The sequence below is a fragment of the Nicotiana sylvestris genome, chromosome 7 (assembly GCF_000393655.2).
Source record: "Nicotiana sylvestris chromosome 7, ASM39365v2, whole genome shotgun sequence".
NCBI lineage: Eukaryota > Viridiplantae > Streptophyta > Magnoliopsida > Solanales > Solanaceae > Nicotiana > Nicotiana sylvestris.
In genome coordinates this window covers 136956902-137028990 of record NC_091063.1, presented here as the reverse complement: position 1 = coordinate 137028990, position 72089 = coordinate 136956902, and the positions used below count along the sequence as shown (strand labels likewise).

At 39.8% G+C, this 72089-nt stretch overlaps 1 protein-coding gene across 1 annotated transcript; it reads right to left on the bottom strand.

Moving 5' to 3' along the window:
• Positions 1-16600: 16600 nt before the first annotated feature.
• On the bottom strand, positions 16601-42484 carry LOC138873832 (uncharacterized). The gene is made up of 2 exons (XM_070152312.1): positions 42002-42484; positions 16601-16738 (listed from the first exon to the last, which is right to left on the bottom strand). Exons 1-2 carry the CDS (start codon positions 42482-42484, stop codon positions 16601-16603), a joined length of 621 nt encoding a protein of 206 aa, XP_070008413.1.
• Between the last annotated feature and the right edge of the window lie 29605 nt (positions 42485-72089).

The following is a 72089-nucleotide window of genomic DNA, read 5'->3' as shown; positions in this document are numbered from 1 at the left end:
TTGATCCGGGATTGACTATTGACAGATCAGAGTCGTCAGAAGTCATATTCAGACGTGCGGCAATGAGATTTAGAGTTCAGGGTTGATAACTGGGTAATCTTAAATGTATTACCTATGAAGGGTGTGATGGGGTTTGGCAAGAAAGGAAAACTTAGCCCACGGTATATTGGGCCTTATAAGATCATTTGGAGAGGGGGCCAAGTAGCTTATGAGTTAGAATTGCCCTCAGAATTTAAGTCTGTCCATCCGGTTTTTCACGTATCCATGTTACGAAATGCCTTGGAGATCCTACCCGAGTGGTGCCTATGCATGATATACATATTACAGAGGACTTGTCATATGAGGAAATTCCGGTTGTCGTTCTAGACCGACAAATCCATAAGCTACGGAATAAGGAGGTAGCCTCCGTGAAAATACTTTCAGGAAACAACAATGTGGAAGAAATGACTTAGGAGGCCAAGGAAGACATGAAGTCTAGATGTCCCTACTTATTTCCTCCTCCGGAGAAGGGTCCGACTGGGACATCACAACCTTAAGGTACGTGTATAGATTCTTGTGTTAGTTATTGTCGTTGGTCGTGTGAGGCCCTTGTCGTTATTGATGATTGTAGTCCTATATGGCATTGAATTATTGAGTTTCTACAAGAAGAGTGGGTAGTAGCGTTGTTACAAAGGAGACCCTGCCAAAGTTATATAGATCTCGGGGAGTTGAACATTCGAGGTCGAATGTTTCTAAGGGGGGGAGGATGTTACATCTCGCATTTTTGTACATTAAAATTTTGTCTTCAATTAATTGATGTAGACTCGGGATTGATATTATCTTGAGATTAACGTATTTATGCTAATTATAACAAGAGAGTGTCAAGAAGGATAAAGGGTACACGAATTAAAGAAAATGAGTTTCATTGAAGGTTGTCGATTTAGGATAAAATACGGGTCGAGTGATAATACTCGATATTTATAGACTAGTACCATACAAGGTACCATATAACCATGTTAGTATGATATATAAATTATATTAAAAATGAGTAGTATTTTAAGTATTTGAGATAATTCTTAATTATACGGGTAATTGGTTAATTATCGGGTAATGGAATATTACCTAGTTAATTATTAAATCAGGAGGGTAAGACGTAGAAGCAAAGGGAGCAACAAAACCAATGACTAATTAGTCACATAATAGTAGTGGCCATCTAATATAACGTGTAAGGCCTTTAAACACTCAAAATTCTTTCTTTAAAAGCTTGGTTCACTTTAAAAGCATGGCTACCTTTAAAAGATTGGTTCATTTGGACAGAAAATCACAAGTTGAACTAAAATTCTTTCTTCTTAATTCAAAATCTTCAAGCACAGACGCTAAATTTCAAGCCTCTTGCAAACAGTTATAACGAGAATTGTTAGACTCATAGCAACGTAAAATTTTGCGGTTCTAAAGGAGTACGGTGCAATCTTTTCCAAGAATATTATATAAATTTTTCCCTATTCAAGGTATGTTAAAGTCATCCATTCTTTCTTTTTGGCATGGTCTAAGTTATACAAAAGAAACGAGAAAATGCACAGTTTTCTATAAACGACTCTATTCATAGAAATACTAGGGGTCTCTGTGTTCTTAATTCCCCATATGACATATTATTATATCTTTTGTTCAAGGGTCTCAGAATAATACGTAGTTGAAAAAGTTTATCCAGAAGAAATATTGAGATTATTACATATTTTTCATGCATTTCATTCATTTATACATGTACATTGACCCATGACAAGATGACATTATATGTGCGTGTATATATATGGGAAAAAGGTTACGGCGTTATATACACACCACCACCTGATCAGTTGGTATATGTTGATGATGTTGCCCACAATGGCCGAGATGATATGATGGGATGGCCTCAGTGGATTGATGATGTTATGTACACCTATACCCATGCATGACACGACATTTATATACACATGCATGACATTATAAATATTTCAGAATTTACAAAGTTATTCAGATTTACAGATGGATTTCTTTATTCCATGTTTCATCTATATCTTTTCCGTACAGATTTTCATGCCTTACATACTCAGTACATTTTTCACAGTGACGCTCTATTTCACGGGGCCTGCGTTTCATGCCCGCAGGTGCAGGTAGGCAAGCTGACTTTCCCCCCTTCTTAGGATCCTTGATCAGCGAGAGTTGGTGTGCTCCACTTGATCCGGAGCTACTTTTGATTTTGTTACGATATGTTTGTACATATATATATATATATATATATATATATATATATATATATGGGTATGATGTGGCTCAGTCTTGTCTTTGAATAGTTGTATTTCTATTAAAGGTTTGTAGATAGTATGTGTAGTTGGATAGTATGTGGCCTTGCCGGCTTCCTATTTTTAGGTACATAGTTGTCTATAGCAGCCTTGTCGGCTTGCCCTACGTATGTTGTACGTTTATGTACATATGCCTTTTGGGCAGGTTTCCTTCATGTATATTATCCTCGTAATTCAGCAGATGTTACTTAGGTTTATATCTTAGACGCTTGCTTAGGGGTGTTTGACAGTTAGGAATCGGGCATCTATTGCGGCCCATCGGTTTCGGTCGTGACTAATAGTGCATGGGATTGTAACGGAATCGAGGTCTTCTAACTTTGGAGCCATGGAGTGCGCAAAGGAGCCTTGGCTTTGGGCACTACTGGATCTGGTATGTCTATCACATGTCCCCTAGACAGTTTTGCATCATCTTATGTCTCATCCACATTTTCATCAATGTCTATCCTCACTTCATCATTCACTTGAACCTCATTGCTTGGCTCATCATCATCTTGAATCACCACATCATCATTCACAATCTTTCTTGAGTTTGAGGTACTAGAAACTCTACCTTTCCCACTTCTTGTAGTCACCTCCATAACATGCCCCCTATTTTTCTCACCCTTCGGGTTTACTACCGTATCACTTGGTAGTGCCCCCTTAGGGAGAGTATTCAAAGCTTGAGAAATTTGTCCAAGTTGGACTTCCAAGTTGCGGATAGAAGTGTTGTGGGAGGCTAATTGGGCATCAGAGTCAGCATTTTTCTTCATCATTTGCTCGAATATAGTTTCAATTTGTCTCATCTCATTGTTGGAAAAACTAGGACCTTATGATGGATATGGAGGCGGGTTGTTCAGTTGTTGATACTTCGGGGGCCTTTGAAAGCCCGACCCCCGATTCCCTTGATTATTGTTGTTCCAACCCCCTTAATTGTTATTGACTCCCCAATTACTATTATTGTTGCCACCCCAGTTGCCTTGATTTCCTTAATTACCCCAATTGCCTTGGTTGTTGATGTTGCCACTATTCCAATTTCCTTGTTGAATTTGATTGCCCCAATTTCTTTGGTTTCCCTATGATCTCCACTATTGTTGATTCGGAGCATTGCCCTGTTGACCTTGATAATTGTTGACATATTGAACCTCTTCACTTTGAGCATCATATGAATCATCTTGATTGTACCCACTACCACTTTACTCAAATTGATCCGGATTATTTTGAACTTATTGACCTCATTGCCTTCTCTTTTTGATCATCATATTCACTCCTTCCATGGCATTCACTTGTTTTGTCCCTTGAACTTGTTGTAACTGAGCTTTGGCCAATTGGTTCATGGTAGAATTCAACTCAGCTATAGCTTGGTCGTGGTCATGTAGCTCTTTGTGTAAGTGAATAACATTAGGATCACCTTGTGGCACATTGGCTCTACTTTGCCACACCGAGGATGTATCCACCATCTCATCAAGCATTTCACACACTTCGGTATATGGCGTGTTCATGAAGTTCCCCCTGGTGAGTTGGTTAACCACACATTGGTTTGTTGTGTTGATGCCACGATAGAATGTTTGTTGGATCATGGCTTCGGTCATATCATTATTCGGACATTCTTTAACCATCGTCCGATACCTTTCCCAAATCTCATGTAGAGGTTCATTTGGCTCTTGTTTAAAAGCAAGGATCTCATCTCTTAACGTTGCCATATGTCCTGGAGAAAAAAACTTTGCGATGAACTTCTCGGCCAGCTCATCTTAAGTGGTGATGGAATGGTTGGGTATCCTTTCTAGACAATCCAAAGCCTCCCCCCCTTAGAGAAAATAGGAAAAGCCTTAACCTCAATGCGTCCTCGGTGACATTAGTTTGCTTGCTCCCCTAGCACGTGTCAACAAAACCCTTGAGATGCTTGTAGGTGTTTTGGTGTGGAGCTTCGAAGAAGAAACCCCTCTGTTCCAACAATGTAAGCATGACATTGGTTATTTGAAAGTTGCTCGCCCTAATCCGGGCAGGACAATTGCACCTGCATAGCCTTCGTTGGGTAAAACCCAATGTGCTGCCCTTGGAGGAGGTGGGGGAGGGTTTGGGATGTTGTAATTAGGCGCGCGGCCTCTCCTTTGTTCTTGAGCTTTGGGTTGAATCTCATCCACGTGATCATCATCTACCTCCTCCCCCAATGGCAAATTTCTGAGGGCTTCGTTGTTAAGAGCCATTTGGTACCTAAAAGCAATTCACACACAAATTAGACAAATGGAAGGAAAGAAAAACAAAACACACAAATACTAAGATATATAGCTAAAACCATCTAACTCACCGGCAACGGCGCCAAAATATTGATCGGGTCCAAGCCTACACTACTATTGAGTAGAGAGGGTGGTCGATGCAGTTTTAACCCAACTAGGTCGGGATCGAATCCACAGGGAGTTAATAATTGGAATTAGGTTTATATCTAAGCTAGATGTAGGTTTTGAGTCTAATTACACTTCCACGAGTTTTGTGTTTGATTTCTACTTCTAACTTTACTCTATTGTATGCAATGATTAAAACTAAGGACAATATTTTTGTTGTTGATTTTCAAGTGTTTAAAGGGACTAGGGTCGTTACTTCCACCTAGATGGATATCTAACAGGTAGCAAGAATCTAGGGAAAGCTTGATAAGTTGGGATTGTAATATAGCTATCACACCCGGGTACTCACTCTATACTTCTCGGTAGTTTGAGTGATTTTGCCCGATTTGGCTTTCTCAAGTCCAAATGGGCATTCATGCAATTCAAGTGATATTCGCTCAAGCCATGTATTACTATCTCTAGGTTTAACCCTTTAATTGGGGCTATCGATTTCTTGAGTTCACCCCAATTCCTTGTTAGCCTAGTTTTCCTAGACTTAGTCCATCTTTCTCAAGTAGAGACTAAGTCATAAAGGGATGAATCAATGTTTGCAACCATTAATTCTACAGTTCTAGCAAGAACTAGGCTAAATATCACTAACCCATTCACATTCAAGCCCTAAAATCAAGTACCCATGAAATACCCACACTAGGGTTCGGTCACAACCCTAGCTATGGGTCTATCTACTCATAGAAATAAAAGAAATCAAAGATGAAATGAAGATAAAATTCACAATACTAGATTAAAAGATGAAAATCTAATGTTGAAAGATAATTCTAGTACAAAATTGCTCAAAATGGAATGTACAGCCGTCTCACGTGCTCAGATAATACATAACATAACCTAAAAATGACAAAGAGTTCTATTTATACTAAGCTAAAATTTTTGGACTAAAATACCCCATGCGGAGGTTGTGTGGCCGCGTAATTCTGAGCGCGGCCACATTCTTGCTTTTGCGGCCGCTTAATTCTGATCACGGTCCGTGTTCTTCAAATCTGGATCTGGGTTGAGCTGAGTTTAGCCTGAAAATGCAACTCTTTGAACCTCCTTTTTGCAGACCGCGTAATTCTGATCACGGCTGCGTTGTGTCTTTCGCGACCGCACAATATTTGTGCGGTCCGCATTTCAAATCTCTTGGCCCAGTCGTGGTTTTTATTCAAGTTTTGACTCCTTTATGAGTTGATTATGACTCCTTTTGCTCATTTTGAATAATTCCTGCAAGCAAGCATATTACATTAGTTTCCAAGAATACCTTCACACATTTTTGGCCCAAAGCACAAGTAAAAGAGAGCTAATAATAGGTTAAAATCCCTACTTATTATGGACCGAAAAATTTTGAGTGCGGCTGTACAATTCCAGCATTAAACAAGCAACTCTCTGATATTAGAGAATTGGTCGATCTGCGGCCACACACGGAATTTTGCGACTGCAGTCCAACTTCTGCGGACCACATAATTTTGAGTGCGGTCCGCACAATTAGCTAACTTGTTTTGCCCTAACTTAAGGATCTGCGGACCGCACAATTTCTTGTGCAGCCGCACAATTCAAATAAAATCGGCAATTATATTAGGGTTCTAACTTCTAAGAAAAAATTGTACAAGGCAATACCAATTAAGCATGATAACTAGTTTACCCAGCCCCAAACAGCAAGTAGGAAGTTACCCAATGCGGTAACACTCAACATGATTAGGAATTTTACAATTAGGGCTCAAAAGGACTAAACTAATTATGAAATAAATTAAGAAAATTGAAAAATCTAAGAATGGATTGAACATATAGTGATGTAGTGATGCATAGAAGAATCAAAAAGTTTTGTTGTGTTCAAAGTGTTGAAAGTTTTAACAGGATCATGAAACCATCTATTTATACTTAACGCACAATGGCAAGAGTTATAGAGATGAGTGCGGTCCGCATCAACTTTTCCAAGATAGTGCTTCACCCAGTGCCCATTGAGTCTAAACACCTCATAATATTTATTTTTCAAGTCCAAAGCACCAAAGGGGGGTTACATTCACAACCTCAAATAGAGCCATTCCATTTAGACTTCAACTTGCCCGGAAACATCCGCAACCGTTAATTGAACATTAACACAAGATCACCTTCTTTGAACTCCTTGTTCCGAATGTGATTGTCATGTAGGCACTTCATCTTCTCCTTGTATAAGGAAGAATTTTTATATGCATGGTACCGGAATTCATCTAGCTCATTAAATTGTGTCAACCTTAAGTTAGCGGCGGCATCTCATTCAATATTAAGCTTTTTCAATGCCCACATAACCTTGTAATCAAGTTCCACCGGTAGGTGACAAGCTTTCCCGAACACCAACCGGTATGGAGACATCCCAATCGGTGTTTTGTAAGCCATCCTATAAGCCCATAGAGCATCATCAAGTTTTTTGACCAATTTGTCTGGTTGGCATTCACTGTTTTTGACAAAATACTCTTGATCTCCCGGTTGGAGACTTCCACTTGTCCGCTTGCTTGTGGGTGATAGGGGGTCAAGACTTTGTGAGTAACACCATACTTGGTGAGTAAGGTATCAAAAGCCTTGTTACAAAAATTTAAACCCTCATCACTTATGATAGCCCTTGGAGTACCAAATATTGTAAAGATGTTCTTCCTCAAAAATACCACCACACTCCTTGCTTCATTGTTGGGCAAAGCAACGGCCTCAACCCATTTAGACACATAATCAAGCGCAACTAAATATAGGTATTTCCACAAGAGCTCACAAACAGACCCATAAAATCAATACCCCACTCATCAAAAAAATCCATCTCCAAAATGGTAATGAGAGGCATTTCGTTTTTCTTTGAGATTCCACCGGCCCTTTGGCATTCATCACAACGTTTGACAAGATCACTAGCATCCTTGTAAAGAGTAGGCCAATAGAATCCACAACTCAACACTTTTTCCGTCATTCTAGCACTATCATGGCGACCACCATATGGTGAAGAGTGGCAAGCTTCAAGAATTTCCACTTGTTCCTCCTCCGGCACACATCTTGGAATAACACCATCGGTATAAATCCAGAAGATGTACGGTTCATCCCAATAATAGTCAAGGCAATCCCATTGTAGCTTCTTCCTTTGGTTCATCCCAATAATAGTCAAGGCAATCCCATTGTAGCTTCTTTATAAGATAATTTGCTAAAGGCGAACCATGGCATATCGGTCATTGAAATGGCTAAAAGTTGATCGTCAGGAAAGGAATCATTAAGCTCAAGGCCGTCATATGGCCTCCCCTCTTCCTCCAATTGAGACAAGTGGTCCACCACTTGATTTTCACTGCCTTTGTGGTCTTGGATTCTAGACCGAACTCTTGCAATAAAAGCACCCATTGCATTAACCTTGCCTCTAAATCATTCTTGCTCATTAAGTACCGAAGCATCGCATGATCGATGTGCACAATCACCTTTGTACCCATCAAGTATGGGCAGAACTTCTCTATAGCTAAAACAATAGCAAAAAGCTCTTTTACAGTCACCGTGTAATTGACTTGGGCATCGTTCATAGTCTTACTAGCATAGTAGACCAGATGAAAGATTTTGTTGATACGTTGCCCAAAAACTTCTTTGACGACCACATCACTTGCATCACACATGAGCTCAAAAGGCAAGCTCCAATACGGTGCGGTGATAATAGGAGTAGTTGTCAATTTGAACTTGAGTAATTCAAATTCCTTCAGGCAATCCTCATTGAAATGGAATTTGACATCCTTCTCCAGAAGCTTACACAAGGGGTTCACCACTTTGGAAAAATCCTTGACGAAACGGTGATAGAACCCCACATGACCCAAGAAACATCTCACTCCCTTCATGTATGTAAGAGGCGGAAGTTTAGAGATCACCTCTATATTGGCCTTGTCGACCACAATACCATTCTTTGAAATTTTATGGCCAAGGACAATGCTTTCCTCGACCATGAAGTGACATTTTTCCCAATTCAATACCAAGTTTGTTTCTTCACATATTGCCAAGACCTTATCCAAATTGTTCAAGCAATCATCAAAAGAATTCCCGACCATGAAAAAGTCATCCATGAAGACCTCAAGAAAATCCTCTACCATGTAGGTGAATATAGCCATCATACATCGTTGAAAAGTCATCGGTGCATTGCGTAACCCAAATGGAATCCGCAAAAATGCAAAAGTACCACAGGGACATGTGAAAGTATTCTTTTCTTGATCCTTCGAAGAAATAAAAATTTGATTGTAGCAGGAATACCCATCGAGGAAACAATAGAAAGCATGGCCGGCCAACCTATCAAGCATTTGATCAATGAAGGGAAGTGGAAAATGATCTTTCCTTGTGACTTTGTTGACATTGCTATAGTCCATACACACTCTCCAACCGGTCACCGTTCTTGTTGGAATCAACTTTTTCTTGTCATTGTTAACCACAATCATGCCCCTTTCTTTGGGACACATTGCAGCGGAGAAGTCCACGAATTATCGAAAATGGGGTAAACAACCCCGACATCTAACCACTTTATGACCTCATTTTTTACCACCTCTTGCGTTGCTTCATTTAGCCTCTTTTGATATTCAATAGAGGGTTTGGCACCCTCCTCCAAAATAACCTTGTGCATGCAAAAGGGGGGGCTTATGCTCCGAATATATGCCAATGTCCATCCTATAGCTTTCATCCTCTTTTGTAGCACTGCCAATGTGGAGTCTACCTGCATGTTAGTCAAACTAGAGGAAAGAATAACAAGTAACGTAGAACAAGGGATAAGGAATTCATATCTGAGATGCGGAGGCAACGACTTTAACTCCAAAGTGGGATGTTGTCAAGCACCGAACCGGGGGGAGCGAGACCGGCACCCAGTGCCTCACCTATCCTTGTGTACCAACTTGCAACAAAGGGACTCTGAATATATGATGTCATACTTTGGCCATGGGCCAGGAAACTACAAATGCTGACTAAATGTCAATATAAAACTAGGCCGACAAGGCCGTCATAATTGTTACAGCTGACAAACCAACCAAATATACATGCAAGGCCTGTAAGTTCAACATATTGCACTAACTGACAGGATATGTCTACAAGCCTCTACTGATGGATATACTATGATCGGAATAGCTCCCCGGCCTACTCATAACATATATACATATATATACAAGATTAACATAAAGCTCTAGACCCGGCAACTCTGAAACGCATGGAGCTTACCGATCAAGCTGAACTTGGACAACACCTAATGAGGAGGCCTACCCATCTATCTGTCTGAATCTGCATGCATGAAATGTAGCACCCCCAAAATAGGGACGTCAGTATGAAATAATGTTCCTAGTATGCAAGGCAATATACTGAAAGCTGAAACTGAACTGATAATATAATAACTGCAAGTAGCTGGAAGACAAAGATAATCTGAAGATATGCTTACATGCTGATACTGACTCACCTCTCTCAATATAGTAAGTAAAATAACTATCCGGCCCTATAAGGCTCGATATATATATATATATATATATATATATATATATATATATAACTGCTCTGCCATAGTAGGCTCTCTCATATGCGCTCGACCATACTAGGCTATGTATCACGACCAACTGGGCTCACTCATAGGCGCTCGACCACAGAAGGATCGGCATATAACTTACCATCTTATCAGAGGTTGCCCAATAGAGGCCTGCCCATCGATTATAGCTCGATGGTAATGAAAATACTTCTAATACTATATATGTAAACTCTCTACTCTTTTGACCGGAAGAAGGAAACACTCAACTGAATATGCAGTCCCGATAAGAAGAATATGGTAACTTACAAAACTAGAAAAATATATGTAATTTGCAAGACTAGCAAAATATATGTAAATTTCGGGATACGAATTTTTCTCTATGCCTCGTTATCAAACTTGTGTAATTACGATATCATGCTAAAATGAGGAAAAGCTTAGCCTTAACATACTTGGAGTAGGAAAAACTCCGTATAATATTCCGTCCAAAACCTTCGTAGATTGAACTTAGAACCTAAAAATCGGATTAAGCTTCTGCGCTTTGAAATTGAGGAACGAAATCTTGCTTTGTAATGTTAAAATTTGGACGAAAATTGCTTCAATTGAAGCTTTTGTTTGAAAATAAAAATGCATTTTCTTTTAATCGTTCTTGGCATTTTAACGCCAAATTGTTTGAAAATCAAAATGCTTCTGCTTTTAATCATTCTTGGATTTTAAAGCCAAATGCAGATTTGTAAAGAGACCAAAGAAATGGCTTAGTCTTTCTTTTCATTTCAAGACGTGTACGTGTAAATAGGGCATCTCATGCCCAATGACTCATCAAGCTTTTTGTTGCCACTTTGGCTTAGATTAATGCCAAGTGGCAGCCCAAAAAGGATATTTATCCATTTAATTTTAATTAACTAGGTAATGTCTCGTTACCCGGTAATTAATCAATTACCCGCAAAATTGAGAATTATTCACACTTACTTAAAATATTACTCACTTTTCACATACCTTATGCATCTTACTATTATGGCCATGTAGTACCTTGTATGGTACTAGTCCATAAATACAGAGTATTTTAGCTCGAGCCGTATTCTATCCCAACATGCCAAACTTGGACGAAAATTTATTTTCTTTGACTTGTTCCCCCTTTCACCTTTACTAATCACTTGTGAAATAGCATAATCCTTATAATCTTCAAATAATCTTTTACTTGAACTGATGTCAATTACCTTATGACTAATTCAACGTTCAATACTTCAGGGTGCAACATCGTCGTAACTTAATACTTTGAAGCGTGACATCACCGTAATATAGTATTGCAGAGCATAACATCGATGTAATACTACGGGGCATAACATTATTTACCCCCCCCTTGGAACATTCATCCCCGAATATTGACTGATGCACTTATCAGTTTCATAATTTATACCTTCTGAATACTGTAGACATTCCCTTGCCATCTAGGCGACTATTCTGTGAATGAGTACAAAGTCCAAGGCATTTCCCCCTTAGCCCTCTTTCTCACACCACAACTTGTAGTCGGAATCCTCCCAATCTCGTAACTGTTGCTACTTTTCATCATGCAGCCTGTACGATTTTGACCTTGTAAGTGTGCCCAATCTCTAGGATTCATATGTTGAGCTTGATAAAATATCCCTTTGGGCATCTATGAGTATACTGAAGTTTTTTGCTCAGTACTTTGTTGAATTCACGAATATTTATCTCATCGCATAGGTCTATTTAGCCATCCGTATGAATTTACTGCCATAACTCTTACTTTAATTTATCGTTGTTGAGGTCTGCTACCAAATCCTAGCTTACTCTCGTTGCTTATTCCATATGTATAAATCTAAGTCCTTTAATGCTTCCTCATTACTGCTCATCTTTAGAGTGACAGCCTAATCTCATCTCATACTTTGTGACTTTTGTCCATCCATTGTTGATTTACCTCAATATTGATCTACAATATACCACTAATAACTTGAAACTTCTTACGCGATACTTTTCCTCTAGGGCTTACGTTACATCAATGAATATTCGAAGTAATTTTTCTAATCCACTTAGCGGCGATATTGTACTGCAATAACCGTATTCTATAGCATCCCAAGGTGATTCTCTTACGTGGGTATTTTAATCTCGTACAATTCATGAATCCCTCTTCTTTTAGTTTTTTTTCAAATTATTACTCAATCGAAGGCCCAAACGTCATCATTTATCTATTACAATTACACCCTTATTCTACTAGTAGGGAAGCACTCCATCTCTTCTAAATGCTACTTATGAAGAGTAACTCCTTTGAGTCCATTCAGGCTATACTGAGCCTACTATAACATAGAGAAGCCATTAGCTCCCTTGTTTTCATGGGCCTACTCCTGAGGACTAATCAATTCTCGTCACCTTCTCACTGCCCTTTTTTATTCGTATTTCTGTCTTCCTAAAACCTTGTCTCTTTACCATACTTTAGCGTGCGACCTATACATGTCTATTTATACTACTCGTAATCTTCCTTCAACTTGCTTAAATTTTCTTGTGTTATTTTAGAACATCAAACGAGACATCACATCGTCTCTAACTCTTCTTTACTTTCTTAACTAGACCTCTTGATACCTAGATATCATTGACTAGAAGATATGCCACTGACGATGCGACTATCATTCTTGGATATTGAATCCTCATACTTCTAGCGCTTTTATCCAAAGTATGGACTATTTACAATCTTCTTCCTTTGAGTATCTCGTACGTTGTTAACCTTTACCTTACTTACCTTAAAATCACGTATCGTATCTTCTATCTCTCTCTTGGCCTCCCTTCCACCTAGGTATAATTTACGTCTATAACTTGAAGCTCTATTATAATACTTGCACCTATAGTACATACACAATCCCATGGGAGTTTCATACTGACTTCTTATGAGACTGGTACCCTTGTAACTGGCTTTATCGTAGAGCCGTTATAGAACATATTTGTTGTGCTATCTCTCTTGTACCTCTATTATTAAGAGTGATTCTGCTATGTTCTCAATCACGATTCCTATAACTTCTGGGTCCAATAATCAGATTCCTAATTTACTTTGTTGATGTAACTCTTTAGTTTCCTTCTTCTTCTGATTAGCCATTATGCTGGCTTACGTTATATTCCAATTTGTGGCTCATGGTATTAGCTATTACTGTAGCCCTCCATGGATGCTATGGAATATCCATGGCAATCTTCTATCAATTCATTCCTTTGTCTATGACATGGGCTTAATTCTTTCTTGGGTTATTTTCTTGGTCTTAACTTACGTCTCGTATTGGCTCCTTAATTATCAATAACATCTCGAGAAGGAACCCTTACTTCTTCTCCTTGACATCGTGTTTGTATAATGTTCTGGAATCGTAGCATATCTGTAGCATTTGGATAAGTGCAATCTCATCCCTTTCTCATTTTTATCGCATTCTTCCTTTTATCATTCCATATTCCCCCCTTTAGGGGAGTACTAAGAGTTGGAGTTACGGCGACCTGCCTATAGATGTTTCACCTTTTCATCTTTGGCATTCTTTCACATCATCGATGACCCTTACACGCCTTGCGATAATCCTTCCGTACCAAGGATAGCAAAATTCCTTACTCACGAGGGTGAAACTTAGTATAACTGGCACATACAGTCCCTTAACCTGAAATTCGCTCATGTTGCTTGCTGTAGGGAAGCGTCTTCCTGAATGACCATTCTCTGAATTTCTCATGAATCTTCTTTTGTCGTCAATTCTATTATTGGCGGAACAAAAATCTGAAATTCTTATGATGGTAACTATCATTAGTCACTCAGTCCCTAATTCATGTTTAGTTTATTTTGCTCACCAATCCAAACTGGTTCTATTACTCTGGGGTCTAACTTTTCCTCTTGGTAATCACGCTAGAGTTGCGAACTTATTTCTCGAAATGAGGGCATGATTGTATGCCCTATACTCTTTTGTTGTCCTAAGGCCTATCACTTCTCATTTCTTCCTTCACTTGACTATAGATTTTTTAATATTGTCATCTTTTGATATACCGTTGTCATCCATGTATCACATCTTACTCATAATGCTTCATTAACTCTTTTCTTATTTCCTGCTAACATTTATGCCTATCACTTTATTCTAAAAACTTGAACAAGACATTCTTTTGCTTTTAGCTTCCCTTTGCTCCATCCAATGGCTCTTCAAGTTGCTTAACATTTTCGCTTTATTAGGGACACGAGCCACACTAAGGTAATTTTTATCCCTTCAAGGCTTATAGTGCATGTCTTTGTAGTACTCATATCTTGCTGCACCATCTGGGTGTCTCATAAAGCGATCTATTAGCATATTTGCAATATCCTTCGGAAATGTCAACTGATGCAAACAATTCATCTATCATATCTTCTTATGCTACTTCTGTTAATCCTAATAGGTTATATCTGGAATGGGTGCGACCAATTGTATATACCTCTGTTACTATTGAGTATAACTCAAAAATCTTATTTTCCTCTGCCTCAATTGTGAGCACGTGATTTTTGCCTTACGAAAACTACTCCAAAATAAATCAAAAAATAAAATAAATTTCTTTTACTGTGTAATTTTTGAATTTTGCGTGATGCTAAATAATTGTGTTATATCCGTAAATGTTTACTATGTCTTAATAAAATGAAAATAAAATAAAATACATATTGCATGCATATAGGATTTAATTATGCATTTAAAAGATAATTTAAATAAAATCACAAAAATATGCATTGGTTCTATTTCAAATGTTTCACTGTGTGATTGATGTTTTGTCTATGTGTTAAATAATTGTTATAGAGTAATTAATATATTTTTGTGAAGTTAAAATTATATTATAGTTAATATTATTGTAATGATAATTTTGTTTTTATTTTTAATTAGGATTTTATTAATTAATAAAATCAGAAAATAAAAAATGTATACAAGTTGTAAGATTTGGACCTGGATTAAAATCCAGGCCCAAATCAATTTATCCACCCCACAGCCCAATCCAAAACAGCCCAGGTACCGGGCCAATGCAGCTACGCCAAACGACGTCGTTTGGTGATCATTCATCAAGGGCCGTTGGATTAAGTCCATCCAACGGCCAAGATTTCATCACCCTAACCCAAGACCCTTACCCGATCCAATACCCGGTTCAACCCGTCCCCTAACTTAAACCAAACGACACCGTTTGGTTAAGTGAATAGATCTCAGCCATCCATCCTGCCTAATCCAACTGTCAGTATCCACCCACCATTCCCCTATATAAACCCATAATCCTTACCCCGGCCCCCTAAGTAAACACCCCCCCCCTCTCCGCTCCTGTTCATCATCGTTCCAAACCCACTCCTAACCCTAGCCGCCCTAGGATTCCACCGCCTGAAACCCGGCGGCATCAACGCCGCCGGTCACCACCTTAACACCCCAGAACCCCCTGAACCTCCTCTATCCAAATATGTTATCTGCTTGGTTCGAATCTCCCTGAAGGTTCTCGAATCTTCATTTGAAGATTCGAGCCAAGTTCAGATCTAAACCAAACAGCACCTAGTTAACACCATAGCTTCCCCTAGTCATCCTGAGTATGGATCTGTTGTTTGTTTGGCTCGAATCAGTTCCGAGCTTCTCGAATCTTCTTTTGAAGATTCGGACCAAACAAGAACAAGCTCAGATTTGTTTTAAGCTGACACCAAATGACCCCTAGGCTACCCTCACCCTTGTGTCATGTTTGGTTCTTCTCGAATCTGACCAGAAATGGTTAAATCCCAAATCGAATTTTTAAGAACCCTAAAAATACCAAACTTTCGGATTCTGTTCAGATTAAGTAAAGATTGAGGTTCAATCGACCTTAGTCGAAGTATTTTCAGTGGAAAATAAATCCAAATCCAAGTTGAGTTCGAGTCGGATTAAAATTGAAGATTCAAAGGTATTTTTTCTATTATTTTGTGTATTCTACGTGTATTGTTGTCTGTGTCAATAGCTTTTTAATTTTTCATATTTGTTTTGATCAATTCTGTCATTTCTGTCTCCTACCTATCTACTTGATCCAAATGTGAATTGTTTCTGTTGGTTGTGATTGTTTACAATGTGTGTAATCGACTCGATTAAGTTCGCCGATTAGTTATATTACGAATTTTCATTTCTGAAAATGCTGACTGAAACAGTCTGCTTCTATTGTTTAGACTAATTATTGACAAATGTTGTAAATAGTCAACTAATTAATACTCGTCAATTAAATCATGTTTGTTTGTGAATCAGTGAATTCAAATGTATGCTGTAATTGTTGTTTTCTAAACAGGGCATTGTCAGCATATTGACAATGCTCCTGTGTATGTTTGATCTTAGTTCAATTATAAGTTCAGTTTGCATTATTATGCTGAACTCAGTGTAATATTGTCAAGTTTGAATTCAAATTCACAACTGTTGGATAGATGCAACTGTGTTAGGAAGATAATTGTGATTGATTCTAGCTGTTTAAAATCAGAAGGATAATTAAGCCTGGACATATTTTAAAATCTGTTTTGTATCAGATTCTGAACTTAAGTTAAAAGCAGTAATAACAGTAATTACAGCAGGAAATCTGGGTATTTCTGGGTTAGAAACAGTAGGGTAATGTGATAGAATAGTGGACTGAAAGTGGAATGTTAATAGCTATAGTTTAATGAGATAATGGAAAGCAAAGGGTAATGAGGCTGCTTAAAATCAGGATAGGATCATTTAATTTATTCAAAAGCAGTTTTTAATGGAATTTTTTTATTTTAAAAGAAGAAGGGGGTCCAAGAAGCACTGAAAATTGCCTAGGACCAGCCCTGTATAAATACAGGAGCTGGACAGACAGTTTGGAAGGGGAATTTGCTCAGAATTTAGGGCAGTTTTTGAGAGGGGAACTTGAAGAGAGTTTGAGAGATTTTTTAGGAGAGGAGAAGAAGAAACAGAAAAGAAACAAAGAGAACAGTTACACACACACACACACAGATACAACAGAAGAAACAGAAAAATCAAAAAAAAAATGGGAATTTGAAACTGAAAAGAAACTGAAATCTGCAATATTGTTCTTTTATTGAATCTGTTCAACTTTATTTGATTCCATTGTTCAGTTAAAATCTGCAGTGTCTTTTAAAAATATCGTCATTATTCATCTGGGTTCCCCGGATCCTGTTTGTTGCCCAAATCTGCTGAATTATTACTGCTGCTACTGCTGAAATTTACTCCTCCTACCTTCATTTTCAGGTACATGTCTTTTAAATTTTATGTTGGAAAGAGATTCAACATGACAAATAAATAGAGTTTGAATTGTAATACTGTCATCTACTCATTTGAGTTCTTTAGTTGAAAATTTCAGCTTTAGTTTCATGTTGGTTAACCAGTAGTGAGTTCGACTCGATGGCTACAAGTTAATTGTCTTATTTTGAAATTCATATAAAACTTTGTAATAATGTTATCCATGTCAAATTTCATTAGTTTAGTTATCTATGAGTTGTGTAAATAGGAAGCATGGCAGAAAGTTGGCTTTTATTTGCACTTTATGGTATTGTTAGATAGGTATAGCATAATATGACATTATCAAAGAAAATATGCTACTAGTTTATTTTGTTAGTTAATTAATTGTTGTTTAAAGCTAGATGATGATTGGTTGCAATTGGCTATCTTTTGGCATAACATTGGTTGTGTTCATAATTTATAGTTGAAAGATGCGTTAGTATAATCCGTATGTTCAAAAAATGTCAAAAATAGTAAGTAATATTGTATGCAATATCATTTTATTAAGTCAAAGACTTGTTCTCTTTCTTAATAATAAAGGGCTTAGGAACTTATACAATGTGAAAATTAATAGTTAGTAATAATTCACATAGATTGAGAATCAAATTGGTTTGATTATATCTATATCTATCCTAACTCAATCATAGGCATAATTAGTTAAATTAATTTCGTCTATTAAGATTAAAACAAGTATATGAGAAGAAGTTGAGATGCATATGCACAAATTGCAACACTTTAAATCAATGGTAATTAAAAATAGAATTTGCATTAAGTAAATAATGAAAATTCTTGGAAAATATTTCCTTCCTTTATGAATCATTCATTTTCAGTTCCATATGCAATTTATTCTTTGGCATATATATATATATATATGTCATATTTGTTTTAAATCTGAATAATTGGAATGAATATAATTTATATTCAGAAATTATAATCAATGGGCGACATTCAATAAATTGTGAATTTTTTTTTAAAGAATTAAGGGGTATTTTAAATGAAGATTTCTCATAATATAATAAACAATTTGTGGAAAAATCCCTGATATCATTATAAATATTTTGCACAATTAGGGATACGTTCGCGTACCTTGATTATATTTTTAAAAGCAAAAAATTCGGATTATGCGTACGCGCAATTTCGAGCGAATATTTAATAAAAGGATTTTTCCAAAGGCGTTAAATCAATTTCATAAAAACCCGAGATGTACGGTTCACTATTCAAGAAAAACAAATATTCTTGATTCGACACAATTTCGAAAAATGATTGTTTAATAAATATATTACCAAAAGTTATCGTGTACACGTACGCGTGACACAATTCCGCATTTTTAAAATTTATAACACGAATATACGTACGCATAATTCGATTCAAAGAAGGGTTCTCAATCACAATAAGTAAAAAGCAGTAGTAAAATCATGCAATAAAAACGTATTTAGTAAAATCAAGATAATTAAGCCAATAATAAAAACAGTTAAGCGACCGTGCTAGAACCACGGAATTCGGAAATGCCTAACACCTTCTTCCGGATTAACAGAATTCCTTACTCAGGATTTCTGGTTCGCAGAATAATAAACAGAGTCATATTCTCCTCGATTCAGGGATTGAAATTGGTGACTTGGGACGCCTTAAAATTCCCAGGTGGCGACTCTTAAATAATTAAATAAATCCCGTTTCGACTGTCCTTCGATTGGAGAAAACTCCCCACGCGCCCCCTCGGGCCCGACAAAAAGGAGGTGCGACAGCTCTGGCGACTCTGCTGGGGACCAACTCGGGGCTGTAACCCAGAACCATTGGTTCAGGGTTTAAAGAATTCGAGCTTAAAATATCTGTGTTAATTGGCTTTATTTACTATGAGATTTTCAATTGTTTATATGCTAATATGCTAAATGTTGCTGTTTACCGCTTTAATATTATTTGAATTGTGAATATATACAACTTCTACGAAACCCCCTTCTTTCTGAGTTTTCTGAATTTATGGTGTACACGTGCGCGTGACCCACCTTTTTGTTAAAGTCATACCAAATAAGACGAAGTTGGGACAAGTAACTAGGCCGGGCAGACTTTCGTGCTCCCGGTACGTTGCCCCCGCTTCGGCTCAAACTGTCCGTTTGGGTAAGCCAGGTTTAGAACAATCAACCTAAGGTTTTACACTTAGAATAACTCAGTCATGTACCGGATCCCTAGTAGGAACGAATATTTGCATCATATGCATTTGGCCTTGGAGACTCAACACAGGGGTTGGGTCTGTCTAGGACAGGTGAACCCAAAATAAAAAGACCATCATGATGCATCCTACTTGTTACTTGTGCATTCATTTGCCTCGAACATGCTTGTTGACCAGTTTAAATAAAATCATGGTAAGGAGAAAGGAATAAAATGAGTTTTTTTTTTAAAAAAAATATAATAAATAAAAAAAAAAATCGAAAAAAATATAGTTTTAAATTTTGCAATAAAGATATTTAAAAATAATATAAAAAAAAATCGAAAATTATTTTTTTTAGTATAAATTTTTAAAAATGAATTTTGACTTTATCAAAATTAAATTTCAGATACAAAATGAGCACCACACAAAGCCCCTCATCCACAAGTACGGAAGAATTTCTATGTCAGCTTCAAATGTGGTGGTATGATTTAGGCGAAGACGGTCAAAAATGGGTCGTCAAGCATTTGGGAAATCTCACGGACATTATGAAAGTTAAACCCCGTGATGATCTGATTGCGGCGTTAGTAACTTTCTGGGATCCTGTTCACAATGTTTTTCGTTTCTCTGACTTCGAGCTTACTCCTACATTAGAGGAGATAGCTGGCTATGTTGGTTTTGACGGAAGTTTAAGAAATCAAAGCTTGATATTCACAAAGGCTCCTTCAGTACATCGATTCTTCGGTCTTTTGAACATCAGCAGTCAAATCAGGAAAAGCAATGTCATCAATGGATGTTGTTCCTTCAACTTTTTGTATTCAAGGTTCGGAAAGTCAGATGGGTTTGAAATTCATGAAAAAGGCCTTACTAATAAGCAAAACAAAGACACTTGGCAGATTCACCGTCGATTTGCTTTCATGGTGGCTTTTCTAGGAGTCATGGTCTTCCCAAATAAAGAGCGAACAATTGATATTCGCACCGCAAAAGTTGTGCAAATCCTTACCACCAAAGAAAATCACACCCTTGTCCCCATCATTCTATCAGATATTTATCGGGCTCTGACTTTATGTAAATCAGGAGCAACGGTCTTCGAAGGATGCAAAATTTTGTTGCAAATGTGGGTGATGGAGCATCTCCAACAACAGCCCAAGATCATACAATATGGGTCAAAAAATGATAATTGCATCGAGAGCTATGAGGAAAGAACAAAAAATTATCAAGCTCCAGAAGGGATAGAAGCATGGGTATCTCATCTAAAGGCTTTAACAGCAAATCAAATTGAATGGACTCTGGGATGGCTCCCGATGAGGGAAGTAATACATATGTCAACCTCAAATAGTTATCTACTACTATTGGGATTAAGAAGCATTCAGCCGTATGCACCACTAAGAGTCTTAAGGCAACTAGGGAGATATCAAATAGTTCCTGATGATGAAGATTTGAGTATGCAAGTAATCGAATTACACCCAGAAGCCACTATTCCCGAAGCTCTACTTCAGCAGATGTGGAATGGATGTCGATACTTGAAAAGTGATACTCAAGTCCCAGACACTACAAAGGGTGAGATGAATCCTGGATATGCAAGGTGGTTCGAAAAACGGTCTCGCGTGGATGATGTACCAGAACCTGAGCTAAAAAGGCCAACAAAAAGACCCCATGTTCAAAACTTCAATGATAAAATCCAAGAGCGGTTGATCTGGGGAGAAAAAGAAAAAGGGTACAAAGCAACTATCCATGCCCTAAAAGAAAATCTAAGAAGCCTCAGTTTGGAGAAAGATTTGCAAGAACAAGAAGCCGAAGGCGAGAAAAAGAGTCTAGCTTGTGAGAATGAAAATCTTCATGCTCGATTCCAAAAAATGAAAAGAGTTTCTGAAACGCCAAAGAGGAGCTGGAAGGATCAAAAAACCATCGCCAATCTCTTTGAAAGAATGCAAGATTATGATTTCATTCTTGCGGAAAATGAAAGGGCATTGAGCAAAGCAAAAGAAAAGATCCAACAATTAAACGAAGAAGCCAGATCTAACAAGGAACGCCAAGATAGGCAATCCGAAAAAGACAAGGCACAATTCAAGAAGGAAAAAGACTATTGGATGCGATCAGAAGACCAGCTTCGTGCACAACTAGAAGAGGCAAGAAGATGCAACAGAGAACACCAACAAGCAGACCTCGACAGGGAAAGAGCGCAAGCAAGATTAGAGCAGGCCAGACTCCGAGCTTTGTTAGAATCAGCTCTAGATCGTGAGAACCGTGTCAGAGATATAGCCACCACTCGTCAGCAGCAATTGCAAGACCAAGACCAACGTCTCCAAGGTTTCAGGGCACAAATCCACGACCTGGCAGTCTTCACATCTCAAAGTTATGTAAACTGCCAAGGAATGGATTATGAAAGATTTACTGAGCATGCGCCCACTTTTGCTCGTCATCTAGCAATGGAGTTGGAAAGGATGTATCGTACGCTGGGAGGCCATCCGGGTCAAGCACCACATTGAGCAGATAATCCAATATTTGACAACAAAAATGGAAAGTGGGGCATGTTGTGAGATGTTATGAATTGTATCTTTTATTTAAGTGTGTGTGTTTTCAAGCCATTTTCTTAAAGTTTTCAAATGTAATTCCATCTTTGTGTAATGAATAAAAATGATTGCCTTTGGTCCGAACTACGCAAGGTCTGATTCATGTAAGAACATGATACGTAGGCAATCTCTAAGATTCGACCACCACGATAAAAGATATATATAATAAATAAAAGTGAATGACAATAAAAATTTCAAGAAAGCTGGGACGACACAAGCAGCCGAGCAAATGCATAATAGAAAGGGATTATTTGTCTAGGAGCATTGCATCTCAACGTGTGATTATATATGTGTTAAACTCTCAAAACTAACAAGTTTGTTCATTTTCAGAATTCAAGCAGTTAGTTTCTCTAAAGAGTATACTGGCATATTATCACTATCACACAAGATCAAAAGGACCAATACCCGAAAGTATGTCTATCCCAGATGTTGACACAGGTATGGAGATAGAAGAGATGGATGTCGGGAAAATGAAAGAAGAAATGCTTAAGCTCAAGCAGCAAATGGCTGAAATGTACCAAGCTTGGTCTACAGGACAGTTACCCCCATCTTACCCAAATAACCCTGCTCCATCAATGATCCAAACTCAGGATAATATCACCACTGAATTATCCCCAAGTTTCCCCATTTATCAGCACTACCGAGGCACCACCTCTCAGACACCACAGTCTCCACCTCCAAAACCAGTTCCGTACCTTCCTCCACCTATGACTCCTGTTTTCGTAGCACCTCCCCCTGCTACATTTCACAAATCTCCTAGTGAGCCTACATTTCAGGCCCAAGACAACCAATATTACCCCCCGGAGCCCACCTTCAAAGCCTCCGAAATCAATTCAACTGCTCCTCGGTTTGATCTCCCAACCGAAATTGACAAGCCAGCCAAAAATGCTGAACAAGAAGAGATGTTCAGGAAGGTCAAAAGTCTAGAACAATCGTTCCGAGACATGCGGGGATTAGGTGGGCAAGTCAGTGTAGCATACAAAGATTTATGCTTATTCCCTAATGTACAATTGCCAGTTGGCTTCAAGATGCCCAAATTTGACCTATACAGCGGGCACGGCGACCCAGTAGCCCACTTAAGGGGTTTCTGTAGCAAGATGCGAGGAGCTGGGGGAAAGGATGAATTATTAATGGCATACTTCAGTCAAAGTCTAAGCGGATCAGCTTTGGAGTGGTATACACGCCAGGACCATGGAAGATGGTACACCTGGGATGACCTGGCACAGGCATTCGCATACCATTTCCAATACAATCTGGAAATCATCCCAGATCGGTTATCTTTGACCAAATTTGAGAAGAAACACAATGAGAGTTTCAGAGAGTATGGTTTTCGGTGGAGAGAACAGGCAGCAAGAGTAGATCCTCCTATGAAGGAGAGCGAAATGGTAGACTACTTCCTCCAAGCCTTGGAACCGACTTACTATGCCCATTTGGTTTCAGCGGTTGGGAAATCATTCAACGAAGTAGTGAAGATGGGAGGTATGGTGGAAGAAGGCCTCAAGACAAATAAAATCATGAGCTATTCAGCAATTAAGGCAACTACTCAAGCTATTCAAGGCGGGGTAGGAGGAATCAGAAGAAAAAAAAGAGAGGAAGCAGCCGTAGTTGATTCAGGAATTTGGCCGGGAACCAGAGGGTCACCGCTTTACTATAATCAACAACGACCTCGCCCATCAGCTTACCACCATGATTCATCCCAACACTACTATCACCCTTCAGAGCCTCATTTTTCCATTAACCATGCTCAAGCATACAATCAGCCACTTGTTCACACCAATTGGCGTGCTCCTGTCACACCAAATGCTTACCCACGAGCCTATCCCGGACCAGGTTTCAGGCCGAGGCCAGCATTCAGGGGAGAAAGGGAACAGAAAAAGAAAACTTACACTCCATTGGGAGAGTCTTACACTAGTCTGTTTCACAGGCTGAGACAGCTAGACATGCTGAGACCAATACAATCCAAGTTACCCAATCCTCCTCCAAAGAATCTGGATTACACCATTAGTTGTGAATATTGCTCCGGTGCACCAGGCCATGATACAGAGAAATGTTGGCATTTGAAAAATGCAATACAAGAGCTGATTGATACCAATAAAATCGAGGTTCAAACCACCGAAGCCCCAAATATCAATAGAAATCCAATGCCAGCCCATCAAGAGGCTAATATGATAGAAATCATACAAGCTGATGGAGAGACAAAGAAGCCGTCACAAACTGTCATGATGATCAAGTCTCATGAAACCAAGCCAGATAAGCAGTTAACAGAGGAGAAGCCGGTATCTAAGCAGAACAGAAATGGTGATGGACCATCTATGACAATCGAGGAGGGATCATCGAGCAAAGTTGCCGCAAAACAAGAAATGCCGAAAGTGATAGTACCAGGGGTTGCTAACAAACCCATTATATTTGTGGAAGGAGCCCGTACAGATCATGTTATTATTGCACCTGTAATCCAGCTGCCGGTCATCAACAACAAAGCCATCCCATGGAACTATGAACGGGTGACTGTAATGTACAAGGGCAAAGAAATCAAGGAAGAAGTGTGTGAGGTGCAAGGCTTGACACGTTCGGGAAGATGTTTTACTCCCGAAGAGTTGAGAAAAACTAAAAACAATCCAATGCCAACAAAGAGAGCTGTGACGGAAGAAGAGGCGGAGGAGTTTTTAAGAAAAATGAAACTTCCATGATTATTCTGTTGTGGATCAATTAAAGAAGACCCCCGCTCAAATTTCATTGTTGTCATTACTGATACATTCAGAGGAGCACCGTCTGGCTTTGATGAAAATCCTGAATGAGGCTCATGTTCCTGAAAAGATCTCTGTAAATCATTTGGGAAAAATAGCCAACAGAATCTTTGAGACAAACAGAATTACATTTGCTGATGATGAATTACCTGTGGAAGGTACCGAGCACAACAGAGCTCTTTACCTCACCGTGAAATGTGAAAATTCCGTAGTAACCCGGGTATTGGTTGACAATGGGTCCAGTGCAAACATATGCCCTCTCTCCACTTTAAACAAATTAAAGATTAAAGAGGAGAGGATCCAGAAGAATAGTATCTGCGTACGAGGATTTGACGGTGGAAGCAGAGATTCATTTGGCGACATAGTGTTGGAACTAACTATAGGGCCAGTTGAATTCACAATGGAATTCCAAGTGTTGGACATATCTGTTTCTTACAACTTGTTATTGGGTCGACCATGGATCCATGCTGCTAAAGCAGTCCCGTCAACACTACATCAGGCTGTCAAGTTTGAATGGGATCATCAAGAAATAGTCGCGCATGGAGAAGAAAGTTTAAATGCTCACAACAGTACCATTGTACCGGTCGAGGGAACAGAAAATGACCAGGGACCATGGGTATACCAAGTGACAAACACAGTGTCGATAGAGAAAATTCCAGAAGGGAAATACCTTCCAAATCCAAGGATATCCTCTGCATCAGTCATGATAGCTTATGAAATGTTAAAGAATGGCTTTATACCCGGCAAAGGTCTGGGCTTATTTCTGCAAGGAATTGCACAACCAGTATCTCTCCCCGAGAACTGGGGAACATTCGGTTTAGGGTTCATACCTACCGCCAATGACGTGATAAGGGCCAGGAAGTTGAAACACCAAGCATGGGTTCTTCCAAAACCAGTACCACATCTGTCAAAGTCTTTTGTCAAGACCGGTGCTAAAAATCGCCCGATAACAACAATTCCTAAATCCCGGGTCAATCCTGAGAAGGAATTAATTGAAAGGTTCGAGAAATTGTTTAGTGATGTGAATATGTTGGAAAGCGGAGAAGGGTGTAGCAACGCAGAAGTTCAATTCGTTGGGCCAGAAACAAAGCTCAATAATTGGAAAGCCACTCCTTCTCCCAATTCGAAAGGAGTCTTGGTAGTTTATTTTGATTTTTCTTTCAGTTTGTTTGGGTTATTTCAAGGTTGTAATCCCAAAGTTTATCTTACAGTTGGTTTGAAGTGTGCAAAACCTTGTTATCTTTCATCATCCAATAAAAAGCAGTTTCCTTTTTATTATCATTCCTAATAGCTTTCTTTTCTTTTTCTTCTTTTCTGTACAGTTCCTTTTACGCTGGCTCTAGTGATATGGCATGCATGAGGAATCTTCAGCCCAGTCTTAAAAATCAATCTGGTTCCGAAATATTAATTCAAGAAATATATTGTGATTATGAATCAGAATATGATGAAGATGAGGTTTTTGAAGAGATTAGTAAAGAGTTAATTCACTTTGAGGAAAAAATCAAACCTAACTTGAGTGATACCGAGGACGTCAATATAGGGGACACGAGTAATGTCCGGGAAACTAAAATAAGTGTCCATCTCGAACCAAAGATCCGAGAAGAGTTAATTAAAGCACTCATAGAATTCAAAGATGTTTTTGCATGGTCGTATGACGACATGCCGGGCTTGAGCACTGATTTAGTGGTCCACAAATTGCCCACCGATCCAACGGTGCCTCCTGTCAAGCAGAGGCTGAGAAAATTCAAGCCTGATATGAGTATGAGAATTAAGGAAGAAATCACCAAACAATTGGAAGCAAAGGTCATTCGAGTCACTCGATATCCTGTTTGGTTGGCTAATGTCGTTCCTGTGCCAAAGAAAGACGGCAAAATTAGAGTATGCGTCGACTATCGCAATCTTAACAAAGCAAGTCCAAAGGATAATTTCCCATTACCCAATATCCATATTTTGATCGACAATTGTGCCAAGCATGATATAGGGTCTTTCGTGGATTGTTATGCCGGGTATCATCAAATTCTAATGGATGAAGAAGATGCAGAAAAGACGGCATTCATCACACCATGGGGAACTTATTGCTACCGGGTAATGCCATTCGGTTTAAAGAACGCCGGAGCAACCTATATGAGAGCAATGACCACAGTGTTTCATGATATGATACACAAGGAAATTGAGGTATACGTGGACGATGTGATCATAAAATCAAAGCATCAGGCCGACCACGTTGGGGATTTGAGGAAGTTCTTCTTAAGACTTCGCAGGTACAACCTCAAGCTTAACCCTGCCAAATGCGCATTTGGAGTTCCATCCGGAAAGTTGCTGGGATTCATAGTCAGTCGACGAGGCATCGAGCTAGATCTGTCAAAGATTAAAGCCATTCAAGAACTGCCACCTCCAAGAAACAAAACTGAAGTAATGAGTTTGTTGGGAAGGTTAAATTATATCAGCAGGTTTATTGCTCAGCTCACAACAACCTGCGAGCCAATTTTCAAATTGTTAAAAAAGGATGCTGCAGTCAAATGGACCGATGAGTGTCAGGAAGCGTTCGATAAAATAAAAGGGTACTTATCAAACCCACCCGTGTTGGTCCCGCCAGAGCCAGGAAGACCTTTGATTCTTTACTTGACGGTTTTGGAAAATTCATTTGGTTGTGTATTGGGGCAGCATGACCTCACTGGCAGAAAAGAACAGGCCATCTACTACCTTAGCAAGAAGTTCACAGCTTATGAGGTTAAGTATACTCATCTGGAAAAGACATGTTGCGCCCTAACATGGGTAGCTCAAAAATTGAAACACTATTTGTCATCCTACACTACTTACCTCATTTCTCGGTTGGATCCATTGAAATACATTTTTCAAAAGCCTATGCCAACGGGAAGACTTGCAAAGTGGCAGATATTGCTCACCGAATTCGACATCATCTATGTGACTAGAACTGCAATGAAGGCTCAAGCACTGGCCGATCATTTAACCGAAAACCCGGTCGATGAGGAATATGAGCCGTTGAAGACTTATTTTCCTGATGAAGAAACAATGCATATCGACGAGGTGGAACAAATGGAAAAACCTGGCTGGAAACTTTTCTTTGATGGAGCCGCTAACATGAAAGGAGTCGGAATAGGAGCTGTAATCATTTCTGAAACAGGGAATCACTATCCTGTTACGGCCCAATTGCGATTTTATTGCACCAATAATATGGCTGAATATGAAGCTTGCATTTTGGGGTTAAGACTAGCTGCAGACATGGGTATCCGAGAAATCTTAGTCATGGGAGATTCAGATCTTTTGGTACATCAAATTCAAGGAGAATGGGAAACCCGAGACTTGAAGCTCATCCCATACCGGCAATGTCTACATGATCTTTGTCAACGGTTTCAATCAGTGGAATTCCAACATATTCCAAGAATCCATAATGAGGTTGCCGATGCATTGGCTACCCTAGCATCAATGTTGCACCATCCGGACAAAGCTTATGTAGATCCAATACATATTCAAGTCCACGATCAGCACGCTTATTGCAATATGGTTGAAGAAGAATTTGATGGTGAACCATGGTTCCACGACATCAAGGAGTATATCAGAATGGGGATATATCCCGCACAAGCCACAGGAGATCAAAAGAGGACCATTAGGCGATTAGCAAATGGATTCTTCTTAAGCGGAGGAGTTTTGTATAAAAGAACACCAGATCTTGGATTATTAAGATGCATAGATGCCAGACAAGCTACAACTGTCATGTCTGAAGTACATTCAGGAGTTTGCGGACCCCACATGAGTGGATATGTGTTGGCAAAGAAAATCCTCCGAGCTGGTTACTATTGGCTTACCATGGAGCGAGATTGTATCAGTTTTGTGCGCAAGTGTCATCAATGCCAAATACACGGAGATTTGATTCATTCTCCACCATCCGAGTTGCACACAATGTCGGCACCATGGCCCTTCGTTGCCTGGGGCATGGATGTAATTGGACCAATTGAGCCGGCAGCATCCAATGGGCACAGGTTCATTCTGGTAGCTATTGATTATTTTACCAAATGGGTTGAGGCCAAGACATTCAAATCAGTGACCAAGAAAGCTGTGGTCGATTTTGTCCACTCAAATATCATATGTCGATTCGGAATCCCGAAGGTGATCATCACAGATAACGGTGCTAATCTTAACAGCAACCTAATGAAGGAAGTATGTCAACAGTTTAAGATTACACATCGCAACTCTACCCCATATCGGCCCAAGGCGAATGGAGCAGTAGAAGCAGCCAACAAAAACATAAAGAAGATACTTCGGAAAATGGTAGAAGGTTCAAAACAATGGCATGAAAAATTACCATTTGCATTATTGGGATACCGCACTACTGTTCGCACTTCAGTAGGAGCCACTCCTTATTTGTTGGTATATGGCACTGAAGCAGTAATTCCTGCAGAAGTTGAGATTCCTTCCCTTCGGATCATCGCCGAAGCAAAGATTGATGATGATGAATGGGTCAAAACCCGTCTAGAACAGTTAAACTTGATTGATGAAAAACGATTGACCGCAGTATGCCATGGTCAATTATATCAAAGAAGAATAGAAAGAGCATACAACAAAAAGGTGCGTCCCCGGAAGTTTGAAGTAGGTCAGCATGTGCTGAAACGTATTCTTCCACATCAGGTTGAAGCAAAGGGCAAATTTGCCCCAAATTGGCAAGGACCATTCATTGTGACCAGAGTATTATCGAATGGTGCACTATGTTTAACAGACATTGAAGGCAAGTGCATAGACATCGCGATCAATTCTGACGCGGTAAAGAGATATTATGCATGAATTTTTGAATGTTTGTATTTAGCATTATCTCGAAGATTGGAATGACAAAGGCAATTTATTCTGCTATCCGAAACACTATACCCTTTGCTTCCCCTTTGAGCCATACTTGTTTCTTTCCTACCCTCTCTTGGTAAAACAAAAAAAGAAAAAGAAAAAAAAAAGAAAAAAAAATCATCACTATTATTTGGTGAACTACGTTTGACCTGATTCCTCAAAGAAGGATACGTAGGCGCTTCACGGCTCGGTCATAGGGTGCACAATATACATAAAATGTGCACAAAAAGAAACATCAAGCGACCCCAATCAAGGAACTGGGGCAAGAATTGTATTGGAAATAAGAAAAAGATTCCAAGAGTTGTAATTTTAAACACATACCAAAACTGTTTAGCTTTTAATACCTTTTCCATTTCTAACCCCATACCAGAAAGACCTTTCGACCAATCTTAGAAAAATGCTGAGTCAAGCAAATGAAGATGGTTCATAATACTCTGGTACAAACAAGAAAAGAAAGTAAAAATGAGAGAGTCTTATAGGTGAAAACCCACACGGGCACCATAAGGCGACGGAAGTTGAGAGAAAAGTAAAATGAGAGAGTCTTATTGGTGAAAACCTTCGTAGGCACCATAAGGCGAAAAGGAAGTGAGAAATGAACAAATGAGGAAGGTTTATCGGTGAAAACTCTTTGAGATATTGCAAGTCCAATAGGTCTGTGAAATGAAAAATGAAGTTGGATTATGGAAATTTTGGGGAAAACGAAAATAAGACAATTGAAAGGAGATTGATTAAAAGACAGGGTTGATTAATACGAAATGCATACCATGATCATTGGTGCCAGTAACTCCAATCAGATAAGTTTTCATTCTTGCTCCAACAGTCATCCAAAATTGGATTTTTCTTTTTATTCTATAAATTGTCGAAATCAGCGTATTTCGTTACTAATAATCTTACTTTTCTAAAAATTTTGAGATAGGTTTTATTCCAAACAAATAAGAAAGAATGTCAAGGTATACTACCAAGATTCAAGGTTACAAAATATAGCCACGAAAGGTGGGAGATAAAAGATATGGGTGTAAGAAAGGTGAAATTAAAAAATGGATCAGCAAAGTCAGAAGGGACATATGATTACAGTTAAAAGGGTTTGAAGGAAAACATACAGAGGGGAATCCTATAGTCAAGGATCAATTACAAGGACAAAACAGTCTTTTCAACCATTCCAAGGCAATAAAGAGAAACGAAGAGAAGCATCACCATCGGCAAGAATACCCCAGTCAACCACCCTGCTTTAAACTAACGAAGTTTTCTTTGATTTAAAACAGGGGCAAATACAATACTTGTGTCAGGAAATACCTGATGAAAGAATTAAAGAAGTCAGGCGTCCACCTGGAGAATGAGGATAAAGAAATTGAAGAAGTCAGGCGTCCACCTGGAGAATGAGGATGAGAATTAAAGAAGTCAGGCGTCCACCTGGAGAATGAGGATGAAGAAAAGAAGAAGTCAGGCGTCCACCTGGAGAATGAGGATGAAGAAATTGAAGAAGTCAGGCGTCCACCTGGAGAATAAGGATGAAGAATTAAAGAAGTCAGGCGTCCACCTGGAGAATGAGGATAAAGAAATTAAAGAAGTCAGGCGTCTACCTGGAGAATGAGGATGAAAGAAAAGAAGAAGTCAGGCGTCCACCTGGAGAATGAGGATGAAGAATTGAAGAAGTCAGGCGTCCACCTGGAGAATGAGGATGAAGAAGTTAAAAAGAAGTCAGGCGTCCACCTGGAGAATGAGGATAAAGAAATTAAAGAAGTCAGGCGTCCACCTGGAGAATGAGGATAAAGAAATTAAAGAAGTCAGGCGTCCACCTGGAGAATGAGGATGAGAAAAGAAGAAGTCAGGCGTCCACCTGGAGAATGAGGATGAAGAATTGAAGAAGTCAGGCGTCCACCTGGAGAATGAGGATGAAGAAGTTAAAAAGAAGTCAGGCGTCCACCTGGAGAATGAGGATAAAGAGAATTAAAGAAGTCAGGCGTCCACCTGGAGAATGAGGATGAGAAAAGAAGAAGTCAGGCGTCCACCTGGAGAATGAGGATGAGAATTAAAGAAGTCAGGCGTCCACCTGGAGAATGAGGATGAGAAAAGAAGAAGTCAGGCGTCCACCTGGAGAATGAGGATGAGAATTAAAGAAGTCAGGCGTCCACCTGGAGAATGAGGATGAGAATTAAAGAAGTCAGGCGTCCACCTGGAGAATGAGGATGAAGAATTGAAGAAGTCAGGCGTCCACCTGGAGAATGAGGATGAAGAATTGAAGAAGTCAGGCGTCCACCTGGAGAATGAGGATGAGAATTAAAGAAGTCAGGCGTCCACCTGGAGAATGAGGATGAAGAATTTAAAGAAGTCAGGCGTCCACCTGGAGAATGAGGATGAGAAAAGAAGAAGTCAGACGTCCACCTGGAGAATGAGGACAGAGAATTAAAGAAGTCAGGCGTCCACCTGGAGAATGAGGATGAGAATTGAAGAAGTCAGGCGTCCACCTGGAGAATGAGGATGAAGAAGTTAAAAAGAAGTCAGGCGTCCACCTGGAGAATGAGGATGAGAATTGAAGAAGTCAGGCGTCCACCTGGAGAATGAGGATGAGAATTAAAGAAGTCAGGCGTCCACCTGGAGAACGAGGATAAGAAAAGAAGAAATCAGGCGTCCACCTGGAGAATGAGGATGAAGAAATTGAAGAAGTCAGACGTCCACCTGGAGAATGAGGATAAAGAAATTAAAGAAGTCAGGCGTCCACCTGGAGAATGAGGATGAGAATTAAAGAAGTCAGGCGTCTACCTGGAGAACGAGGATAAGAATTGAAGAAGTCAGGCGTCCACCTGGAGAATGAGGACAAAGAAAAGAAGAAGTCAGGCGTCCACCTGGAGAATGAGGACAAAGAAAAGAAGAAGTCAAGCGTCCACCTGGAGAATGAGGATGAAGAATTAAAGAAGTCAGGCGTCCACCTGGAGAATGAGGATGAGAAAAGAAGAAGTCAGGCGTCCACCTGGAGAATGAGGATGAAAGAACTGAAGAAGTCAGTCCACCTGGAGAATGAGGATAAAGAAGTTAAAAAGAAGTCAGGCGTCCACCTGGAGAATGAGGATGAGAATTGAAGAAGTCAGGCGTCCACCTGGAGAATGAGGATGAGAATTAAAGAAGTCAGGCGTCCACCTGGAGAATGAGGATGAGAAAAGAAGAAGTCAGGCGTCCACCTGGAGAATGAGGATGAGAATTAAAGAAGTCAGGCGTCCACCTGGAGAATGAGGATGAGAATTAAAGAAGTCAGGCGTCCACCTGGAGAATGAGGATGAAGAATTGAAGAAGTCAGGCGTCCACCTGGAGAATGAGGATGAAGAAGTTAAAAAGAAGTTAGGCGTCCACCTGGAGAATGAGGATAAAGAAATTAAAGAAGTCAGGCGTCCACCTGGAGAATGAGGATAAAGAAATTAAAGAAGTCAGGCGTCCACCTGGAGAATGAGGATGAGAAAAGAAGAAGTCAGACGTCCACCTGGAGAATGAGGACAGAGAATTAAAGAAGTCAGGCGTCCACCTGGAGAATGAGGATGAAGAATTGAAGAAGTCAGGCGTCCACATGGAGAATGAGGATGAAGAAGTTAAAAAGAAGTCAGGCGTCCACCTGGAGAATGAGGATAAAGAAATTAAAGAAGTCAGGCGTCCACCTGGAGAATAAGGATAAAGAAATTAAAGAAGTCAGGCGTCCACCTGGAGAATGAGGATGAGAAAAGAAGAAGTCAGGCGTCCACCTGGAGAATGAGGATGAGAATTGAAGAATTCAGGCGTCCACCTGGAGAATGAGGATGAGAATTAAAGAAGTCAGGCGTCCACCTGGAGAACGAGGATAAGAAAAGAAGAAATCAGGCGTCCACCTGGAGAATGAGGATGAAGAAATTGAAGAAGTCAGACGTCCACCTGGAGAATGAGGATAAAGAAATTAAAGAAGTCAGGCGTCCACCTGGAGAATGAGGATGAGAATTAAAGAAGTCAGGCGTCTACCTGGAGAACGAGGATAAGAATTGAAGAAGTCAGGCGTCCACCTGGAGAATGAGGACAAAGAAAAGAAGAAGTCAGGCGTCCACCTGGAGAATGAGGACAAAGAAAAGAAGAAGTCAAGCGTCCACCTGGAGAATGAGGATGAAGAATTAAAGAAGTCAGGCGTCCACCTGGAGAATGAGGATGAGAAAAGAAGAAGTCAGGCGTCCACCTGGAGAATGAGGACAGAGAATTAAAGAAGTCAGGCGTCCACCTGGAGAATGAGGATGAAAGAACTGAAGAAGTCAGTCCACCTGGAGAATGAGGATAAAGAAGTTAAAAAGAAGTCAGGCGTCCACCTGGAGAATGAGGATGAGAATTGAAGAAGTCAGGCGTCCACCTGGAGAATGAGGATGAGAATTAAAGAAGTCAGGCGTCCACCTGGAGAACGAGGATAAGAAAAGAAGAAATCAGGCGTCCACCTGGAGAATGAGGATGAAGAAATTGAAGAAGTCAGACGTCCACCTGGAGAATGAGGATAAAGAAATTAAAGAAGTCAGGCGTCCACCTGGAGAATGAGGATGAGAATTAAAGAAGTCAGGCGTCCACCTGGAGAACGAGGATAAGAATTGAAGAAGTCAGGCGTCCACCTGGAGAATGAGGACAAAGAAAATAAGAAGTCAGGCGTCCACCTGGAGAATGAGGACAAAGAAAAGAAGAAGTCAAGCGTCCACCTGGAGAATGAGGATGAAGAATTAAAAAAGTCAGGCGTCCACCTGGAGAATGAGGATGAGAAAAGAAGAAGTCAGGCGTCCACCTGGAGAATGAGGATGAAGAATTGAAGAAGTCAGGCGTCCACCTGGAGAATGAGGATGAAGAAGTTAAAAAGAAGTCAGGCGTCCACCTGGAGAATGAGGATGAGAATTAAAGAAGTCAGGCGTCCACCTGGAGAATGAGGATGAGAATTAAAGAAGTCAGGCGTCCACCTGGAGAATGAGGATGAAGAATTGAAGAAGTCAGGCGTCCACCTGGAGAATGAGGATGAAGAATTGAAGAAGTCAGGCGTCCACCTGGAGAATGAGGATGAGAATTAAAGAAATCAGGCGTCCACCTGGAGAATGAGGATGAAGAATTGAAGAAGTCAGGCGTCCACCTGGAGAATGAGGATGAAGAAAGAAAAGAAACAGTCAAGGCACCCACCTGAAGAACGAGGGAATGAAATTGAAATGTTGAAATCAAAAGCCCGCTCATATGGAAAAGGAGCACACTTAGAATCAATAAAGCAGAGGAGTCCAACAGAATCCCCAGCAAGAAACAACAAGAGTTCCAAAAGGAATACGGAATAAGCCAAATGCCCAAGAGTCACCAAGATATCAAGACAACAAGAAACGCAAGGGCATGATCTAGATAAGATTTTTATAATTCCTGTACCATAATCTAGTTTAATTTTTGTATTACCTTGGAAGTAAGGTGTAATATGGAGGTCAGCAAGCAGTAAAAACAGCACGGAGCAGCAGTAACATCACAGTCCCACGGTAGTCCCAGCTACCAAAAAAATTTCCGAACTACACTGACCTGATTCCTTTATAGCCAAGGATGTGTAGGAAACCTTTGAAGCAGAGGTTCGGTCAAATCTTTCTAAAAATGTTTCCCACGGAGTATTCGAACGGGCAGAAATCGCTCGTATCCGCTCACTTTATCTTTGCGCGAAAACTCTTCGAGTTTCCGCACAAAGAGGGGCAGCTGTGAGCACGTGATTTTTGCCTTACGAAAACTACTCCAAAATAAATCAAAAAATAAAATAAATTTCTTTTACTGTGTAATTTTTGAATTTTGCGTGATGCTAAATAATTGTGTTATATCCGTAAATGTTTACTATGTCTTAATAAAATGAAAATAAAATAAAATACATATTGCATGCATATAGGATTTAATTATGCATTTAAAAGATAATTTAAATAAAATCACAAAAATATGCATTGGTTCTATTTCAAATGTTTCACTGTGTGATTGATGTTTTGTCTATGTGTTAAATAATTGTTATAGAGTAATTAATATATTTTTGTGAAGTTAAAATTATATTATAGTTAATATTATTGTAATGATAATTTTGTTTTTATTTTTAATTAGGATTTTATTAATTAATAAAATCAGAAAATAAAAAATGTATACAAGTTGTAAGATTTGGACCTGGATTAAAATCCAGGCCCAAATCAATTTATCTACCCCACAGCCCAATCCAAAACAGCCCAGGTACTGGGCCAATGCAGCTACGCCAAACGACGTCGTTTGGTGATCATTCATCAAGGGCCGTTGGATTAAGTCCATCCAACGGCCAAGATTTCATCACCCTAACCCAAGACCCTTACCCGATCCAATACCCGGTTCAACCCGTCCCCCTAACTTAAACCAAACGACACTGTTTGGTTAAGTGAATAGATCTCAGCCATCCATCCTGCCTAATCCAACGGTCAGTATCCACCCACCATTCCCCTATACAAACCCATAATCCTTACCCCGACCCCCTAACTAAACAACCCCCCCTCTCCGCTCCTGTTCATCATCGTTCCAAACCTACTCCTAACCCTAGCCGCCCTAGGATTCCACCGCCTGAAACCCGGCGGCATCAACGCCGCCGATCACCACCTTAACACCCCAGAACCCCCTGAACCTCCTCTATCCAAATATGTTATCTGCTTGGTTCGAATCTCCCTGAAGGTTCTCGAATCTTCATTTGAAGATTCGAGCCAAGTTCAGATCTAAACCAAACAGCACCTAGTTAACACCATAGCTTCCCCTAGTCATCCTGAGTATGGATCTGTTGTTTGTTTGGCTCGAATCAGTTCCGAGCTTCTCGAATCTTCTTTTGAAGATTCGGACCAAACAAGAACAAGCTCAGATTTGTTTTAAGCTGACACCAAATGACCCCTAGGCTACCCTCACCCTTGTGTCATGTTTGGTTCTTCTCGAATCTGACCAGAAATGGTTAAATCCCAAATCGAATTTTTAAGAACCCTAAAAATACCAAACTTTCGGATTCTGTTCAGATTAAGTAAAGATTGAGGTTCAATCGACCTTAGTCGAAGTATTTTCAGTGGAAAATACTTCGACTAAGGTCTGTTTGATTTCAAACAAAAATCCAAATCCAAGTTGAGTTCGAGTCGGATTAAAATTGAAGATTCAAAGGTATTTTTCTATTATTTTGTGTATTCTACGTGTATTGTTGTCTGTGTCAATAGCTTTTTAATTTTTCATATTTGTTTTGATCAATTCTGTCATTTCTGTCTCCTACCTATCTACTTGATCCGAATGTGAATTGTTTCTGTTGGTTGTGATTGTTTACAATGTGTGTAATCGACTCGATTAAGTTCGTCGATTAGTTATATTACGAATTTTCATTTCTGAAAATGTTGACTGAAACAGTCTGCTTCTATTGTTTAGACTAATTATTGACAAATGTTGTAAATAGTCAACTAATTAATACTCGTCAATTAAATCATGTTTGTTTGTGAATCAGTGAATTCAAATGTATGCTGTAATTGTTGTTTTCTAAACAGGGCATTGTCAGCATATTGACAATGCTCCTGTGTATGTTTGATCTTAGTTCAATTATAAGTTCAGTTTGCATTATTATGCTAAACTCAGTGTAATATTGTCAAGTTTGAATTCAAATTCACAACTGTTGGATAGATGCAACTGTGTTAGGAAGATAATTGGGATTGATTCTAGCTGTTTAAAATCAGAAGGATAATTAAGCCTGGACAGATTTTAAAATCTGTTTTGTATCAGATTCTGAACTTAAGTTTAAAAGCAGTAATAACAGTAATTACAGCAGGAAATCTGGGTATTTCTGGGTTAGAAACAGTAGGGTAATGTGATAGAATAGTGGACTGAAAGTGGAATGTTAATAGCTATAGTTTAATGAGATAATGGAAAGCAAAGGGTAATGGGGCTGCTTAAAATCAGGATAGGATCATTTAATTTATTCAAAAGCAGTTTTTAATGGAATTTTTTGATTTTAAAAGAAGAAGGGGGTCCAAGAAGCACTGAAAATTGCCTAGGACCAGCCCGTATAAATACAGGAGCTGGACGGACAGTTTGGAAGTGGAATTTGCTCAGAATTTAGGGTAGTTTTTGAGAGGGGAACTTGAAGAGAGTTTGAGAGATTTTTTAGGAGAGGAGAAGAAGAAACAGAAAAGAAACAAAGAGAACAGTTACACACACACACACAGATACAGCAGAAGAAACAGAAAAATCAAAAAAAAAATGGGAATTTGAAACTGAAAAGAAACTGAAATCTGCAATATTGTTCTTTTATTGAATCTGTTCAACTTTATTTGATTCCATTGTTCAGTTAAAATCTGCAGTGTCTTTTAAAAATATCGTCACTATTCATCTGGGTTCCCCGGATCCTGTTTGTTGCCCAAATCTGCTGAATTATTACTGTTGCTACTGCTGAAATTTACTCCTCCTAACTTCATTTTCAGGTACATGTCTTTTAAATTTTATGTTGGAAAGAGATTCAACATGACAAATAAATAGAGTTTGAATTGTAATACTGTCATCTACTCATTTGAGTTCTTTAGTTGAAAATTTCAGCTTTAGTTTCATGTTGGTTAACCAGTAGTGAGTTCGACTCGATGGCTACAAGTTAATTGTCTTATTTTGAAATTCATATAAAACTTTGTAATAATGTTATCCATGTCAAATTTCATTAGTTTAGTTATCTATGAGTTGTGTAAATAGGAAGCATGGCAGAAAGTTGGCTTTTATTTGCACTTTATGGTATTGTTAGATAGGTATAGCATAATATGGCATTATCAAAGAAAATATGCTATTAGTTTATTTTGTTAGTTAATTAATTGTTGTTTAAAGCTAGATGATGATTGGTTGCAATTGGCTATCTTTTGGCATAACATTGGTTGTGTTCATAGTTTATAGTTGAAAGATGCGTTAGTATAATCCGTATGTTCAAAAAATGTCAAAAATAGTAAGTAATATTGTAATCAAAAAATTCGGATTATACGTACGTTCGCGTACCCTGATTATATTTTTAAAAGCAAAAAATTCGGATTATGCGTACGCGCAATTTTGAGTGAATATTTAATAAAAGTATTTTTCCAAAGGCGTTAAATCAATTTCATAAAAACCCGAGATGTACGGTTCACTATTCAAGAAAAACAAATATTCTTGATTCGACACAATTTCGAAAAATGATTGTTTAATAAATATATTACCAAAAGTTATCGTGTACACGTACGCGTGACACAATTCCGCATTTTTAAAATTTATAACACGAATATACGTACGCGTAATTCGATTCAAAGAAGGGTTGTAAACAATAAGTAAAAAGCGGTAGTAAAATCATGCAATAAAAACGTATTTAGTAAAATCAAGATAATTAAGCCAATAATAAAAACAGTTAAGCGACCGTGCTAGAACCACGGAATTCGGAAATGCCTAACACCTTCTTCCGGATTAACAGAATTCCTTACTCAGGATTTCTGGTTCGCAGAATAATAAACAGAGTCATATTCTCCTCGATTCAGGGATTGAAATTGGTGACTTGGGACGCCTTAAAATTCCCAGGTGGCGACTCTTAAATAATTAAATAAATCCCGTTTCGACTGTCCTTTGATTGGAGAAAACTCCCCACGCGCCCCCTCGGGCGCGGCAAAAAGGAGGTGCGACATCAATTATAAACGTTGTTGATCTTCATTAACTGGGCGCCTCGTTCCCTTCTTCATCTTGCTTCTTCTGCTTGTTGAAACTTGTATTTATCTTCTTAATCTCTCATTGTCTTTCACGATAAAAATGGGTATACATTCTTGCCTTAGCAGGAAGCTTACACCTTTCAGTACACCCATGATCTGCTAAAGACCTCACATTTACTTATCGTAAGCATCGTACCAAAAATCCAATTCCTCTCACTCAGCTCTTCCACAACTATCACTCTTTCCAATCTTATTTCCGAATGTAGGTATCGTCTTATTACGAATAATAAAAAAAAGAATTTTGGAATTTGAATTCTTATAAGTTAGATCTACCACACGATCTAGAGTAAGGAGATAGAGTTACAATCCTAAATGCCCTGTAGCCTCCTGCTTATAAGTGTGGTGCAAGACACACCCATAAACAAGACTCTACTAGACACGACTTGTAGACTCCCTAGGACAGAAATGCTCTAATACCACTTTTGTCACGCCCCAAACCTGGAGGGCGAGACCGGCACCTAGTGCCTCACATATCCTTGCGTACCAACTTGCAATAAAGGGACTCTGAACATATGATGTCATACTTTGACCATGAGCCACATTGCAAGACAACAACAAATGCTAACTAAATGTCAATATAAAACTAGGCCGACAAGGCTGTCATAATTGTTACAGCTGACAAACCAACCAAATATACATACAAGGCCTGCAAGCCCAACATACTGCACTAACTGACATGATATGTCTACAAGCCTCTACAAGCTCCCCAACCTACTCATAACATACACACACACACACACACACACACACACACACATACATACACATATATATATATATATATACACACACAAGATGTACATAAAGCTCTAGACCTGGCAAATCCGAAAGGCAAGGAGCTTACCGATCAAGCTGAACTCGGATAACACCTAATGAGGAGGCCTACCCGTCTATGTGTCTGAACCTGCACACATAAAATGCAGCGCCCCCAGAAAAGGGACGTTAATACGAAATAATGTACCGAGTATGCAAGGCAATATACTGAAAGTTAAAACTGAACTGATACTAAAATAATTGCAAGTAGCTGGAAGACAAAGATAATCTGAAGATATACTGACCTGATGATGCTGACTCAACTCTCTCAATATAGTAAGTAAAATAATTGTCCGGCCCTATATATATATATATATATATATATATATATATATATATATATATATATATATATATATGTTCTATCGTAGTAGGCTCGCTCATATGCACTCGACCATACTAGGCTCTGTAAGTCAACCAACTGGGCTCGCTCATAGGCGCTCGGCCACAATATGATCGGTATATAACATACAATCTGATCAGAGGTTGCCCAATAGAGGTCTGCCCATCAATTATAGCTCGATGGTAATGAAAATACTTTTAATACTGTATATATGTAAACTCTCTGCTCTTTTGACCGGAAGAAGGAAATACTCAACTGAATATGCACTCCCGATAGAAGAATATGGTAACTTACAAAACTAGAAAAATATATATAATTTGCAAGACTAGCAAAATATACGTAAATTCCGGGATATGAATTTTTCTCTATGCCTCGTTATCAAACTTGTGTAATTATGATATCATGCTAAAATGAGGAAAAGCTTAGTCTTAACATACCTAGAGTAGGAAAAACTCCATATAATATTCTGTCGGAAACCTTCGTGGATTGAACTTAGAACCTAATAATCGGATTAAGCTTCTGCTCTTTGAAATTGAGGAACGAAATCTTGTTTTGTAATGTTAAAATTTGGACGAAAATTACTTCAATTGAAGTTTTTGTTTGAAAATGAAAATGCTTCTGCTTTTAATCGTTCTTGCCATTTTAACGCCAAATACTTTGAAAATCAAAATGCTTCTGCTTTTAATCATTCTTGGATTTTAAAGCCAAATGTTGATTGGTAAAGAGACCAAAGAAATGACTTAGTCTTGCTTTTCATTTCAAGACTTGTACGTGTAAATAGGGCATCTCATGCCTAATGACTCATCAAGCTTTTTGTTGCCACTTTGTCTTAGATTAATGCCAAGCGGCAGCGCAAAAAGGATATTTATCCACTTAATTTTAATTAACTAGGTAATGTCTCGTTACCCAGTAATTAATTAATTACCCGCAAAATTGAGAATTATTCCCACTTACTTAAAATATTATACACTTTTCACATACCTTATGCACCTTAATATTATGGTCATGTGGTACCTTTTATGGTACTAGTCCATAAATACCGAGTATTTTAACTCGAGCCGTATTCTATCTCAACATGCCAAACTTGGATGAAAATTCATTTTGTTTGACTTGCTCCCTCTTTCACCTTTACTAATCACTTATGAAATAGCATAATCCTTATAATCTCCAAATAATCTTTACTTTAACTGATTTCAATTACCTTATGACCAATTCAATGTACAATACTTCAGGGTGCAACATCGTCGTAACTTAATACTATAAAGCGTGACATCACCATAATATATTACTACAGAGCATAACATCGATGTAATACTGTGGGGCGTAACATTATTTTCCTAGATTGAGGGCTTTGTTGGAGGGGTCTTCCGGTTTCAAGATCCAAGGATAATTTGCGGGGTTCATAGGTGTACGACCTCATTCCATGTAATGCACTCACACATTCCACATAGCCATCTTTCTCCTCATCATCATCAAGATTGAGAAAAATAGCTTCCAAAGTATCCTCAATATTCATTGTACCACTAGCATCATCAATAATCACATAAGTCAACAAGTCCACAGATGAACAAACTTCATTGATATTCGGTTTCCTCATAGATTTGCACACATGGAAGACCACTTTTTCATCACTCACCCGGAAGGTGAGCTCACCGGCTTCCACATCAACAAGAGTCTTCCCCGTAACAAGGAAAGGTCGATCCAAGATAATTGGCACCTCATAGTCCACTTCACAATCAAGAATCACAAAGTCTGCCGGGAGGATGAACATATCAACACGAACCAACACATCATCAACAATACCCAATGGTCTCTGTTTACGGTAAAATCGGGGGTGTCCAATTTTCTCATCATTATGGTGCCCCGCGAATGTGCTTCTCAAGGTTAGAGACCGAGGTCTAAGCTCACTATCAAGGGTCATCGGGGCCCGATCTCGGGGCAGTACAGACCAACGGCTACATTAGAAAGGAGGAAAGTTCCCAAGACGCTTGGCTAAGACTGACAGAGCCTAGCGTGCTATTCTAGACCTAATGTAGGGCGTCAGGGCATCATATCAAGCTGTCACATCCCCATTTCCGAGTAGTTAATGTATTTTGTACTATGTTATGATTACCCTCCTATATAAAAGGCATTCCTACCATTTTTGTAAATTCTGTTGCTCCATCCGCTTCACAAGATATATAGAAGAACATTCTCTTTGCTCTCTCACATACTCTCTTGATTGCTTTCATTTCTTTTCTTATTTGTCCATCATTTATTGCTTATCATTGTCCATAAAGAGCCTTCATCGATTATTTCATATATCTATTTTTATGCTAGTTTGTTAAGCAGTTGATGCTAAGTATATGAGATTTAGAGACGAAATAAAGTTAAAGAGGGAGATACATATCAGTTTGATTGTATCTCCCTCTTTAACTTTATTTCGTCTCTAAATCTCATATACTTAGCATCAACTGCTTAACAAACTAGCATAAAAATAGATCACGTTATTTTAGAATACCATCAACTAATTTTAATTGTTATTACCATTTTCATGGTAAACAGTTTGGCACCCACCGTGGGGCTAAAAATAATAGCGATTATTTTCTTGCTGGTTTTGTCACACAACGCAAGTTATCTTTCACGCTATTTATTGTACAAGATCTTCAAACTTCAGGTTGAAATGCTTGACTCATCAGACAGAGGTGAAAACAACTACCTAGAAGACCGGGGAGAAAGTGTTGTGGCTGTTCCAGCCTGGGCACAAAAAGAGGCCCCTCAGCACGACATTCATATAATTATTGGAGGAGCCAACATCCCCCAAGGGCTCATGATCAAGCGTACAAAAATATTTGTCGCGACAGAAGGGCCAATCTGAGATCGCGTGGCCGATGACACCCTCGCATTCAGCGAAGAAGATCTCGATACCTTGACAGAACCACACAATGATGCGCTGGTAATCTCATTACTTTTAAACAGCGTACGAGTTAAACGTGTGCTCGTGGATCCATGTAGCTTGGCCAACGCGATCAGGTCAGGAGTAGTAGAGCAACTCGGGTTACTCGACTAGATCATACCCGTCTCCCGGGTCCTCCACGACTTCAACATGACCGTCAAAGTAACAAAGGGAGACATTACCCTCCCAGTCGACACGTTCGGCACAGTTTGGAACACAAAGTTTCAAGTCATCAATCGAGACATAAGATATAATGCATTGCTTGGAAGACCGTGGATACACAACATAAGGGCAGTACCATCAACCCTACACCAGATGATTAAGTTTCCGACCAAGGACGGCATAACGACCGTATATGGAGAACAACGTGCAACGAAAGAAATGTTCGCAGTTTATCAGGGGGAGTCGACCCCCGTACTCCCGACCTCAGACATGTCTGGGAACATACAGACCCCCGAGGATGACGAAAAAGATTTCCTTGCTCCTCGAACTTTCGTTGCCCCCCAAGAGTCGGATGCAACAAAATTGACAATCGAAGATCTGGAGCAAGCTATTTAATCGAGCACCTTCCCGATCGTAAGGTATACCTGGGAACGGGATTGACCCCTGAACTCAGGAAAAAATTTATTCAATTTCTTATCGATAATATCGACTATTTCGCATGGTCCCACTTAGACATGACAGGTATGCCGCAAGAAATAACCTCCCATTGACTAAGTTTTGACCCTAGGTTTAAACCGGTGAAGCAAAAAAGAAGACCCCAGTCCGAGATAAAACACGCATTCATCAAGGATGAGGTAACGAAACTCCTTAAAATAAGGTCCATTAGGGAGGTAAAATACTCTGAGTGGTTGGCCAAAGTAGTAGTGGTACCCAAAAAGGGAAATAAGTTAAGAATGTGTGTAGACTATAAAGACTTAAATAAGGCTTGTCCCAAGGATTTGTTCCTGTAGACATGTGATTTTTGACCCTCCCCAAGATTTTTCATATTTTAGCACGTAAATATTTAATTTAAGCCTAAAATAACTATTTTAATTAATTTTGACTCTTTTACTTTATTTTATTATAAGAAAAATAAAAATTACAAAAAATTATTCCATTAATGTTTTGTAGTCATTTTTAATATTGAAAAATACCAAAAAAAATTAATAATTTATTTTAAAAGGTCAGTCTTATTTTAACAGCTATTTTACATAAGTAGGACTAATTAATAATTGAGATCGTATTTTTAGTCTTGTTCGCTGGGAAAGGATAGAACTTGGGCTCGAGCAACCCATTTTTACGCCTAATTTTGGACCTAGCCTATAATTTCCAAGCCCATAATTCCTAGGCCCATACCCCTTAACCTAAAAACCCTACCAAAAAAAAACCTAGACCTATATACACACAACCATCAGCCGTGAATGAGGGGGGGGGGGGTCGACCAAAAAAAAAGAAAAATAACAAAATGGAGTAGATCTTGGAATTTCAAAAAAGAAAAAAGAAAAAAGGCACACACACTGAAAACGAGGTCTCTTTATCAGCTGCTTTGTTAAAGATTTGATTTGGATATTCTTCTTAATACAAAGGTTCGATTCTTTCCTATCTTTGGGCATTTTTTTTTATTTTTTTATTTTATCCCATTGTTGTTCAATTCATGGATATCGAGATTTTCATTTAGATAAATACGTATGTGCTTGTGTGATTGAAATAATTGACTCATGAGTCCAATTTTTATTTGATAATTTAGTTCTTTAGTTGATTGGTTTCCATCTTAAGTAGTGAAATCGTTTGGGATTAAACTTTTGAATTCTTTGAAGTAATAACATGTTATAGTTCTAGTTTAGTCTTGAAAGCTAACATGTTATGTTCTATTTGATAAAACTGGAATCCTGTTCATAAGTGGGGTAAGAGATTATTAGCTTTGTTGTTGAGCCAATATGAATTTTGTCTAGATCTGATTGAGATAAGCACAAGAGTATACGTACACTCCTTTCTTTATATTGTCTTTATTTTCATTTAATTTGTCAACCTATCATAGTAATTTTCATTAATCATGCCTTACAATAATCCCCAAAGTTTTAGGAACAAATTATTAATATCCGTAGTTTGCTTTAAGTTGAGTGCAATCTTTTGAAATAGTTTGAGGCGTGTCATGCCAAATAAACCCCTAAGCTCATGGCCCTCATTTAATTAATAGTAACTCTTTTAAAATTGGAGTGTGCCATCAATTGAACTTTCCATGGCCCTCACAAACTTTGTTATTAATTTGAAAGTGTGTAGTTGCTTTAGGCGCGTAATTTAAATTAACCTTCTTAAACTCGGGTGTGCATTTCATGTGACCCAAATCCAAATCTCAATAACGTTAAATAAAATGTGTCTCAGACTGCGGGTGCATTTCATGTGGCATGGTCCAAAGACGTGTTTCAGATGACGTTGAAATCTTCCTTAAAATAATTAAAAGCGGTTTTAAAATTAAAATTCACATAGGTTTAAAAGTGTATTAGAATCAGATAATAGGTCAATTATAACAGTTGAGCGACCGTGCTAGAACCACGAAATTCGGGAATGCCTAATACCTTCTCCCGGGTTAACAAAATTCCTTACTCGGATTTCTGGTTCGCGGACTGTTAAACAGAGTCAAGCTTTTCCTTGATTCGGTATTCAACCGGTGACTTGGGACACCATAAAATTATCCCAAGTGGCGACTCTGAATCTTTAAATAAATAATCTCGTTTCGATTGTCACTTTAAGTTGGAAAAAACTCCCTTATACCCTCCCGGGGGTGTAGTAAAAAACAGGTGTGACAGCTCTGGCGACTCTGCTGGGGATCGAACCCAGAATCTTTGGTTCAGGGTTCAAGAATTCGAGCTAAGAATAACTGTTATAGTTGGCTTTATCCATTATCTGATTTTGTTTTGGGCCTAATGTGCTAATTGATTGCTTTTACCGCTTTGATATTCCGTGAACTGTATATAAATTGTTGCGAAATCCCTCTTCTCTCTAAGTCTTCTTAATCATGAAGAAGTGTGCACTTCGCGTGACTTATTTTCTATTAGAGTCATATTCCAAATTTAGAATGAGGTTCGGACAAGTTGCAAAGCCGGTGAAGCTTTTGTATTCCCGGTACGCTTCCCCCCTCCCCCCGGCTCGAGCTGTCCGCTCGGGTAAGCCAGGTCTAGAACAATAAACCATGGTTTTGAACCTAGTATAACAAGACCTCATGTCGGATCCCTAATAGGAACGTTTGCTTGCATCATGTGCATTTAACTTTGGAGACTCAACACAGGGGTTGGGTCTGTCTAAGACAGATATACCCCAAAAAAATAAAAATAAAAAATAAAAGACCATCCTGATGCATCTTATGTGCTACATGTTGCATTTATTCAAGGGTAAAAGGGTCATTTGGCGGACCAATGATAGTTAAGGGTAAATGAAGAAATGAAAAAAAAAAACAACAACGAAAAATGAAAGAAAACAAAAAAAAAAAAAAAGTGAGGGTGAAGTGTGAAGATAAAGAGGGTTGGGCCCAATTATGTTGTTAAAAAAAGAGCTTGAAAATTCAAAAAAAAAAAAGATTTTGCACTTTTTCATCATTTGTCGAAAATCTGAAAATCAAAAAAAAAAAAAAATCCAAAAAGATTTTGCATGTTTCGTCATATTTCAAGAAAAAGCAAAAAATATGTGATTTCTATAAATTAGTGGTTTTTTTTTTATTCTCGCACGTATCCAATCTTCCCGAACTACGCATACCTGATTCTCGTCTTTTGGGGCGTGATACGTAGGCAACCCACATAGGGTCCGGTCTTCCTAGTAAATCTTAGGTTCTTGGCATTGCGGAGTCATAGCCAAATTTTGCACTTCTAGCCACCTTTTGGCCAAATAAGCCAGTTTGCAAAAATAGCCTCAACCATGTCTTCCATGTGTCCAGTAGGGTGTGTTATTGTCTCACATAGTGTTGATTTAAAGTTTTCTCATACAGGTGTGGATTTATTTACCGAAGTTTGAGCATGACAGACACCCCGTGACCGTCTGGTCAGGATCACTCAGTCAGGAGTTGCTTAAGGAAATTTATTTTTATGTTTTGAGTCTGTTCTTCATTTTATGTCGTCTTTTACTTTCTAGTTTTGTACAGTAATGTCAAGCTTTTTGTTATTGTATTTTCTTCTTTATATTTGAAAAATATGTTGTAACTCAAAAGTCCGAAAAAAAAGAGATGTTGCATTTTATATTTCATTATAAATTTTATTTAGAATACTAATTCTAGAAATGAAAAAAAATGTTGAGGTTGTTTTTCCTTTAGGCAATTAATATCTAGGACTTAAAATGAATTGTTTTTATGTTTCCTTTAGTATATTAGGACCAAATTTCAAAAAAAAAAAAAAGATATTTCTTTTAGTACATCTTTCAAAGCTTTCTTTAAGGTGTTAAATCCAAAATTCAAAAAGATTTTCTTTTGAGGTGTTTCTTTGGGAAATTAGTGAAAAATGAAAAAAAAATCTTTTATTTTCATTAGAACTTTAGGATATTGTACATAAAAAAATACTTTATCTTTTGTTTATCATTAGAAGTTCCTTTTAGGTAATCAAAATTGAAATCCAAAAGCATTTTGTTATATCTTTTTCATTGCTCGTTTCGAAATATCGTGTTAGGATATCAAATGAAAAATTCAAAATATGTTTCTGTGGTTTATTTTTTAGATTTCCACCTTAAAAAAAACGAATCAAAATTTTTTTTTTCTCTTCTAGGGTTTTCTTTAATAATTTCCCACGGAGTGTTTGTCTTGAAAAAAAATATATGACCGTTAAGCTTGAGTTTAGAATAGGTTATAGAACATTAAGTCTAGAAAATTCAAAAAAAAAGAGATTTGTTTCTTTTATTTCCCTTTTCTCGCCAGAGTAGTCATTAAGGTAAAAAGAAAAAGAATTATTTCCTTTATTCCCGATATTCCCGAACTATGCAAAGATCTAATTCATGCGGTGTCGTGATACATAGGCAACCTACATAGGGTTCGATCGAATCATTTTTTATTTTTTTTTTAAAAGAAGAGAAAAAAAAGAAGAAGGAAAAAAGAGAGAGAAAAGATGGTGAAATTATGGGAGGTGAGAATTGAGAAGGAAGAAAAGAGTGACAATCAGAAAGAAAAGGGGAAAGAAAATGAGCGAGCTAAGAAGTGAGAGGAAAGAAAAGAAAAGAGAAGATTCAAATGGACAGATTGGGATGATGCCAAGTGACATTATGACCCTCGAAGTCATTCTAGAACCATTAATTGTTGCTAGGTGCATTGGACGCAATGTGATATTTTTGGTGTTAAATGCCCTAACGCTAACGGGATGACCCTATTTTGTTCCTTTTGATATCTTTTCAGAAAGGTGGTTAGTTTGTGGTCCTCGAAGTGGTAACTCCTCTTCACAACATAAAGTCAAAAGGCAATGGCAGACAACAACAAAACTGAGTTGGTTGATAAAGGTGCCCAAAAGCAATTTGTTGAACAGGACAATGGGTTGGTTGAAGAGGTGAGGATGTTAAGACAACATACGGCGGACATGTATCAGGCCTGGATGACTGGGGAGGCACCACCCCCGCTACCACCTAGCTTCCTAAAGTCTACCCTTACCCAAACACCGGTCACAGTGCCAGATGATCTCCCATACTATCCAGATCCACCCGCTTATCATGGCTTTCCCAACCACAATAGTAGCTCCATCACTCATCTTCCAATTACCTTTCCCAAAAATTGCCCTCAGTCTTATCCACCATCCCCAACAATGAGCACCCACTCAAAGCTCATGATGCCCAATATTACCCCTTAGAGGTTGTCCATAAAGTTCCCAACTCATACAAGCAAGGTCCGCGGGATGTGCCTCATGCTGTAAATGAAGAGTTCACCGGAAGAAAAGGGCGAGATGGGATACCCAGGAGGCTGATAGGCATAGAACATTCCTTAAAGAACAAGCAAGGAATGGGAGACCAGGGTAGCATGTCTTACAAAGAATTGTCTATGTCCCCCGACGTTCGTCTACCTACGGGGTTTAAAGTGCCAAAATTTAATTTGTATGATGAGGTTGGAGATCCGGTAGCCCATTTGAGGGATTATTGCAGTAAAATGAGAAGTGTTGGCGAGAGAGATGATTTGTTGATGGCGTATTTCAGTGAAAGCCTGACTGGGGCAGCTTTGGAATGGCACAATCCTCAAGATGTTGGTAAGTGGCCTACATTGGGTGACATGGCTCAAGATTTTGTTCGATACTTTCAATACAGATTAGGTGCTACCCAGAACGCTCCTCCCAATCTAAAATGGAAAAGAATCCGGAGGAAAGCTCTAGGGAATTTGGGCTCAGATGAAGGGAGCAAGTTGCTCGAGTCAATACCCTAATTGGTGAAGAAGAAATGGTTGAGCTTTTCCTACTAGCCCAGGGGTCCACCTACTTCAGTCATTTGATCCCGACCTTGGGAAAGCCTTTCAAAGATGTGTTAAAAATAGGGGAGATGGTAGAAGAGGGAATCAAATCAGGCAAAATCATGAGTTGTTCGAAAGATATTCAGAACTTCCCAGTAAGCTTGGGTGGAAGAAAGAGAAACAGAAAAGATGATCCGATGGGCTTTCCCGATCAACACTTCCAACCTCGACATCGTCCCCATGGATATCCTTGTGCACCAGATGATCCTCCCCAATTCCACTTCTCTCCACAGAACTCCCAAAGTCGTACATCATTTTCCCAGTACCCAGCTCCACAAAATGCCTATCTACTTCCATGAGCCTACCGAAAACCCCCTAGATCAGGTTTCCGGCCCAATCAAGCCTTTAAGAATGAGAGGTCACAGAAGAAGAAAATATTCACTCCATTGGGAGTGTCATATGTCAGTCTGTTCCAGAGGCTAAGGAAATTGGACATGTTGAAGCCGACCCAGATAAAAATGTCAAACCCTCTCCCAAAGAAGTGTGATTTTTCTCAAAGGTGTGCATATTGCTCAGATGCCCCAGGGCATGACATAGAGAAGTGTCGGAATCTGAAGAATGCGATTCAGAAGATTATTGATGCAGGCGACATTGTCGTGCAAAATCCAGATGTAGCAGACACCAGCCAAAGTCCATCGCCTGTGCATAATGAGACGCACATGGTGGGCAAGATTTATTTTGAAAAGGAATGTGAGAATTCTTCTGGGAGCCTCGGAGGCCCACGTGCTACTAAGCTTTTAGCGCTATCAGAGATTGATCTTAAGAATGAGCCGGCAAAAGGAACCCAAAAGCAATTTGCTAAGAACAATGTGATGAAGACTTGTGAAGTTCCTAGTATTGTTGGTGCAGAATTCAGTGGCTAAGATACCGTGCTTGGTAATTGGAAAGACGCTCCATTTCTTGGGCAGTCGGAGGGGAGCTTTGGTGGCTTAGTTTGTTGTTATTTCTGTTGTCCAGGTTATTTCAAGGTTGTAATCCGGATATTGTCTTGTAATTCAAACCCTTCTATCCTTTTATTTTGTCTAGTTCCTTTAGTCGTAGTATCTCATTTAGTGTTATCTAGGTTTGTTTTAGGGTTTTACCCCAATTCATTTTGCTTGTTTTGTTGTTCAAATCCTTTCACCGTTTGTCTAATGCAATTCTCTGTTTTCTGCTATTTCTAGTCATTCTTTTAGTCCTCTTCTCCTTTTACAGTTCTTTTCATGATGGTTCTAGTGACATGACATGCACAAGATAATTCTCAGTCTAATCTTTAAAAGTCAGTTTAATCACGAAGCAATGAAACAATGTTGAAGATGTAGGGACATTTGAGGGAAATAAGTAAATGCATTTTGAGATCGCTTCAAGCCCGAATTGTGTGAAACTGGGGCAGATAGAACATAAAGAAACACTATTGAAACGCATCCTGCCGTGTCGGGTTGAAGCTAAATGCAAGTTTGCCCCAAGTTGACAGGAGTCGTTCGTGGTAATGAGAGTGAGAGTATTGTCCAACAATGCTTTGTATTTAACAGATGTAGAAGGCGAATGTGTGGATATGGATATCAAGTCTGGTACAACCAAAAGATGTTACAATTGTTTTCATTGGTTAGTTTAATTGTGTTGTTTGTACTTGGCATGTTTTGAAGATTGGAATGACGAAGGCATTTTGTTCTTCTATCTAAACACTTTACCCTTTGTTACCGCCTTTGAGCCTTATTTACTTCCTTTCGTACCCCTCTTTTGGAATCAGTAGCAAAGATCAGAAACGCAAGCGTGAAAGATAAGTAAATGAAAAGAGAGAAAAGAAAAGATGAAAATTGAAAAAAAAAACAATAAATCAACAAAAAGAGAAAAAGAAGAAAGAAAAAAAAGAAAGAGAAAAGAAAAATCACAACAACAGAGCAATTCCTATGTCATGAACTATGTTTGACCTGATTCCTTTTAAGGATACGTAGGCAGCCTCATGGTTCGGTCCCATCAAAATAAAAATCAAAAAGTCCCCAAGCAAGGAACTGGGGCAGAAGTTGTGGTTGTTGTAAGAAATCTGATTCCGAAAGTTGTAATTTTCAACCCATGTGAATTGTTTTGAGCCTTTGATATCCTTTCTTTTTAACCATATCCAAAAGCCCACGTTACGGTCCAAAGAAAGACCTTCCCATCAGTTTGAGAGATGCCAAGTCAAGCAAGGAGAGGTAATTCATATCAGGGGCAACACTCTGGTCCAAGCAGAAAAATAATGAAAATGAGAGAATCTTATTGGTGAAAACCCTCATGGGCACCGTAGGGCGACAAGAGCTGAGAGAAATCCAAAAATGAGAGTCTTATTGGTGAAAACCCTCGGGGGCACCGTAAGGCGATGGTAAGATGAGAGAAAGAACAAAATGAGAGAGGCTTGATGGTGAAAACCCTTCGGGCACTACAAGTCGAATAAGGATTGTGAATCAGATTGGATGATCGGAGCATTGAATCCCAGTTTCACGGTTTAGAGGTATAACAGGAGTTGAACATCAGACTTGCTCAACAAAATAGGCTGCAGGTGTATGTCATGGTCATTAGAGTTGGTATCCACATCTGATAGGTTTCTACTTTGTAGTTTTCTTGTTAGAAATCATCTCTTTCCTTTGTCCTTTACTCTGTTCCTTTTGTCTTGTTTACTTCCTCTTCCTGAGTCTGTTTGGTCAAAATAAGTGAGAAATGACTTCAAAATTTGCCACCAGCTTTCCAATTGCACAAAACGGGATCTGGCCAGCACATCAAAGTGGCATAAGTTAGGAAAGAACAACAAGCGCACTGAGTTGGTAGCAATCAGCATGCTTTGGGGTCCATGAGAAATACAAAGGTTTGGTATATTTCAATTCGTAAACAGTGCAACAGATGGAGGGTGTAGGGTGAACGGATCAGAGGTATTTTCTGTGATAAGGATGTCAGAGAAAGTGGTTAGCAAGGTCTTCGAGTGGAAATCAAAGTAATCATGGCAAGTGAAGGAGCAATAGACCTCAAGGCCAATGCTAGTGGGTTAAGTCAGGAAAGAACAGCATGCACATTGAGTGGACAGTAATTGACGTGCTTTGGGATTCATGTGAAACACAAAGGTTGGTAAATGTCAATTCATGAGCAATGCAACAGATAAAAGGAATTGGGTCTAAACGGAGAAGGGGTATTTTCTGTGATAAGGATGACAGAGAAAGTGGTTAGTCCACAAGCAAGCAAGGTCCTCGAGCGGAAATCAGTTATCATGGGAAGTGAAGGAGCAATCGCCCTCAAAGTCAAGACCACAAACTAACCACCACATTTTAAACTGACAACATTTTTTCTTTGATTAAAACGGGGGCAGGAAATTTCAGTTGTTTTGGAGAAACACTCCGCGGAGAAAGGCAGTTACCAAACAGTTTGATTTTGATTTTCAGGACCCTCCTGGAAAATGAGACCTAGTTTAAAATTCAAAACAATTATGAGTAGTAAGATCTAGCATAAGTGCACCCCAAAGGAACATGAGTAGGTTGCAAAGTTTGCATGTTTGAGATAGGATTCAATTAGGAGTTTTCAGGACCCTCCTGAATAACGGGACCTAGCTTTAGGATTTCCATTGGATAACAAGGTTTAGAGTAAGTTCTGTTGTAGGGTAGTGCAATTCAGCCGTAAAATGGCCACTTTTAAGATAATACTTGTTTTTTGATTTTCAGGACCCTCCTCGATAATGAGATTTAGTTTTAAAACCCTCTTAGATAACAAAATTTAGCGAAAGTCACACATTTAGAAGATATAACTTAGAATTATAACTGTCTTTTAATTAAGAGTTGTTAGGACCCACCTGGATAATGGGATGTAGCTTTCAAATTCTCACGAATATTTTGTAACATTCAAGTTTTAGCTTTCAAGTTTAACACTCTCAATCAGGAGCCCGCCTGGAGAGCAGGGAATACATTCAAGTTTAGCAGTCAAGAGCCTGCCTGAAGAGCAGGGAATACATTTCAAGTCAGCAATCAGGAGCCCGCCTGGAGAACAAGGGAGTACAATTCAAGTTTTAGCTTTCAAGTTCTTATAGATATTTGGTAATGTGATCCGTCTTACACTTACATGTGTGCCCAGATACCCAAACGGGGCCAGAAAATTTTCTTTGTTTTTGTCTATTTCGTTGAAGTCAGGAGCCCGCCTGGAGAGCAGGGAATACATTTCAAGTTCAGCAATCAGGAGCCCGCCTGGAGAGCAGGGAATACATTCAAGTTTAGAAATCAGGAGCCCGCCTGGAGAGCAGGGAATACATTCAAGTTCAGCAGTCAGGAGCCCGCCTGGAGAGCAGGGAATACATTCAAGTCAGCAGTCAGGAGCCCGCCTGGAGAGCAGGGAATACATTTCAAGTGTAGCAGTCAAGAGCCCGCCTGGAGAGCAGGGAATACATTCAAGTTTAGCAGTCAGGAGCCCGCCTGGAGAGTAGGGAATGTGTTTCAAGTTCAGCAATCAGGAGCCCACCTGGAGAACAAGGGAATACATTTTAAGTTCAGCAATCAGGCGCCCACCTGGAGAGCAAGGGAGTATAGTTCAAGTTTCAGCTTTCAAGTTCTTACTGATATTTGGTAACATGATTCAGTTTACACTCACATATGTGCCCAGCTACCAAACTGGGGCAGAAGTTTTTCTTTGTTTTTTTCTATTTTGTTGAAGTCAGGAGCCTGCCTGGAGAGCAGGGAATACCTTTTAAGTTCAGCAGTCAGGAGCCCGCCTGGAAAGTATGGGAATACATTTCAAGTTCAGCAATCAGGAGCCCGCTTGGAGAGCATGGGAATACATTCACGTTTAGCACTCAAGAGCCCGCCTGGAGAGCATGGCAATATATTTCATGTTCAGCAATCAGGAGCCCACCTCGAGAGCACAGAAATACAGTTCAAGTTTTGGCAATCAGACATCCACCTGAAGAAAAGGGCAAGCATCTCAGATTACAATTCAAGTCAGCAATAAAATAAGCTCGCGGCAAGAATGCGAGTCAGCAGTCCGAGGTGATCAACAGAAGTTAGTCACAATAAAGAAAAAAGAGAAAGTCAAGAAGTTATTCAAAATGCAGAAGTTGATGAAAGATATGAGCTTCTCAAGACATGGTTGAGGTCACAAGCACTGCATGCCCGGTTTTGATCCGAAAAGCTGAAGAAGAACGAGCTAGCACCTGCAACTAGAAAGCGTTAAGGTTCAAATCCAAAGTCTGCATGAAGAACCACTCAAGACTCAAGATCAAGCTTCAAAAGACTTATAGATAGGAATCTTGTAACTCGTAGTTGTCAGGCTTAGTTAGTCTTTTTCATTCCTTATGATTTTGATGTAATAACAGGACTGCGGACCGGAACCTCGGCGGAACGGCACCTCGACCAGCTCTCCACCTCGGCATACTCCATCATCTCACTCACCTCTGAACTACACATGGCCTGATTCCTTTATAGCCAAGGATATGTAGGCAGCTCAGATACCAGGGCTCGGCCACATTCCCCTCTCTTTTAGTTTTACTCTCTCCAAATAAGGGTCGGGTCAAAAAACCTGTCTAGGCAGTCTTTGTCTGAAAACTCTTCGCGTTTCCAGTCAAAGAGGAGCAGCTGTAGACATGTGATTTTTGACCCTCCCCAAGATTTTTCATATTTTAGCACGTAAATATTTAATTTAAGCCTAATATAACTATTTTAATTAATTTTGACTCTTTTACTTTATTTTATTACAAGAAAAATGAAAATTACAAAAATTATTCCATTAATATTTTGTAGTCATTTTTAATATTGAAAAACACCAAAAAAAATAATAATTTATTTTAAAAGGTCAGTCTTATTTTAACAGCTATTTTACTTAAGTAGGACTAATTAATAATTGAGATCGTATTTTTAGTCTTGTTCGCGGGGAAAGGATAGAACTTGGGCTTGAGCAACCCATTTTTAGGCCTAATTTTGGACCTAGCTCATAATTCCTAGGCACATACCCCTTAACCTAAAACCCTACCAAAAAAAACCCTAGACCTATATACACACAACCATCAGCCGTGAATGAAGGGGGGGGGGGGATCGACCAAAAAAAAGAAAAAGAACATAAAGGAGCAGATCTTGGAATTTCAAAAAAAAAAGGCACACACACTGAAAACGAGATCTCTTTTGTGGTATTGATTTTGTTTCGGCTGGTTTGGCAATGGAGGTCTTTTGGCCAATTTTGTTTCGCCGCCGCTGCTGCTTCGTTTCTTGATCAAAAGCTCGATCTCATTTTCAAGATTTGCCGTTCTGTATCAAGTTCATTGAGGGTCTATGTCGAGATTCCCTAGTCAAAATCGCAGTCCGGATCATTTTTATTTTCAAGTTCCATTATCAATTTTTGAATTTTGATTCCATCTATCAGCTGCTTTGTTAAAGATTTGATTTGGATATTCTTCTTAATATAAAGGTTTGATTCTTTCCTATCTTTGGGCATTTTTTTAATATTTTATCCCATTGTTGTTCAATTCATGGATACCGAGATTTTCATTCGGATAAATACGTATGTGCTTGTGTGATTGAAGTAATTGCCTCATGAGTCCAATTTTTATTTGATAATTTAGTTCTTTAGTTGTTGGTTTCCATCTTAAGTAGTGAAATCGTTTGGGTTTAAACTTTTGAATTCTTTGAAGTAATAACGTGCTATAGTTCTAGTTTAGTCTTGAAAGCTAACATGTTATGTTCTATTTGATAAAACTGGAATCCTGTTCATAAGTGGGGTAAGAGATTATTAGCTTTGTTGTTGAGCCAATATGAATTTTGTCTAGATCTGATTGAGATAAGCACAAGAGTATACGTACACTCCTTTCTTTATATTGTCTTTATTTTCGTTTAATTTGTCAACCTCTCACAGTAATTTTCATTAATCATGCCTTACAATAATCCCCAAAGTTTTAGGAACAAATTATTAAAATCCGTAGTTTGCTTTAAGTTGAGTGCAATCTTTTGAAATAATTTGAGGTGCGCCATGTACCCCTAAGCCCATGGCCCTCATTTAATTAATAGTAATTCTTTTAAAATTGGAGTGTGCCATCAATTGAACTTTCCATGGCCCTCACAAACTTTGTTATTAATTTGAAAGTGCGTAGTTGTTTTAGGCGCGTAATTTAAATTAACCTCCTTAAACTCAGGTGTGCATTTCATGTGACCCAAATTCAAATCTCAACAACGTTAAATAAAATGTGTCTCGGACTGCGGGTGCATTTCATGTGGCGTGGTCCAAAGACGTGTTTCAGATGACGTTGAAATCTTCCTTAAAATAATTAAAAGGGGTTTTAAAATTAAAATGCACATAGGTTTAAAAGTGTATTAGAATCAGATAATAGGCCAATTATAACAGTTGAGCGACCGTGCTAGAACCACGGAATTCGGGAATGCCTAATACCTTCTCCCGAGTTAACAGAATTCCTTACTCGGATTTCTGGTTCGCGGACTGTTAAAAAGAGTCAAGCTTTTCCTCGATTCGGGATTCAACCGGTGACTTGGGACACTATAAAATTATCCCAAGTGGCGACTCTGAATCTTCAAATAAATAATCCCGTTTCGATTATCACTTTAAGTTGGAAAAACTCCCTTATACCCTCCCGGGGGTATAGTAAAAAGGAAGTGTGACAGTTCTTATTGCCTAACATCGATCGTCTGATTGATGCTATGGCCGGCCACGAGACCCTCACCTTTATTGATGCCTATTCGAGGTACAATCAAATTCAGATGAACCCCGAAGACAGGGAGAAGACCTCGTTCATCACAAAGTATGGTACCTATTATTACAATGTAATGCCTTTCAGACTAAAAAATGCAGGGGCTACATACCAGTGTCTAGTTAACAAAATGTTTGAAAGTCAAATAGGAAAATCCATGGAAGTTTATATTAATGACATGCTAGTTATGTCCCTGTGTGCAAAGGACCATTTAACTCATTTGTAAGAAACATTCGAAATTCTCAAAAGTTACAACATGAAACTCAACCCTGAGAAATGCGCCTTCGGAGTAAGTTCGGGCAAATTCCTAGGCTTCATGGTATCAAACAGGGGGATCGAGATTAACCCCGACAAAATTAAGGCCATCAAAGAAATTATGGTGGTAAACAATGTAAAGGTCGTGTAACAGCTAACATGTCGGATAGCGGCTCTGGGAAGATTCATATCCAGGTCATCCGACAGGAGCCATCATTTCTTCTCCTTACTCAAAAGAAAGAACAACTTCTAATGAACTCCAGAGTGCCAAGGTGCACTAGAAGAACTGAAGTGATATCTAACTAGCCCACCTCTTCTCCACACGCCAAAGGTGGACAAAATACTATATCTGTACCTGGCCGTATCCAAAATAGCGGTAAGTGGCGTGCTAGTTCAAGAAGAGCAAGGTACGCAATTCCCTATTTATTACGTAAGCCGCACCCTAGGGGATGCTGAAACTAGGTATCCTCTTTGGCTCTCGCATTAATAAGTGTGTCACGAAAATTGAAACCCTATTTTCAGTGCCATAACATTTGTGTTCTAACGACATACCCCCTCTGGAGCATATTGCACAAACCCGAACTATCGGGTCAATTGGCCAAATGGGCCATCGAGCTCAGGGAGTATTATATTGAGTATCAACCTCGAACAGCCATCAAGTCCCAGATTCTAGCAGACTTCGTGGACGATTTCTCGCCTTCCCTGATGGTGCCACAAACCTGAGAGGTTACGGACTAGGTATAGTCTTAAAGCCACCTACGGCCGGCATGATCAGGCAATGTATAAAAACTGCAAAAGTGACTAATAATGAAGCCGAGTACGAGGCTATGATTGTAGGTTTAAAACTGACCAAAAGCTTGGGAGCCGAAACCATCGAGGCAAAATGCGATTCACTTCTAATAGTGAGCTAGTTGAATGGGAGTTACAAGGTCCAAGAGGACAAGATGCAGAGATATTTGGACAAAATCCAAGTCGTGTTACGTTGCTTCAAAAAATGGACTTTGGTCCATGTACCTCGTGAGCAGAATAGCGAGGTCGATGCCCTCACAAACCTGGGACCATCTGTTGAGGAAGACGACCTACTCCACGGGGCTGTTGTCCAACTATCTAAATCAATAATTGATGAAGGTCATGCAGAAATTAATTCCACCGGTCAAACATGAGACTGGAGAAATAAATACATTGATTATTTGAAAAACGGAAAGTTGCCCGAGGACCCAAAGGGATCGAGGGCCTTACGAGCCAAAGCAGGTTGATTCTCTCTCGATGAAAACAAGATTTTATACAGAAGAACTTTTGATAGCCCCTAGCCATATGTCTGGGCTGGGGGATACAGATTATGTACTATGAGAAATTCACGAGGGCATCTGTGGAAATCATTTCAGAGTCGATGCCTTGGTCCAAAAGGTAATCAGGATGGGCTACTATTAGGACAACATGGAAAAGGACACCAAAGAATTCATCCGGAAGTGCGACAAATGCCAGAGATTTGCCACGATGATTCACTAACCCGATGAATGGCTGAACTCGGTCTTATCGCCCTAGCCATTCATGAAGTAGGGGATGGTCATCGTCGGACACCTGCCAATGGCACCAGGTAAGACTAGATTTATTTTATTTATGACTGATTATTTGTCCAAATAGGTGGAAGCGCAGACCTTCGAAAAAATAAGGGAAAAAGAAGTCATCAGCTTCATCTGGGACCACATCATGTGCCGATTTGGGATTCCTTCTGAGATAACATGTGATAACAGGAAACAATACATCGGGAGCAAGGTAACACAATTTCTCGAGGACCATAAAATCAAGAGGATCCTATCGACGCCCTACCACCTGTGTGTGAACGGCCAGGCCGAGTCCACAAACAAAACCATCATCCAAAACTTTAAAAAGAAACTAGAAAGTGCCAAGGGAAAGTGGAGAGAAATATTGCCATAAGTGTTGTGGGCATACCGAACAACTTCAAAATCAAGCACAGGGAAACACCTTTCTCTCTAGTATACGGCACCAAGGCTTTTGATACCACTGGAAGTCAGGGAGCCGAGTGCTAGAGTCCAACACGCCACTGAGAGCTCGAACGATGAGGCCATGACAACGGCCTTCAAATTGCTGGATGAAAGACGGGAGGCCTCGCTGGTACGAATGGCCACCCAAAAGCAAAGGATCGAAAGATATTATAAGAGGAGAACAAACCTCCGATATTTTGGAATTAGGGACTTGGTCATAGGGAAATTCACCCTTAACACCCAAAACCCTAATGAAGGAAAGCTGGGCCAAAATTAGGAAGGACCATACCGTGTCCTCGGAGTAGTCGACAAAGGGTCTTACAAGCTCGGCACGATGGAGGGCGAACAACTTCCAAGCAGCTGGAACATATTGATGCTAAAACGATATTATTGCTAGGGCATCCGATGGGAAATTTCGAGAACATCCTCGAGCATCCGTTGCACTCTTTTCCTTTGGTCGGATTTTGTCCCTAGAAGGGTTTTACCGGCAATGTTTTTAACAAGGCAACGTCCATATGCTACCTAAGGAAGACTCGACAAGCATTCCAGGCTTCTTCTTGCCATCAACCCCGAGTACTGGAGGGGATCCCCTCGTGATCCCATTAATAAAATGATGTATCGGGCCAAACGGTCGAACGAACCGTGCCTATATAGTCGGTCCCTCGACAACAAAACTATGTATACTTATGTCAAGTAATCAAAAAATTCCTTTTATCAAAAACATCTCATGCTCCAAAGGAGACTCGGAATTTTCGCTAAAACGATTCCTTCATCAAAGGCTTCCCAAATACTCGGAGACTAGCGTCAATAATTTGATACCCGCATGACCTCAGGGTCGGAACTCCATGCTCATAAGCCCTCAGTGAGGCAGCACAAAAATGACGAAACATCTCGAAGGCCAAAAGCGCCCCAAATAGTCGGGGACTGGCGCCGATATCTCCAAATTCGCACGACCCCAAGGTCAGGATCTCCAAACCGTAAGCCCTCAATAAGGTAATACAAAGTTTGCAAATAACGGCTCCCGAGTCAAGAAACGCTCGGGGACTACCGTCAAGCGCCACCTCCATCGACTTATCAAAACCCGAGGCCATAAGACCCCGAGCGGGCAAACTCAATCTCGTAAGACCTACATAAGGCAGCAACTAAAACTGTAAGACCTCAACGGCATGTAAAACTGTAAGACCTCAACGACATGTAAAACTGTAAGACCTCAATGGCATGCAAAAATGTAAGACCTCAACGGCATGTAAAACTATAAGACCTCAACGGCATGTAAAATTGTAAGACCTCAACGGCATGTAAAACTTGTAAGACCTCACTAAAGGCATAGACCCGATCCTAAAGTTTTAGCTATATATCGAACTTGTAAGACCCCTAAAAAGGCATACCCTCTATATAGATGCCGAAACTACCTCATTCAGGATTCAAAGGCTCCGGCCAAATACAAGTGAACCCGGTCACACGGCTGTACCAGCCGAACTAACGCGACTCGGGGACGCCCGACCGTCGCTACAAGGCGTAAGAGCCATTATCGCCAGCCCACATAGGCCTTCGATTACTCTGAATCTACTTCGGAAAGAACCGGTTAAACAGGCTACCCTCGGCATAGGCAAAAGAGCTTCAACTATGTCAGCTACAAATCACAGGCTTTGAGCTACTCAGACTCCGAGCCAAACCTCCCGAGGTGCTCGAACATTGCCGCAAGTTACTCAAAATTGAGGTTCTTCCTGAACCGATGATGATTCAGGCAAAATTTACTTCAAAAGTCCTTAACGAGAGAAAAATAAAGCCTACATAAATGGTCACATTGACCAAGCACATAAGAGCCATTGTCGCCAACCTAATAAGCCTAGGGCCATAAACACAAAAGGTAGCACCAACCTAAAGCGTAAGAGCCACTATCACCAGCTTGAAATCTGAAAACTTGGGGGTCAAAATGAGCTCGAGTCGTAACCCGATTCGAAGACCGGGCCCAAAATAGTTAACTCTACATGCCTAAGGGCAAAGCACGTAAGATCCATTGTCACCAGCCTAATGAGCCCTAGGGCCATACACACGAAAGGTCGCACCAACCTAAAGCATAAGAGCAATTGTCGCCAGCTTGAAATCTGAAAACTTAAGGGTCAAAATAAGCTCGAGTCATAACCCGATTCGGATACCGGGCCCAAAATAGTTAATTGTATATGCCTAAGGGCAAAGCATAAGAGCCATTATCGCTAGCCTAATGAGCCTCAGGGCCGCACACACAAAAGGTCGCTTCGACCCAAGGCGTAAGAGCCATTGTCACCAACCCATGCAAATTCAAAAACTTGAGTGTCAATTGAGCTCGAGTCGAAACCCGACTCGGAAACTGAGCCCAAAATAGTTAGCTACATATGCCTAAGGGCAAAGCGTAAGAGCCATTATCGCCAGCCTAATGAGCCCCATGTCTAGCCGCACATAAGGTCGCTCCAACCCAACGCGTAAGAGCCCAAAGTTTGGCTTGAAATTCTAAAAACATGAGGGTCAGATGAACTCAAGTCGAGATCCAACTCGGAGACTAAGCTTGATCTAATAAATATGCCTGAAAGCAAAAACACAAGAGCTCAAATGCCAGCTTACTCTAAGAAGTAACCGACTCAGCATGTACGAGCCAATGTCACCAGTCTCGATGATAGTGAAGCTCGGGGGTCTAACCCAAAGACGGGACCCTGGTTCAAAAGTCAGAAAACATCACATAGCATTTCTGATAAGCAAAAAAGAAGGGAGGAATAAAAAATAAAAACCCTTCTTATAACCTCCAAGGGGATGTTTACAAGTCTTGAAAAAAACCCTTACAAAGAGAGAACCAAACAGAATCTTAATCTACCATCGAAAGGGAGGTCTTCGGTGTCTCCACCAAAGGTCTTCGGGGGTTTCACCTTCTCCTTTTACACCTTCTGAGCCACCACTCGGCGCACCCCCAAAAGCAAACAAGGCAGCATCTCTCGTCTCCGGGGTCTCCATTCTCTCTAACTCAGCAGGCAAAATGATATCTCCCACACATATATCCAGTGCCCGAGTCAACCTATGTTCGGTCCCCTCTGGCTTGGGCTCTTGTCACGATGGCATCTTCTCCATGCAAAGATATAATCATCTCGGATTTAGTGTTGATCCTGGATAATGCAGCCACCAACTCGTAATGGAGACTTCTGTATTTGTCACTATCCTCCCTCCCCTCACTAAGCTGATGCCCAACTAATATCACCTTCTCCTGGAGCGTATCCCTCTTGAAAGATATCTCTCTCTCACACCATTTGAGTTCTAAGACTTCAAAGTCTCTGGCCCGAAGCTCCTCCCTCAGCAGGGTGCGTTCCTTCTCGAATTACACAAATCAGATCCGAGATGTTAAAACACTGGGATCTGGCTAAACATTCAGATAAAGGCAAACTAGAACTAGATAACCTGCTCAGTAAGGAGAGCCTTCTCACGCTTGAGGTGGGTCACCTCGACCTGATATCGGGTGAAAGTCTGATTGTAAAGCACTTTGGCCTAAAGCCACGAAAAAAGACATGTTAGAAAGAAAAAGGTCGAGGCAACCAAGGCCCGAGCGACATACTGGGAAAGCGAAGATTACCTACTCACAAAGCCTGCTCATTTCACCAAAAATGAGGGAAGCATCGACCTCAAGAACTCCCTCAGAAATGGTCGGGAGCCTTTCGGACACATCTCCGGCTTTGACAGGCATCCCCGCATCAGGAGATTCTTCGCACAGGGCATCCTGCACTCCTTTAAAAGGTAGGGTCATCCCTGAGGTGAATCAATCAGGACCACAACACTGGCAAGGTTAGTCAGGGCCATCCCTTATCTATTCGGGGTCCCTGAACTAGGCCCCTCCAAACCACCTAATGAAGGCACCTCAGATCGAGAAGAACTCCGACCACCGACCAGCTCGGGGGTAGAACCCGATACTCCCTCAATTGTCTCTCTGCCACAAAGTGGGGCCGCAACGGCATCAATCTCCAGCTCGGATGCTACCATCTCTACGGCCCTAGGATCGGCCAGTTTTATCCCTTCGTTAGGTGTCATCGAGAAGCTGTTTTCCTCTTTACCCTCAACTCGAGGGTTTCCCACCATTTTCGGGGTTAGATCTGCCGAGTCAGCCTCAGTCTCTTCCTCCTTAATCCTTTTAGATTCAGAAGGTCCGTCCAATGGATCCCTTTGTATTTTCTTCCCTTTATCGGGTACCAAAGCGCCTTCCTCGCCGGGTAAAGCTCCCTTTATCAAGGGGACTTCCCCCAAACCTACACAAAGACAAGAGGCAAGCGTAGGGAACGGGACCACCGCCTGTAGCGATTCAAGTCAATAGGGATGACTACAACAAGGGTAAAGGCTCATCATGATCCTTGGCTTCCCACCGGGACTGGGATAAATCACTCCATACTCATTCAGCATACGGGAAAATCAAGTACAAACGACATACCCAATCTTGAAGGTCCAAAACCTTGCCGGGGTAAACTGCTGTGGCTGCAGTAACAAAAAATAATACATGTTAAGTGCTTGAAAGAACATAGCCGGATAGGAGAGAGGGAAGGCAAGGTAGCATGTCTACTTATGCTCCACATTCCACCTCTCAGGGAACAACATCTTTTTCGCCGGGATCAGATCAGAAGTCCTCACTTGGACAAATCGGCTTATTCATCCCCCTTTCCAAGCTCCTCAGTGCAGTCAAAGAGGGACATCGGGGCTCGGCAGTGGAGTTTGATTAGACCCCCACGAAAGAGATGGGGGTTGTACATCCTGATAAGATGATCAAGGGTGAAGGGTATCTCCCCGATCACGTTCGCTTAGTACCTGATCATGTAAACAATGTGCCAAAATGAAGGATGAATCTAGCAAAGAGTCACTTGGCATCATTGATAGAAGTCGAGAATCGCGGGGTCGATCGAGGGCGAAGATGTCACCACCGGCCCTAGAGTAAATGGATAGGTGTACACACTAAGGAAACCTATTTTGTGTGTCGTAATATCCTCCTCCGATGAAGGGATCTCCATAAGAACCGCGTTCCCCCAGCGGCAATCAGCTTTCACTCTTCCTATGTCTATTATCGAGCTAATATACTAAGTTAGGGGCTCGCTGCGCCCTGGCTTCGAAGAAGGTCTCTGGGCCCGAAAATTAGAAGCCATCACGAAAGAACCTGGAACACTTTCCTCCGCACGAGGAGGCATCATCACTTCGCCTTGAGATAAGAGCAAAGAGGACGAGGCCATTGCCTCTTGAGAAGCGGAGGCGGAAGTTTTCGTCATTTCTAGAAATTACCGGAAGAAGAAGGAGAGTTGCATTCCAAAGAGAAAACGAAAGCGAAGGAAGAATGAACCTTTCTTGAGGTTTGGGAATAAAATGAGTTATATAAAACCAGAAGGGGAGTATTTATAGAAACCCCACGTGCGCATTGAAGAAGCCCAAGAGACAGCCAACTACCATAGTCAATGCGAAAATCTTCAGGGGATGCGTGTACATCGTGTCTTGGTGCCTTGTGACTAACGTCATTGCGAGATAATCGGAGGGGGAAGAAATTCAAGGTCGTTTCTTATCACTTCCACTCCAAGAAATGTGGAGACTATCTGTGTACGGTAAAATCGAGGGTGTCCAATTTTCTCATTATTATAGTACCCCGCGAACGTGCTTCTCAAGGTTCGAGACCAAGGTCGAGGTTCACTGTCAAGGGTCATCGAGGCTCGATCTTGGGGCAATACAGACCAACAACTACATTAGAAAGGAGGGAAGTTCCCAAGACTCTTGGCATCATATCTAGCTGTCTCATCCCCATTTCCGAGTAGTTAATTTATTTTGTAATATGTTATGATTCTCCTCCTATATAAGGGGCATTCCTACCATTTTTGTAAACTCTATTGCTCCATCTTCTTCACAAGAAATATAAAAGAACATTTTCTTTGCCATCTCACATACTCCCTTGATATTATTGCTTTCATTTCTTATCTGCTTATTTGTCTATCATTTATTGCCTATCATTGGCCATAAAGAGCCTTCGTCGATTATTTCACATTTGTTAGCCCTACCCCAATCACCCACAATAGCTCAAGTCCGACCCCAAAATCGACCTCGAGGCTCCGGATCGACAAGCTCGAGGCCCTAAATAACTGACCTATCGATTTGATTGTATCTCCCTCTTTAACTTTATTTCGTCTCTAAATCTCATATACTTAGCATCAACTGCTTAACAAACTAGCATAAAAATAGATCACGTATTTTTAGAGTCCCTTCAACAAATTTAATTGTTATTACCATTTTCACGGTAAACAGTCTCTTCATAGTACGATCCGCCATTTGTAACCTCATATATGTGGGTCATGATTGCCCAATTCCCAAAGTTTTGAACATTGAATAGGGAATCAAGTTGATATTTGCCAAAGATCACAAAGAGCTTTGGCAAACACGACACTTCCAATTGTACAAGGGATTGTGAAAACGCCCGGATCTTCCAATTTAGGAGGCATTGAGTGTACAATTTTACTCACTTAATTTGTCATATTTATAGTTTCACAATTCATTGACCTCTTCTTTGTCACAAAATCCTTCACGAACTTTGCATAACCCGACATTTTCTCCAAGGCCTCAGCCAATGGCACATTAATAGACAAACTTTTCATCATGTAAATGAACTTTTTTTAATTGGTTCTTTCCATTTTGCTTGGAAAGCCTTTGAGGATATGAAGGAGGAGGCCTTGCCATTGGTGCCTTAGCCTTTGGCACTACTAGTTCTGGTATATCAACTATGTGCTCCCTAGACGGGTTCACTTCTTCTTGAGTCTCCTCCACAGTGTCTTCAATATCAATTCTCACCTAATCATTTGCTTGAACTTTATTGCCAAAGGTTAAGGCACATCATTTTCTTGTACCAATTGCTCATCATCCACAATTTTCTTTTGACTTGAGGTAGTTGCATCCCCACCTTTTCTACTCCTTGTATTAACAGTCATGGCATGTCCCGTGTTGTTCCCACCTTTCGGGTTCACCACCGTATCACTTGGTAGTGCCCCCTTAGGATGAGTGTTCAAAGCTTGCGAGATTTGGCCCAATTGAACTTTCAAATTGGAAATTGAAGTGTTATAAGAGGCTAGTTGAGCATCGGATTCAGCATTCTTCTCCGTCATTTGTTTAAACATGTTCTCTATTCGGCCCATCTCATTATTAGAAGAGCTCGGACCTTGAGAAGGATAAGGAGGCGGGTTGCTCGGTTGTTGAAACATCAAGGGCCTTTGAAAACCCCACCGCCCAGTTGTTGTTATTGTTCCACCCTCCTTAGTTGTTGCCTCCCCAATAGCCTTGATTATTGCCACTCCAATTTCCTTGGTTGGTTTGATCATTCCAATTTCCTTGATTGCTTTAATTGTTCCAAATTCCCTTGATTGTTTTGATTGTTCCAACTTTCTTTATTATTTGACTTCCAATTTCCTCGATTTCCTTGTGGTCGCCATTTTTATTGATTTGAGCCTTGATTGTTGTTTCTTTGCCCTTGGAAGTTGTTCACGTATTGTACCTCCTCTTCTTGTTCATTGTATTGTTCATCTTTATCAAACCTACTATCATCTTGCACATAAAATTTCAACTTGGTTTTGTACTTGAGGACCTTTTTGCCTTATCTTGTTTACCATCATACTAACTCCCTCCATTGCATTGACTTGCTTAGAACCTTGCACTTTTTGAAGTTGAGCTTTGGCTAATTGATTCATCATAGAGGTCAACTCGGCAATTGCTTGCACATGATCATGTAATTCTTTATGCAAGTGAATCACATTTGGATAACCTTGAGGGACGTTTTCTCTACTTTGCCATGCCAATGAAGTATTCGCTATTTCATCAAGGATCTCACAAGCTTCCGCATATGGAGTTGTCATGAAATTTCGAGCACTCTTTCACCATACTACCACGCATTGATTGGTAGTATTGATCCCCCTATAGAAAGCCTATTGAATCATAGCCTCCATCATGTCATTGTTCGGGCACTCTTTCACCATAGTACAGTACCTCTCCCATATCTCATGCAAAGGCTCAGTGGGTTCTTGTTTGAAAGCTAGAATCTCATCCCTAATAGTTGCCATATTAACAGGAGAAAAGACCTTGGAAATAAATTTCTCGGTCAATTCATCCCATATATGGATAGAATGATTTGACAACCTTTCTAACTAATCCAAGGCCTTCCCCCGTAGAGAGAAGGGAATAGTCTCAACCGTAAAGCATCCTCGGAGATGTTTCTCTGTTTAATCCCCCAGCAAGTGTCAACAAACCCTTTCAAGTGTTTATATGTATTTTGATTCAGATCCCCGGTGAAAAATCCCCATTGTTCCAAAAATGTAAGAATGACATTTGTGATTTGAATGTTTCCCGCCCTAATGCGGTGCGGGAATATGGCACATGCATACCCTTCATTCGGCAACACCCAGTGTGCCTCCGCTCTTGGAGGAGGTGGAGTGGAACAGGAACATTGTCTTGAGGTAGCCAGCCTCGTCTATTTGGTTGAGGTTCAAGAGGAACCTCTTAACTTGGTCTTCATCCTCGTCATCCCCTAATGGCATGTTTCCAAGAGAATCATTGTTGTTACTGGCATCCCCCAATCTCATCAAATACAAGTTGATATACTGACATGCTACTGGTTTCGCCCAAGTTCACACCTCAAATTGGGGTTGTGAAGCGGTCAATGCAATTATAATTACCCAACTAGGAGCGGGGATCGATTCCTCAGGGAGTGTAGATAAGATTAGGTATATACTCGGACTATGCACTTCCACATACTTTGTTGTTTTTGTCTACTTCTAAATTAAGCTATTGTTTGCAAATGTAAAACTAGAGAATGATATTTTTGGTGTTGGTTTTCAAGTTTGCAAAAGATATAGGGTTGTGACTTCCACCTAGGTATTTGTCTAACGGGTTGTGGTCTTTAGAGAGAGTTTCATCAGTCGGGGCGTAATATAGCAATCAACATACAATTACCCACTCAATAACTCTCGGTAATAGAGTGGTTTTGCCCAATTTGGGTTCTCAAGTCCAAATGGGTAATTCACAAAACAGTTGATAGATGTTCAAGTCAGGTTTTACTATCTCTAGATTCAACTCTTTAATTAGGACTATCAATTTCTTGAGTTTACCCCAATTTCTTGTTAGCCATGTTTTCCTAGACTCAATCTCTCTTTCTCAAGTACAGACTAAGTCAAATAGGCTTGAAACAATGGTTGCAACCTTTGATTATACAATTAATGCAAGAACTAGGCTAATTATTACACACCCAACCATAAACAAGCCCTAAATCAAACACCCATTAGGTACCCACACTAGGGTTGGGTCACAACCCTAGCTAGAAATTTAGCTACTCATAGATGAAAATGAAGAAATTAAAGAAGAAAAGAAGATTAAACTCATATTAAATGATAAAGAGATAAAAATCCAATGTAAAATAGACAAACTATTGTAAAATTCCTAAAGCAGTAAATAAAAATGGCAACCAACTTTCAGATCTTCAAAACCTAACCTAATTTTCTGAAAAACGACTATTTATGCACAACTGAAATTTTCGGACAAAATTGCCCTTTCAAAAGTTCTGTGGCCGCACAATTTTGTGTGCGGTCTGCACTTTGATGCATGTCTTGACAGAAGGGACTTCTGCGGCCGCACAATTCTGAATTGCAACTGCACTTCTTAAATTCTACGAACTGCATATTTTTGAGTGCGGCCGCAGAACTTGACAAAAGGGACTTCTGCAGCCGCACAATTCTAAATTATGGCTGCACTTCTTACATTCTGTAGCAGTATATTTCTGAGTGTGACCGCACTCTTAAGTTCTACGGCCACATAATTATTATGCAGTCTGCACTTTGTAAAGCTTTTCTAACAGAGGTCCTCATGATCTGCGGCCTCAGACAGAATTCTGCTATCCGCACTTTTCCCTTTTTGCTTGGTTTTAGTCCATGTCCAAAAAAACTTCTTCTTGAGTTGAATTTCATCAATTTGGCTTATTTTCCAATACTCTTACAAAAAAGCATATTTTATCAGTTTTCGGGAATACCTTTTAACATTTTTGAGCTAAAACGAAAGTAAAAAGGCGCAAATAAGTAATCAAAATTCCCACTTATCAGCTACACCAATACAACCCAGAGCCACAAATCATGCAATCCGTGCACCCATAAGCAACAACTCAACTGTACCTAAAAATGAAAAATAACTCAAATGAGAGAATCATTCCGCAAACATATGAAAAAGGATCATATCCTGTCGTAACTCAGCTACGATGCATGACCCCCATCTAAACACCGGTCCACATTAAATACCTCGATCCATAATGCTCAAAATCAACATCCTTATGCATATGAACAACAACACAAGAAGTGTGTGACCATAACTATGGAGAAACGGATAGCACAATATCCCAAATAGGAAAGATCATAACCAAGATGCTATCAACCATTCAACACCCCAAGAACCATCTCGCTCGAATTCCGCCACAAGGCCCAAACAGAACCGCATCATATGTGCAAATAACCAACAGATTATAACCTAACATATCATAGAAGAGTAACACATAGATCATAATAGACCAGGAACAAGCTTAACTCTAACCGAATGGCACACCCCTCAACAACAGCCATGCTAAGTCGAAAAATTCGACCCGATGCAGAATATACATCCACATTAGGCCTACCAATGGCCCCCCAAATCAACACCGAACACCCACAAATAGATAAATAACTCTTCAAAATTCCACCATAACCTAATCATAACACATACTATTAGTTGTCTAACTTTGACCACACCTTCACAGACCGCAACCAAGGAATAATCTACCTCGGAGAACTCCTAGCCTCCAAATCCCTAGCACACATGAATCACCATATCTGATCTCAACTCTACCACTCGAATGGCTAACACATCTCTCATACACAATCATCCCACGAGAAATACTTATATAATTCTTCTACGCCACATAGAAAAATCTGAATATCATCAGTTGATCAACTAAGCGAGTATCACAATACCAATGAAGCATCCATAAGTCAAAATACAGTGCGCCTTTTGCAATAACCAACTTCTCAGGTGATACCAAGTAGTACTAGCATTCATCTAAACATCTGAAACCATCCATGATGTCCAAAATTCATGACCTTCCCTTCAAAACTGGCGAACCTCAATCCTACACGTCGAACTGCATTTATCATGTCATCATATGGAAGTACGAGAATCTCAGTAACAACTCTAATATACTAGCATGATACATACTCCATCAGCCAGAAACCTACCACTCTACTGGACCCCAACCGCGGAAAAATCAATACATGCAACATACCCCACATACCTATAGAAAGCATTTGCCCCAAGCCATAGTCAAAATCATCGAGAACTCTTCAACACACATTAGCACAACACCTATCTATCATAATTGAATCCCTCTAACGAAACAAGTCATGCAGGTCACCAAACCCAAGAGTATTACCACAAAATACTGGCATAGCCTTACTACATCATAATAACCAAAAGAACCAATCATATCCATTACCGTGCTAGTCCACCCACTACCAAGTTGTCTTGCTTCTCTGAGTTCCTTCCGAATTGCCTTCAAGTTACACTTCTCTTTGCTAGTATACTATGATCCTTCCCCAAAGCTCACCACCAGAGATTCTAGCATAAAACCACATAATCCTAAAGCCCATGAGCTATTGTATGCCCTCTTAGTCACCCCAAATACCGCAACTGAGATAACCATGGTGAAGAGACCTTCTATAAATCTGAAGTTGTTTCCATAATCTTCCCGATACTGAAGTGTAGAACCTCTAATGATACAGAAATACCGCCAGTCCCAACACCATCCAATGCAATCTCAGATCTTAGCCATTTAAAAAATTTCTAAATTCTTCAAATGCCACATATGAATCTTGAATCATTAGAACCTTCTCGAGAATCATCCACTCTTCTCAAATATCACATGTATTTCCCAAATGAGCTGACTGACCAGTGCCCCATTAGCACACCAACCCCCAAGGAAGTGATCTCCCTTAACACAACTGAGTGACTCTCTTTTCTTAGCACATTACATTCATCACGAATAATAAACCCAAATCATCCCAAGACTTCTATATCTCCATAAAGTGTAATACATCATGCATCCAAAAAAATTTCCTTACTTATGTCATCCTCAAAATCCACCTCTTCAAGTCATAACCTATCCATAAGTATGCCTTTGACCAAAAC

Bases quoted from the DNA above. Each gene is read 5' to 3' on its own strand.
- LOC138873832 (XM_070152312.1), bottom strand. From the start codon at position 42,484: ATGACCCTTGATAGTGAGCTTAGACCTCGGTCTCTAACCTTGAGAAGC. The intron at 16,739-42,001 runs GTGAGTGCATTA...TTCCACTTTCAG, and splicing joins AAGATGGCTATGTGGAATGT to TCCACTATTCTATCACATTA.